This window comes from Mytilus galloprovincialis, chromosome 13 (genome assembly GCF_965363235.1).
Source record: "Mytilus galloprovincialis chromosome 13, xbMytGall1.hap1.1, whole genome shotgun sequence".
Lineage (NCBI taxonomy): Eukaryota > Metazoa > Mollusca > Bivalvia > Mytilida > Mytilidae > Mytilus > Mytilus galloprovincialis.
The window spans coordinates 8866201-8938289 of record NC_134850.1 but is presented as its reverse complement, the minus strand read 5'-3'; the positions used below and the strand labels follow the sequence as shown (position 1 = coordinate 8938289).

The window sequence follows — 72089 nt, the reverse complement described above, 5'->3', positions numbered from 1 at the left end:
AATATAAGTTGTTGTATGTGCTTTGATGAATTGTTCAACAGAAGAAGTAAAGCAAGCAAACAAAGTTTCAATCGTATTGTGTTATATGCAATAATCACTATTTGTATTACCAAAAAGTAAAATCATAAAGAATACTAAACTCCGGGGAAAATTAGAAACTGAAAATCCCTCATCAAATGGCAAAATCATACTATAAAACACATTAAACGAATGGACAACAACTGTCATATTCCTTACTTGGTACAGGTATTCTCAAATGAAGAAAATGATTGATTGAACCTGGTTTTATAGCGCTAAACCTCCTACTTATATTACAGTCTCATTAAATTTCATTATATTTATAGCGATGCGTGACTAAAGAACTTGTAAAAATATCAACGGATGCGATTTTAGCAAGATTCCAATATAAAAATATTGTAGGCGTTTGTTCTTTTGTTATCTCTTCATGCTCCCTATAATAAAATATCACTTCTAATGAAAGGACATTCATTTTTGGTAATCAATTTTAAATGCTTAATTAGAAATAATCTCCACTTCGAAAATTATGGATGCAATGTATTTTTTTTTAATACATGTATAATAATCCAGACGATTAATAACATAAGCAATTTGCTGTGTACAAAGAAAAAACAAAATAAAGAAGCTTTTTACAAAGGAAATAACAATAGAAAGAAGCTGTGTACAAAGAAAATTACAAAAAAGAAGCTGTTTACATACTAGACAATTACAAAAAAGAAGCTGTTTACAAAGAAAATTAAAAAAAAAGAAGCTGTTTACAAAGAAAATTACGAAAAAGAAGCTGTTTACAAAGAAAATTACAAAAAAGAAGCTGTGTACAAAGAAAATTACAAAAAAGAAGCTGTGTACAAAGAAAATTACAAAAGGAAGAAGCAGTTAACAAAGAATGTTAGTCTGAACCAAATTCGACAAAACGTGGTCAGTACAATTCCTAAGAAATAAATATTTTCAAAATGATGAGTAGGATATCATATAAAGCTTTCATTTGCGGTGAGATGTTTAATTTATTCGAACCATCAAGTATGTACTACTAATCAGTTAGTGATTCTACCGCCATTTTGTCATATTTACTTAACATTTCAAAAATTCAATTCTACAAAAGTATCGTCCTGGCATGAACTATTACCCACTTGACGCTGAGCAATCAACAATCAATCAATCTGCTTTAAAAGTGCAAATTTGATCACGTAAGTTGCTTTAATCGTTTAAAAATGAGTACACAAGAAAATTGTGGGTGCAATTTAGGCAGTTATAGATCTTTTAGTGCAAGTAATTTAGTTTACATATTTGGTTCATTATTTCAGATAAGAAGAATTCATAACAACACAGTTATGACTAACAGGTTTTATTTCTTAAATGCAAAGGCATGAAAAGGAAGAAGGACATACTATAGAAATAAAGTTATAGTTTTACTCTCTACATTTTAAACCAAAATATGGCATAACGAGCTCCACTATTTGCAACGCTGAGTTAGAGAACGAAGAACGAGAACTGAATGCGTTTACAGCTACAAACACATCATCATTCTTTGACGGTTTTGTCATCTGTTTTTCAACTTCCGGCCATATATATCCTGGCATCCATAGCTGCCACGCTCCACCATATGGATAATTCTGCCAAAAACTGATAATTCTATTTATTGGTGGAGGTATGTCTGAAAGTGGAAGTCATTATATGGCAGACAAATATTTGTTAGCAACTTTGACAATTTCTTTTCCAACGGAGAAGACCGCATCCCTATTGTCTATATCACCATGTTCCCTTTCAATTAGTTCGTTCCAGTATGACATATCACCATCGGTGTACATGGGTAGTAGTATGGACCTTGTAGGCTTAGCTTTTGATGTACCGAAATCGTAAGTTGGCTTTAATGGGGTATCTGATATAGCATATTTGGAGTAAACCGGAGAGTTTCTCCACCAAGGGAAGTTATAAACTAGAAAAAGTTTCCCAGCGCTGACATCTTTTACGGCTTTGGTTATGTATTCTCTGATATTAGGTTGGTGCAAACCTTTCCAGTTCAGTCTTTCAAGTGATAATCTATTGACTGCAAGGATGATCTTTTTAGCACACTTCTTTATTAAAGGTTTATTCTGAAAACAAAACATTTATTTGAATGTATTTGAATATTGTTTTATTTGCCTAATGATGAAAACAAGAATATTTTATGTATATTCAACCAATGGCAGTGGTTCTGTATTTGCCCTCCGTGTGAAAATCACTCATGGTAAATACAGGTTCAATTTATATGAAATTCATAACACCCGGACCTTAGAATATGGTAACATAACATTTGTTTTGGTTTAATACAGGTGTTTTTTTTAGCAGCTCTGATTGTAAAATGTTGCATACATTTCATCATATACCTTTGTTTTTTATAAAGGGTAAAAATATGCTACTTTAACATAGAGTGAATTCATTTCAAACCAAAACTTTTTAAACGTTGTGTGGCGTTTGTTTTCTACACGCTACAAATGTAAAAACAAACACATCGTTTAATCACTGTTTACTGACACTTTTTGAACTTTCAATAACGCATGCACATGTTGTTGGTAAACAGACTTTTTACAAACGTAAAAATAAATATATTGTTTAATCATGGTGAATTTAGAAACAATAGTAGCGTTTGTTCTAACACAAGATGAATGACAAACTGAAGACGCTTTTTAATCAAGGTGTATTTCTGTCTAACACAAACGACGCAAACGACTAAGAGCGCACATGTGTTGATTATTTGTTTGTAATATACGTTTGCAAAGTTGACATAAACTTTGACAAACTATGCAAACGCCTCAAATGCGTCTGTGTCGTTTGTTCGGAAAAGCGCTACATTTGTTTCTAACTTCAACCTGATTAAACGACGTCTTTGTTTCTACGTTTGTAAAAAGTCTGATTACCAACAACATGTGCATGCATTATTGAAAGTTCAAACAGGGTTAATAAAGACTTATTAAACAAAGTATTTGTTTCTACGTTTATAAAAAGTCTGATTACCAACAACATGTGCATGCATTATTGAAAGTTCAAACAGAGTCAATAAAGGCTTATTACAGTTCATGACTAAACTCAGTAAAGACCCGTCGAAATTGCATTTCATTGATAAATTAAAAACACTTACCGTTATCTTGATGATATTTTTTCGTTAAATAATGAAGAATTTTCTCAATATACTGCTGAAATTTACCCCAAGGAACTTACTTTAAATAAATCAAATTTATTCTGTAATAACTGTCCTTTCCTGGATTTAGATATTTCAGTTTTAAACGGGAAACTCCACACTAAAATTTACGACAAAAGAGACGATTTTTCGTTCCCTATTGTTAATTTTTCCATTTTTAGATGGTGATGTTCCTTTGGCGCCATCTTACGGTGTTTATATTTCACAACTTGTTCGCTATGCCCGTGTCTGTTGTGACGTTTTTGATTTTAACGAACGCAACCTATGTATTTCTGGTAAATTATTAAACCAGGGATATCGTTACCATAAATTACTTAAAACCTTTACTAAATTTTTCCATAGATATAAAGATTTGGTTTTGAAGTTTGGTTGTACCTGTAGAAAACTTATTTCAAACGGGATAACACATCCTCATTTTTACGTAAATGTTGTTAATCGTGCCCGGAAATTTAGAAATGATCCATGTAAACTTGTCGCTCCTTTAAATAAACTTATTGGAAAGGGTTACCTATTCAACACTGTAATAAGATCATTGAATATTGTTTTTATTGGTATAAATATTGATTTTGTTATCAGTAAATTAAAAGCTAACTCAATATTACTAGTATGTTATATTCATATACATATTCATGGATCTACAATCTGTCGATACCTGTAACTTGGCATTGCACAAGGTCATGTTTTTTTTCTGGCTGTTTATGACGTCTTTACATTAAATCCATTGGATGTTGGATGTGTACGGATTGATAGTTTAGTCTTAGATGCATGATTTTTTTTATTAGTTGTTAGTGGCTTTGAACTAGCTGTTAGATAACTGCGAGTACTCTCAGATCTGTTCATTGTGTCTTTTTGTGCCGGGCCATTTGATGAGTTAAGCCTTTTTCAATTGATTTGTATAGTTCGTTCTTATGTTGTACTGTTATACCACTGTCCCAGGTTAGGGGGGGTTGGATCCCAGCTAACATGTTTAACCGCGCCACATTATTTATGTATGTGCCTGTCCCAAGTCATAAATAAGGCCGTTAGTTTTCTCGTTTGGATTGTTTTACAATGTCTTATCGGGGCCTTTTACAGCTGACTATGCGGTATGGGCTTTGCTCATTGTTGAAGGCCGTACGGTGACCTATAGTTGTTAATGTCTGTGTCATGTTGGTCTTTTGTGGATAGTTGTCTCATTGGCAATCATACCACATCTTCTTTTTTATATTATTAAACAATATATTTTTTTCTACTTTTGTAGCGTTTAGAAACGCGACACAACGTTTACAAATAAATGCAACAATAGTATACCGCTTTCAAAACTCGTAAATCGATGGACAAAAAACAAAATCGGGGTAACAAACTAAAACTTAGGGAAACGCATTTAGTATAAGTGGAGAACAACAACACAATATTAAAATGTAATACAAACAGAAACGGACTATGCATTAGACAAAACTTACACCTTTTTATATACAATGAGTTTATGTAAATTAATTTTGGTTTATAAGATGCCATTGCTGGCCCAGTAGTCAACATTTCGGTGTTGTCATGAAAATCAATTATTTGGTCATTTTGATAAATTTCCTGTTACAAAACTTTGATTTTTTCTAAAAACCTATTGATTTTCTTATCCCAGTAATAGATTACCTTAGCCATATTTTTTTTTTAATTTTGGGTCCTCAATGCTCTTAAAGTTTGAACTTGTTTGGCTTTATAACTATTTTGATATGAGCGTCACTGATGAATCTTATGTAGACGAAACGCGCGTCTCGCGTATTAAATTATAATCCTGTTACCTTTGATTACTAATTATATAGTTTTTCCATTATACATTTAAATACTATTTAATATACATCTTATTTAAAAAAAAAAACCCATCAATTACCTTTATAATGCTTGTCCGTCCATTTCTTGTAATCGTACGTTCGAAGTACAAGTTGTAATAACCATTTCTCATTTTCTTAATTGCTTTTAAATGGTGATTCAGCTTAATATTGTGCCTGTTGTTCAAATATATTGGCTATTGTCTTATTTTTGCTTCATTTCATGGTGCGAATTTATAAGTTGTTTAATCAATTTAGTAAAATTAAATGAAATATCTGCATTCGCTCAGTTGTACATTTGATCGTCACATTGAAATTACAAAAAGACATGATCAGTCATTATTGTGTTATTCACGCGATGTTTTACTTTGATTTACGGTATTTTCCAAACACAATATTTTATCTACAGCTTAACTGACAAATGAATACGTGTGAGATAATGATGTGTGTAGGAGAAATTTACATTATAGAGTTAATTAACTAATAAGGGTATCGGCCAATACATATAAGATTTGAACGAGTGCCATGAGTGAAGAAGAATCTGTTTGCCACTCTAGAGAAACGTGGTAGTTCACCATGTTCACCTTATTTTATTTGAGTTCGTATTGTTCATTCGTTAGTTTTATGTGTGGTGATTTTCGGACAGTTGTCATTTCATTGTTTTTATATTTGATCATGATTTTGTCGGTTTTAATTTGACGTTGCTATCATCTCCCTCATTTTTAACACACCTTCGACTTGCCCGAAGGAACTCTTCAAGTAGCTTTTCAGGTATAGAACTAAATCCTGTTGTCACTGTTAAAACTTCATTCTCTTCATGAGACGGCGGCGATGTAATAACCTTTGCCGATGCACTTACACCTTTATTTAAGAAGGACGCTGTGTCTCTGATATAATTCTGTTCTTCTGAACTAAGGAATTTATGGTACAACGAATTGATACTACAAAAATAGAACACAAAATATGAAATGCATTTTAATAATATTTTTCGCGCACGTGTGTACGACTGTTATTTACGTTTCAATTCCGGGCCGAGGTTTTTCCCTGACATACTGATCATGATATACTTATTAAAGCTTTTAAAATTAATAATATTTCTTTTCGTCAAAAACATTTACGATTGTAATATTATAAATGAAGATTAACAGATGGAGGATAAAAAGTAAAATCACATAAATACCGAAGAACATTCAATACGGAAAGTCCCTAAGACAGTTAAATTTTATTTTCTCTTCAATTACAAACATAATTGAGAATGGAAATGGGGAATGTATCAAAGAGACAACAATCCGACTAAAGAGTAGATGGAACCTTTTTGGGCAGAAATTAGTTCTTCTTCTCTTATATATTAATTTAAGTGAAATGCCGACGATTCCATCTGCCAGTCAAGGTGGGAGCCATTACAATTCACATCCCCATCAAATTATTGTTTTAAGACTAAAAACAGTAAAGATCAAGATCTTTGAGAAATATATATATTCTTGGTCCTATATATTTTCACTCTATGTATTTGCTCTATTAATATATTTTCTAACGGCAGTTAAAATAGATAGGAATAAGACCTCACAACACATCAAAAGGAGAAATCACAGTTGTCAACAATATATCGTCTTCTTTAAAATTTGTCACACTCAAATTCGCCCTGGGTCCACACAAATGCGAACATACTATTACGAATACTATTTGATATTACAAAGAATGATGTTACATATCATAATTATACATGGGATAATTGTTAAATATTGTTTGCTGATCTTTGTGTATATATGTCTTGAAATTGGTTCTTTAGTTAAGCTGCTATTTGACTGACGTATAAACTATAGATAATTTTTTAAAAGTCAGATCTTTTATATTATTCTTTATGTAACATTCTTAATTCATAAATTTGATGCTTAAATTTCTTGATTTTGACACTTTTTAACTCTTATATTTCAGACATTTTGTTTTATTCCTCATCAAACACGCATTAATTTTAAATAATTGATATGAATAAAACAACAATAGATATTACCTTTGCTTGTACATTTGTAGTCCATCAACATCTTTAATTTGAAATCGTTTAGCATCTTCAGGGACAGTAGTCGTTAGTACGTCGGTATAATTCTTAAACATTTCCCTGAAATTACATAACAACAGATTTTGATAAAGAAATAACCATCTTTTTTTTATCATCAAAGTTTTATACTTATACAAAATATAAAGTATAATTGAATTACATTTATGATGGGGTACTATGAATCTCTGAAGGTATCATTTATTCATAAATTAGTATAATTATTATATTTCAAATTAAGATCATCAATCTAAAAATTTTACGGTCGGCATCATGAGCTGATTGGCCATTATGACAAACGTGTGTCAGAAACCAAATCTGATATTCTTCCGCAGTCATAATAACTTTTCATCTTTACCAAACTGAAGAAAGAAGTAACACGAAGGGTGCCGTATATGGTGCAGGAAATGCTAACCCCTTCCGGAGCACCTGATTTCACTCCCGGTTTTTAGTTGAGTTCGTGTTGTTTTCTAATCTATGGCATTTCTTTAAGCTTTCTAGTCTATGGCATTTCTTTAAGTTTTCTAATCTATGGCATTTCTTTAAGTTTTCTAATAAATGGCGAATTTCTAATTTTCAAATCTATGACAGATTTTCTGCAAAGGTCGGACAAGTGATCTATTTCAATTGTTTATGATTATATTTGATAGTTAAAACTTATTCAGGGATACAGATCTGAAAAATGCAAGCAACATTATAAAATGTACCATTTAAGCTGACTAACTGGTTTCCGTTCATTCGGGAGTAGTTTGTAAGGAGTACTGGTACATCCTAAATCTTTGTATCGTAGATGTGCTCCACGTACGTGTACAATAGTATCTCCTGATGCTCCACCACCTAAAACGAATTTTTGGACCGGAAGTCCTAATTCTCGTATGGTATCATACAGTAATTTGTGTGCTGGAAATATTACATATTATATAACAATATGTAACAAGTAGTTAGATCAGTTTCAATCATAGCAATGCATTGATTTGATGACTAAATTTCAGTATTTAATTAGATAGATTAAATGCAATTTTATAGTGATGATTCATTCAAATGTAACAAAAATTTGCCACCCCTGTCAGATCAAAGATTTTCTATTTTATTTTTGTTATACCCTAATCTAATAAATTTGCAACGACGAACGAAAAATAGCAAGTTGTTCCATCCTTTATATTATATATTTGAAAAGAGCAGTGTAAAATTTTCATTTTGGCAAAGTATAAGAAAATGTTGTCTCGGGAAAACATATACCGATGATCTATTAGAAACAAAATTGAATTGTTCTTTCGAATATAAAGAAGCTAAAATTTAGAATACAATTTTAGTTGATGAATATGTTTTTTTTTTTCTAAATTTGCCTTTCATTCTTTTTTATCTTACATGTTGCAGAGAATCGCATTGCGCCGAGCTCAACATTGATGTCAGGAATATCTGGAAATTTCATCGTGTAACATCTTCCCCCTACTCTGTTAGAGTATTCGTACACAGTAATTTGTTTATTTAGGTTTCTGAGTCTCCATCCAGCGTATGTTCCAGCTATACCGGCTCCTATTATAGGTACATCATTACATGACCTCGCTTAAAAATATATATCAGAAAATACTGAGTTTAGTAAACATTCGAATATGACATCTTTATTTTTCCTGATTGCCTCAATATGAAATATAACCATTAGAATGTGCGTACTAGTTCCAGGATACAACTTTCTGTCTGAAGAATAATCATGTATGTTATTTTAAGATTATATATGTTTAAGGTGTCGTGTCCCTAAAAAACTGACTCTATATATGAGCAATAGTTATTTTTATAATATGGATTGAACGCCATATATCAATGTTTTCTTCTAAGAATTTCGTTTTTCTGGGACATTTGTGAGTTCTGGTACAAATGAATAAAAGGAAGGCGAAGGGATTGTTTGTCCTTTTTCATATCTTCTTTTGCTTTTTCGACACTATCCTTTCGGTGTCCATTCCCCTTTTTGTCCTTTAATTTTACTCCTAGGTTTTCATGAAAGAATTATTTTCCCTATCGGTATGAATGGTTTGTATAATCCTCCTTTTACTAGAAACATACATAAAAGAACATTGAACACTTTTGAAACATATGAATGTGGCATTACTGGTTAACTTCAAAATGTCTTTTTAAAAGACAATGAGGTAACACTAAAACAGAACAATCAAAACCAACATACACATATCTAGCCTTAGGTTTCACCTTATAGATAAACAAAAAAGACAAACTGTACCTATAAACATTATGTTAGGCTCTGAACTCAATTAAGTTATATTAGAAAAGGATAGATTATCAAAATGATTATAGATCAGCTTGTTTATACGTGTATTTCTCATCATCGACTTTTCTCAATTTCGTTTTGAATGCTTATTGCATCAAATATCAATACGCAATTTGTTTGTTACTAGATTTTGAGTAATTGTTAATCTGCCTCAAATGAAAGTTCGATTGTAGATGTTTAAGTACAGGTTTAGTTCACTATCAGGTAAATTACATTATTACAATTCTTCAATAGTCCACTAAAATGACAAGTGAAACACATAAATCGATGATAAATCGAACATAACAACTGAACAAATTTACAAATGACGTGACTAATTGAATGTCTGCACATGAAATATATATTTTCAGAGGCACTTAAATGATGGATTTCATATTTTGAAGAAGTAACTTAAGGACCGGCTTGATAATATGTTTTTAAATACTGTAATTTTTTGCAGTTATCTAGGTTTTGTAGTAAAAAGTAGAATAACAAAAGTTCCGAACACCAAGTGGAATTTAAAAACGGAAAGTTCTTTATAAAATGATAAAATCAAAAGCTCAAACATATCTAATGAATGGAAAATCATAGTCACAATTCGAACTTGGTACAGGTATTTCGTTATGTTGAAAATGTTGTGTTTAACCTGTTTATGTATAGGAAAACCTCTCACTTGTATGCCATTAATTGTCATCATAATCTTGTCGTATGTCGAAGTATAGGCAATGAATATTATAGAGTTATTGCATGAATATTGGGGAATATTGTCATGAATAGAGTTTCATATTGCAGGGGCTTGCTAGTGCAATATATGTTTTACGAGCGACAATATTCCCCAATATTCATGCAATAACCCTTTTAGTGTATAGCAATATACTATTTGAAAGTAAAAATTGGTTTAAACTAAGATTTTTTCGTTGATGACGTCATTAATTTTGAAGATTTATTGCACTAGTGCAATATTAGAAATAAACTCATCATAGATACCAGGACTAAATTTTGTATTAACGCCAGACGCGCGTTTCGTCTACAAAAGACTCATCAGTGAAGAATTTATTGCACGCTAACTTTTGGTTACTTTCTGTAGGAAATATTATATTGCTATGCAATAATATCTAATATGCTTGTATTTTTGAAAAAAAATACCAAAATATTTTTTAAATCTTGGTACAAGACTTTTCTATTTAGATAGGATTCATTTCCCCTGTTTTTATGATTGATACAATGTTCAGCCATATATTTTGAGGTTACAAAATTTGTAGTGAGCATTGGATATGTAAAGTTTAACCTCGTTTATTTTATTGATTACTTGTGAATAAAGCCGATTGCTTTATTCATATCAATTTTTTGACACATTTTCACATTTAAATTAAGCCAAAACTTTTAGCAGAAAAATTATGAACTCATAGGAAAATACAAAACGGAAAGTCCTTGGTCAAATGGCAAAATCAAAAGCTCAAACACATCAAAGTTACTGGATACAAGTGATGGCCGGAAAATCAGTGATGGTAGGGAAAATGAGTGACTCGTTCTATGATTTTTCATAAATGCTCTTTCCAAACCCTCGTTTGGTACTGGACTCTTACATATTTCGGATTTTTTAAAAATTATACTAGTTTGAATTACATGATTGGCAGAGATGTATAAGAACGCAGTCACGTTCAATTATTTAACCTCAGTCAATATTTATTACTTATTTTCCTAAGCATTATCAAACTGCTACTTATTTGGATGTTTGAATAAGCAGTACCTGTTGTAATTGCTCTACCGTTGTAAAATTTAAAATATTATACCAGCTTAGATCGGTGAGGGCTGTTTATTGGGACTGTATTTCCACGCAGTTGTTGTAACATCTTAACTGTCGTCAAATTAGGAATTTTAGAGTGGTACCAGTTCATATAGCAAATTACTATTTGTATTTTGGCATATCTTTGCAGTCTTTGTGTCGTGTTTAAAATTATTGAATTGTACCAGCGTCTCTGATGTTCTCTTAAACTGGATTTTTTGTATACATTTCAAGATTGTGATAGTTTTTATAATCAGAATAGATCGACATGATTCATTTCACATCGTGATTATACTGATGAAGGATATCTGTTATCCGAAATATTTTACATTTGTTCGTTTTATTGTTATTTTTTAGTAATGTTGTACCCTTTTAGACTTGTGATCAATTTATTTGGCAATCGTCAATTGCAGTGAACACGGTCCATTAAAAGAACACCAGCTGTTCGACCTGTTAGTCAAATGCGTTTTGTTAAAATATACTTTTGCACTTTTTTGGCCTTTTGGAAAATGTTGTTTGTGCTGTATTTAGACCCCTCTACAACGAAATTTCTTTTACACGCACACGTATAAAAATTGCGTTTTTTATCAAACGCAATCATAATTTGAAGAATTAATAATATTGACTACACTAGTTTTTTTGATGATATTTACAACTTTATGACAAATGCAGTTATAGTCCTTATAGTATACCATATGGAAAGTAGCCAGTAGTAGATATAAATGGAAGGAGTGTGTGATTAAAATGTCAAGCCATTTAAAAGTACACGTTACGCCGATTTCAATTTCATCGCTTGTAAACATGAAAAATGTCTTACTGGAATAGTTATTATGTAACACCTTGTTGAAAAGGAGTGTAACATATATAAACTATCAATATTATAGTATTAATGAATGGGTATTTTTATAATGGCCCTGTTATATGTCCAAGGTCTGTAATAATGGTCGAGGAAGTCTGTAATGACACGAGGCAACGCCGAGGGCCATTACAGACATTCGAGGCCATTATTACTGACCAAGGACATATAACAGGGCCATTATAAAAACACCCATTTCTTAATACATTTATTAACCAACTGAAAAAAGTGTATGTATTGCTGCCAACTTGATGTACTCTCTTACTCTTTTAATGACAGTTTAGTTTGAAAAAAAAAATTGTACTTCACCATGACCAAGCTTTAAATATACCAAATATCCAAGATATTAAGATGAAAGAAGTTATGTGTTGAAAAACAGGATGGACAGTGATCCCTTTATATGGTTTTTAATGTTTGTTGCTGGTTACTAAATTAAATAAAATACAAAAGGTATTATACTCTTTACAGCTTAATTTTATTAACTTTATTAAAAACCCTAACTGGGCTTAATGCAGACAAGCTGGGCATTAATACAGGGCCATTACAGAAAAACAGGGCCATTACAAAAAAACAAGGCCATTACAGAAAAACAGGGCCATTACAGAAAAACTTTATTTTTAATAACCAGTCATTTTTGGCAATAATGTACTTAGTTGGTTTATAAATTTCTGTATTATGTATTGTGAAATTTCGTATAAGTATATACTTATCTTATATAGCATAGAAAGTAACATATACCATAGATATTATATCTATTTTTATATACACAGCTACTTTTGCATAGGAACTATTTCTGTACCAAACATCAGTAGTACTGGAATTCTACTTTTGATATTCAGTATATCAGCGGCATAATATTTGAACCGACATTGATAAGTTTGACCCAAACTTATCAAGTTATCTTTTGTTTGCTGGTTAAAATAAGAAAACTCTTCCAAAAGATGCAAATACAGTCGGATAAGTCTTATATCAGGTTATCTGCATATTGGTATTATAAAATATTAGCTGTTCGACACAATATGAAGGCTTTTTAATCTCGTTCACTGCGCTCACTCTGCAAAACTCTTCATATTGTGACTCACAGCTGATATTTACATCGTCAATATGCTGACAACCTGATAATCGGTACTTACAAAAGCTTTTATGCCAAAAAGCTTAATAAAAGAAGAAGATAATGTAGGATTGCTTATCATTCAAATATCCACCAGAGACCGAATGATGTAGATTTAGGCCTTCAATAGTCAGAACAATTCATTCTGTATATAGTAAGCGACAAAAAGCACCAGCGTGACAAAATGTTAAATCATTTAAACGAGAAACCAAAGGTTTCAAGTGAAAAAATGAAAGCATAGATGCTATAAACTACAACCAACGACACACACTGCATAACTGCATACAAGTGAAGGGTTTAACTAGCTATAAAACCAGATCTTATCAACCATTTTGTACATAGGAAAATGCCTGTTCCAAGTCAGGAATATGATAGTTTTTTTTCCATTCGTGTGATGTGTTTGAGCTCTTGATTTTGCAATTTGATTAGGAACTTTCCGTTTTTTTAATTTTATGCGAAGTTCAGTATGTTTGTGATTCTACTTTTTACAGGCTCCTTGCTATCATTTTGCGACTCTCGTTGGTGCATTTTCTTTTAAATGTTATACATACAAATAATTATAAAAGAAATGAATCAGTGACACTTCTTATATGATTTTGTCTTTGTAAATAAAATATAAAATTTGTTTTTTTAAAAAAGTTATGTTTCAATTTATATTGAAAACTGCAATTGATATTGAAAACTGCAATTTATATTGAAAACTGAAATAAGATAAGAAATGAACTTACAGGAATAACGACGTCTTTTATAATATCTTGCCTCTATCGCCACAACAAATATGATGAAAATTATACAAACAGATTTCAATGCAGACATATTCATGATATTGTTATTCTTGAACATCACTGTATGTACATATGTAACTCAGTGAAAAACATCAATTTTTATTGACAATGTTATGCTGATCAAGTTTTTTTCGATCACGTGTCAATTTAAAAAGTCTCAACTGAAACACATTAACATAACAACTAAACGAATTTACAAATGACGTGACTAATATAATGTATGCAAATGATACGAACATATATTTTCAGAGGCACTTAAATGATGGATTTCTTATTTTGAAGAAATAATTTAAGGACCGGTTTAATTTGACAAGATGTTTTTAAACAACTGTAATGTTTTGAAGTTATCCAGGTATTGTAATTAAAAAAGTAAAATAACAAAAGTTCCGAACTCTTAGCGGAATTCAAAAACGGGAAGTTCTTTATAAAATGGTAAAATCCATCTAACGAATGGAAAATCATAGTCACAATTCGAACTTGGTACAGGCATTTCGTTATGCAGAAACTATTGTTTTTAACCTGTTTATGAATAGGAAAACCTCTCACTTGTATGCCATTAATTGTAATCATTATCTTATGGTATGTCGAAGGATTGGCAATAAATATTATCGAATATGCTTGTATTCTTGAAAAAAAATACCAAATTTTTTTTAAATCTTTGTAAATTTTTTTATTTAGATTGGATGCATTTCCCCTGTTTTTATGATTAATACAATGTTCAGCCATATATTTTGAGTTTACAAAATGTGTAGTGAGCATTGGATATGTAAAGTTTATCCTCGTGTTTTTAATTGATAACTTGTGCATAAACCCGATTGCTTTTTTCAAATCAATTTTATGGTAGTTTTCACATTTAAATTGAGCCAAAGGGTTTAGCGGAAAATACTGAACTCATAGAAAAATTCAAAACGAAAAGTCCTTGATTAAATGGCAAAATTAAAACCTCAAACACATCAAAGTTACTGGATACAACATGTACAAGTGATGGCCGGAAAATCAGTGATGGTAGGGAAAATGAGTGACGCGCTCTATGATTTTCCCAAGCAAGCCTGTCGGCACTTTACAAACTCTCATTTGGTACTGGACTCTTACACATTTCGGATTGTTTTAATTATACTAGTTAAAATTACAAGATTGGCAGGGATGTATAAGAATGCAGCCACGTTCAATTATTTAACCTCAGTCAATATTTATTACTCATTTTTCTAATCATTATCAAATCGCTACTTATTTGGGATGTTGAATACGTATTACGCTCTACCGTTGTAAAATTTAAAATATTATACCAGCTTAGATCGGTCAGGGCTGTTTATTGGGACTGTATTTCCACGCAGTTATAACATCTTTACCGTCGTCAAATTTGGAATTTTAGAGTGGTACCAGTTCATATCGCAAATTACTATCTAAAATTTGGCATATCTTTGTTATTCTCATCGGATTTTGTCTAATGCTTCGTTTCTGTGTGTGTTACATTTTAATGTTGTGTCGTTGTTCTCCTCTTATACTTGATGCATTTCCCTCAGTTTTAGTTTGTTACCCCGATTTTGTTTTTTGTCCATAGATTAACGAGTTTTAAACAGCGGTATACTACTGTTGCCTTTATTTTGCAGTCTTTGTGTCGTGTTTGAAATTATTAAATTGTACCAGCGTCTCTGATGTTCGCTTAAACTGGGTTTTTTGTGTACATTTCAAGATTGTGATAGTTTTTATAATCAGATTAGATTGACATAATTCATATCACATCATGATTATACTGATGAAGGATATCTGTTATCCGAAATATTTTACATTTGTTCGTTTTATTGTTATTTTTTGGTAATGTTGTACCCTTTTAGACTTGTGATCAATTTATTTGGCAATTGTCAATGGCAGCCAACATGGTTTATTAAAAGAACACCAGTTGTACGACCTGTTATGCAAATTCGTTTTGTTTAATGTACTTTTGCACTTTTTTTGCCTTTTTGAAAATGTTGTTTGTGCTGTATTTAGACTCCTCTACAATGAAATTTGTCTTACACGCGCACGAATTGAAATTGCGTTTTTTTTTTCAATCGCAATCATAATTTAAAGAATAAATAATATTGACTTCACTAGTTTTTTTGATGATATTTGCAACTTTATGATAAATGCAGTTATAGTCCTAATTATATACCATATGGAAAATAGCCAGTAGTAGATATAAATAGAAGGAGTGTGGGAAATGTCAAGCCCCCCTTTTTTTTTTAAAGTGCACGTTACGCCGATTTCAATTGCATCGCTTATAAACATGAAATATGTCTTAATGGAATAATTATTATGTAACACCTTGTTGAAAAGGAGTGTAACGTGTATAAATTATCAATATATTTCTGTATTATGTATTGTGAAATTTCGTATAAGTATATATTTCTCTTATATCAGCTTCCTTTGCATAGGAACTATTTCTGTACCAGAAATCAGTAGTACTGGAATTCTACTTTTGATATTCAGTATATCAGAGACATAATGCTTGAACCGACATTGATAAGCTTGACCAGAACTCATCAAGTCATCTCCCGATTGCTGGTTAAACTAAGAAATTACTCTCAAAAGATGCAAATACAACCCGATAAGGCTTTTATCCGGTTATCTGCATATTTGTATTATAAAATATTAGCTGTTTGACACAATTTGAAGGCCTTTTTTACTTTAGTACTTTGATTTTTATAGCCGACCAACACTATTATCTCCCGAATATTTTGAACTTTTGAGGATATAATAATATTGACTTTTCAAGTCTTTCTGATATATTTGCAACCGTATGAAAAATGCAGTTAGTAAAGCCCTTATTAGTTACCATATGTTAAGTAGCCATCGGATATGGGATCATGGGACAATTGGTGCCTTAATTAGTTATGCAGACTGTAGGAACATAGCATTAACTTTAAGAAATACACAACAAATTGCAACAAAAATGATAATTTAATGAATAGATTGTCACAAAACCACAAGTCCTGTTTTAACACTAAAAAGTGTCTATTTTAAGTATGGATCTTCTGAGTTCTTTATGCATGATACTGATGTCATTTCACTTAGAAAACGTCCATTACAAGTCTGTTTACGTTCTCCATAGTTCAGGATTCAATATCGGGTGAAACAATCACGTGAATGAATGCAGGCCTCCAGCCTGCGTCTCATCCCTCCAGTTAGTCGTCGGATTTTCTGCTGTGGTATTTGTCGCCATTCCAGGTGCAACGCTATTTCCAACTAACGTATATTTTGTACAGGTAGTTCGGTTGCCAGTACCCGACGGCCTAACGTGTCCCAAATATGATCTATCGGATTTAAATCCGGGCTCATGGCAGGCCATAGAGGGAGCAATTACTGCCTCGCTTTGCAGAAATGCGGTAACCACCCATAAACGATGCAGCCTAGCGTTGTCATCCATAAACACAGGTAATGGGTGGTTATCAAAATGAGGTACAACTACTTGCGAAGAACGTCTCTGATGTATTAATCACCATTAAGGTTTCCCCGTAAAGTAACCAAGTCCAATTTGCAGTCATGAGAGATGCATCCCCATACCATCACAGAGCCTCCACCGTAAGGGACAATCTTGGGGTATATGCTGTATTTTTATGTCTCTAAACCCTCAATCTTTCATCTGTTACATGCAGAAGAAACCGGCTCTCGTCTGACCAATGGATCTTGCGCCAGTTCCTAAAGTTCCAACCACGACGAACTAAGCACCGTACCAAACGCAGTTGTTGATGTCGGTCAGTTAGCATGGGACGTCTTTTCTTGACCTCAGTCATGCTGATTTCAACCGATTCCTCAATGTTCTGGTTGATAGCTGTCCATGAGGTAACCATTCCTTTTTAAGAACAGGACTTGTTGCGAATGACATTCGTCTAACTAGGCCATAGATGGTCGTGTGGTCTAGCGGGACGGCTGCAGTGCAGGCGATTTGGTGTCACGATATCACAGTAGCATGGGTTCGAATCCCGGCGAGGGAAGAACCAAAAATTTGCGAAAGCAAATTTACAGATCTAACATTGTTGGGTTGATGTTTAGACGAGTTGTATATACATGATGTACACAGCCATGTATCACCATCATTGATGGCGATCCGATGGATACATCTGTTGTAGGGTTGTCACTGACTCAGACGTACTTATAAATATAATTATTTTCTGTGACTGTATCTTACATTCATTTGTAGGATCCTTTACTATAGATAATTTAGCTGATCTGTAACAATAACATCTTCATGCCTTATATATCATGTACTGCAGTACGCCGCTAGATTAAAACTGACGTGGAAAGGTAACACACGGCCAGCGAAAGCTCTTTTTTTGAGAGCCCAGGTGGTCGTGTGGTCTAGCGGGACGGCTGCAGTGCAGGCGATTTGGTGTCACGATATCACAGTAGCATGGGTTCGAATCCCGGCGAGGGAAGAACCAAAAATTTGCGAAAGCAAATTTACAGATCTAACATTGTTGGGTTGATGTTTAGACGAGTTGTATATACATTATGTACACAGCCATGTATCACCATCATTGATGGCGATCCGATGGATACATCTGTTGTAGGGTTGTCACTGACTCAGACGTACTTATAAATATAATTATTTTCTGTGACTGTATCTTACATTCATTTGTAGGATCCTTTACTATAGATAATTTAGCTGATCTGTAACAATAATATCTTCATGCCTTATATATCATGTACTGCAGTACGCCGCTAGATTAAAACTGACGTGGAAAGGTAACACACGGCCAGCGAAAGCTCTTTTTTTGAGAGCCCAGGTGGTCGTGTGGTCTAGCGGGACGGCTGCAGTGCAGGCGATTTGGTGTCACGATATCACAGTAGCATGGGTTCGAATCCCGGCGAGGGAAGAACCAAAAATTTGCGAAAGCAAATTTACAGATCTAACATTGTTGGGTTGATGTTTAGACGAGTTGTATATACATTATGTACACAGCCATGTATCACCATCATTGATGGCGATCCGATGGATACATCTGTTGTAGGGTTGTCACTGACTCAGACGTATTTATAAATATAATTATTTTCTGTGACTGTATCTTACATTCATTTGTAGGATCCTTTACTATAGATAATTTAGCTGATCTGTAACAATAACATCTTCATGCCTTATATATCATGTACTGCAGTACGCCGCTAGATTAAAACTGACGTGGAAAGGTAACACACGGCCAGCGAAAGCTCTTTTTTTGAGAGCCTAGGTGGTCGTGTGGTCTAGCGGGACGGCTGCAGTGCAGGCGATTTGGTGTCACGATATCACAGTAGCATGGGTTCGAATCCCGGCGAGGGAAGAACCAAAAATTTGCGAAAGCAAATTTACAGATCTAACATTGTTGGGTTGATGTTTAGACGAGTTGTATATATATATAGCAAAAGACAGTCGAAAAGTCTGAAACGATATTTAACATCTTCAAAATTTGACTTTAATGAAACTGTGCCAATTGTAAAAAAATGTACCGATAAACGATGTATGACTTGTCCAAATTTAATAGAAGAAAGTTCAATTTATTTCAAAAATGGAAAGCATTTTACTGTGAGGCAAAATATGTCTTGTAAAAGTTCAAACGTCATCTATTCTCTCATATGTTCAAATTGTGAGGAATTCTATGTTGGAGAGACAAAAAATGAACTGCGGACTAGAATGACTTTACATAGACAGCAAACCAACCATGAAGATTTAACACTCATCAGGGCAAACGACCATTTCCATCGTTGTTCTAATGGACGATTTAAAATATTTCCATTGTATATGGTCAATCGTCAAAATGATTTTCTCCGGAGGAAGAAGGAAGAATTATTCATAAACATTCTCAACCCGGGATTAAATGATAAATGATATTCTAATTTTAACGTAACATTTTAAAGTCTTAAAATGACATTAGTAGTCTCCCTTGTATTTGTTAACGTCATACTATTGTTAACGTCAATCAATTGTTTTATTTATATACAAGTCACATTACCTGAAGATCTGCGGAAGCAGTGAAAGTACTAGTAAAAAAGTGATGCATTGAAACCGTTTTTATCTTTTAATAATTTTCTTATATATATATATATATATATATAAGTCTGAAAATTACTCCAAACAGTGTTAGAGTTAGATTTTCTACTGACAATTTTTTGTTCGTCCCTCAGCGGGATTCGAACTCACACCTTTGATACACTACAGCACCAATCGCTTAGCCTCATGTCCAGCGCTCTAGACCACTCGACCACATCCGCTATATATATATATATATATATAAAGTGCCTAGAAAATCAACCTAACGATGTTAGAGTAGATTTGATTCGTAACTTCCTCCCCGGCGCCGGGGCTGGAAACTGTACTTTTTATACATATTTATAGAAACCAAGTAGAGCACAGATGTAGTACAAACACCGGAAAGGATGCATTTAATGAGCATTTTGACAAATTTCGTTGTATTGGTCGTAGATTGGAATTGAAGTTACTCATTATGACAAACTATGAATACAAGATTCTTGGACATAAGACGTGCATACTGGACATGCAAACGCCCTGAAGCAGCTAGAAAACGTAAAATGCGAGATATTGATAGTGAAACATTTATCTAATTAAAGTATCTGATTAGTTAACATCTATAATACTAAAATTACGAGGTCCAGTTTGTCAGCCGTCATCACGTAAAAACGACGAATAAAAAAATTCAACTTTATATATAACTAATATAGTACAAAGGTGTAGATTAAAAATTACACCACTCCAGGCCCTTTTGTTTTCCACGTAATTAATATTGCCAATAATTAAGAAGTTCCGAGTCGAGCCCGATACCGATACTAATAGTATATTTACCTGTTACCGATTACCTTATCTGTACGTTCCGCATCTGACAGGCGCACCACCAAACGGTGTATTCAGGATTAATATGCTATATAGTATTACACGGGTCATAATCACAGGGTTGACACTACTTAATTGTCAAATTGTTACCTATTGTAGTTCTTTACTCAGTTAGTTGTTATAAAATGCAAGGGGTACTTCACAGATGGTAACGCATTTCAATTTTTTACAGACTGAGTGAGATTTGAAAAACGTCCAATTTAGTTTTACTGGAGTGAACGTATTGAAAGATGTTCGATGAATCTGCAATTGATGTTGCAATTGAATAGAAAACCAGTACGAAAGAATAATAAATAAATTGATTAGCATACAGTACACTAAATTGAGAGAACATCTGTAATCAATTCCAAAAGCAAAAAAAAGGGGGTTACAACTTTTTTAGGGGGAGGGGCTATTTCCCAACAGCATAGTGTATTGCACAAAAGCAAAAAAATGAATATAAATTAGAATCCTATAACCAATTTTAAGTTCTTTGAATACAGTTATTCTGTGTCAGGAACCTATTATGTGTCATATATTTAACTATGGACAATTCAAATTCAGAACTGTATCAAGCGTGAATATTGTGAACATTTTTGCCCCAACTTTTCTGGGTCGTATCCAGCTGCGTTCAGCAAAGCAATTTATATATGCTATTTCGAATAGACCGACAACATATTACAGTCATTCCTTATGATGATGAGGTCATGATCACATACCCTGACTAAATTATGCATACCAGCTAGTATACAAAAAAAAAGTTCAGCCAATTAGACAATGTGTTGCATCTAAAATTATTGTATCAGAGTGTCAGAACTTTCAATATACAAGACAGTGGTCTGTATGTTAAAAAAAAAGTTTTATCTTAAATGGTCTTCTAATAAACACTATATTATCATAATTTTGTGTTCGTGTCGATTGTTGGCTTTAACAATAATTTCCTCGCGATCCATCATCCTTATCCCATTCCTGAATTTTGCCACTTAAAAAATATCAAAATACCACCATTTCAACTACACAGAAATTAACAAAGACATAAAACACTCTTCTTGACTATCCTGCCTTTGATGAAAATAATTGACATAAATTAACATACATGAATAAAAGTTGATAATGATACAAACAATCAGCACAATAGTTTCATCATCGTGGAATTTCTATTTAAGACAAGATAAAACAGATTGACGCTAATGTAATGATAAAAAAAAAGTATACATAGGAGAAATTCCAAATAAATTGACCATTTCAACTATTTTAAGCTTCTAAGTTTTAACACATGTTATCGAACTCCTTTTCATACGCATTCGTTAAAAGAGTGGGTACCTTACTATATAATGAGTGGTTGGGTTGAGCGGTTGGTAAAACGTGTTAAATGAGAAATTTCAATACAAAATATAACACGATAACTAATTAACATTGCCAGAAGGGCCAGTCGAGCTTTTCTCATCACTTGGCGTCTATCGACAGTCGTCCGTCGTCGTTGTTAACATTTTGAACTTCTTCTATCGAACTCCTGAATAGTATGAAACCAAAGATGATATAAATGTTTCTTTAGAAGTACTGAGCAAGTGTTTATACTTTGAAGCCGATCAATCATCCATGATGGCCGCCAGAGGGGGATATATTTTAATAAACGACCCTATTGGAAATACAAATAAAAAAGTAAAATCACAGAAAAAATAAACTCCGAGGAAGATTCAAAACGGAAAGTTCCTAACAAATGGCAAAATCAAATGATAAATCACATCAAACGAATGGACAACAGCTGTCATATTTCTGATTTGGTACAGGCATTTTCAAACGTCTTCTTTTAGAGAACCACTAAATAAAATGAAATAAAACATGTCATGAATGTCCCTAATGAGGTGCTGACCATGTGTTGTTACTTTGTAGGCGACCCATCATCCAAGGTGGCCGATGGTGGGGGACTCCACTTGACATAGAACCCTTTGTATAATACCTTTAGAAAACCACTGAATGGAATGAAACCTCACATAGCATGAATGTTCCTAATGAGGTGCGGTCCAAGTGTTGTTACTTTGAATCCGACCCATCATCCAAATTGGGACTTAGTTTCACGTAGGGCTCGATGGGAAATACATACAACTGTCTTCTTTAAGAGAACGACTAAATGGAATGAAATAAAACATGGCATGCGTGAATGTTCCTTTTGTGCTGAGCAAGTGTTCATACTCTGAGGCCGGTCCATCATCCAAGATGGCCACCAGAGGGGGGCTTGGTTTAACAAGGAAACCCAATGGGAAATACATACAAATGTCTTCTTTTATAGAATGTGGTTCATACGTGTTTCTATTTTCTTTTATAAAACTAGACTGTTGTTTTATTTTGTTTGATTTATTTTACACTAGTCATTTTGGGGCCCTCTATAGCTCACAAAGCTCCGTGTTGAAGATCGTACAAATATAAACCTACAATGGTTTACTTTTACACTCTGTGACTCGGTTGGAGAGTTGTCTCATTGGCACTCATACCACATCTTCTTATTTCTATTTTTATTGTAGTAAGCTTCAAGTGGGTATCTTGACCTTCAACATTTGAGTATATGCGAAATAAGGAAAATTCTTAGTTTAATTATATTTATCTATAGTGGATTGGGAAACAAGTTTTGCAACTTATATTAATCTCTTTACACTTTTCGGTTGCGAGTGCCGCCTTGTAGCAGCATTAGTCTGCTCTTTTATAAAATCTACAAGGGTGTCTTTAACGTGCAAGAGATATGGCTCTTTCTTAACACGGGTCAGCCATTTATCGTCCCCTTCCGGTCTATTATCGTTTCCTCAAGACCATACTCGCAAATGGTGTCAAGGGAGAGCCGAAAATTCGGTCACTGAAATTTTCATCCCAAACGGGAATCAAACCAAGAACCTTTGTGTTAGTAGTCCGATGCATTAACCACTATATTGCTTGTATGTGAATTTTAAAGAAGAAAACATATGTATGTACATAGTTTGATTATATTTAAGCTTGAAAGTTGACTCAGAACCTGCATCAGGCCTGACCTTTGCAAAACTATTGTATTTGTTCTTTTTTGTTATTTGTGTTGGAGGGTCGCTGTTCATTGAAAAATATACTATATCTGCTTTAATCGTTTCGATCAGTATATCAACCCAGTTTGAAACGGAAGATTAGCTAATAAGTGCTCTAGAAAGGAAGCAGACTCAAAACCCATGTAAAGTGATCGCATCTTGTTGTATATCAGGCAATTTTACTAAAAATCATTGTATCTTGCTGTTACCGACAGCAGCATACAAAAGTCTTTTTATTTCTTTCTCTCTGTTGATACCAGTGGAGTGTCTCTATGTTGTGTGGATAAATCTTGCAGACCCCCCCCCCCCCCCCCCCCAAAAAAAAGATGTTTGTTTCAGTGTATGTGATGTATAAATATGCAGCCGATGTCAGGAAGGAACGGCCACATTAGAGGTCAATGTGCCCTAGCTGGAGCATGACAATATTTCTGCCCTTATTCAACAAACCATAGTTTTCTAGAGACATTCAAAATGTCCAACACTGTTTTCCGCAAGACCTACCTTGAGGTTGCAAAACCTATTTGTTCCTTTTGTAATAACTGCAGTCCTTTTTTTCTTGTCATGAAAATCGAAGAAATTTTTGCCACTGGATATTAAATAAGCACCAACCAATGATCCAGTATTTCGTAAGATTTTTTATATGAATTATCCATGATGTATCATTTAATTTTGTCCACCTGCAGCTTCAGTTTTACTGTTGGTGGTAAATCAGAAATAGGACATTGAACTTAAACGTGTAAAGATGTACTTAAATGATTGGTCATCATGGTTACAATTAAAACTAGACAAAAAGGTAAAAAAGTATTATACAACCATACACAAAAGAGAGACAAAAGATACCAAAGGGACATTTAAACTATAAGTCGAAAATTAACTAACAACGTTTTTTTCATCACTTACAGCCAGGAAAAGAATGTGGTTCATTTGATAGTTATATTTCATTAATTTGATGAAAACAAATTCGAAAATCTGTATAGATCTAAACATTTTCGCCCAACTGTCCAGTTTCAAAATATTTTGATAATAAACTTATTATGATTTTTAATCATAATTTTGTATCTGTGTCGAGTACTGGCTTTTCAATTAGAATCTCTTTGTGATCCTTTGCCCATTCCTGAATCTCGCCACTTGAGAAAAATCCAAATACCACCATTCCAACTACACAGAAAGCTGCACATACATAAAACACGTTCCTCCACTCTTCTGGACTATCCTGCATATATATGATAAAAATAATTTACAACAAAAAAGTAATTCATCACAGAAACTAAATGAATTATAAAGACACTTTTATGACAGACTAATGTCATTGTTTTGTCATTGTACATGTATATGTTCAACGAATTGATTGAAGTAATATTAAATTATTGAGAACAATATTTGATTTACTTATTATTTTTCTATACAAATGAAAATGGAATTACAAAAGAAAATTTATTCAATTCAATTTTAAAAGAAACAATTTCGCGTGTCTGACGTCAGAAAATTTATACGACACATATTATACTTACGTTTGGTGTTAAGGCTCCAGCTACTATAGGGGCCACCATACCAGGTACAGTGGCAAACGTATTAGTTATACCAAACAATACACCAGCATATCTAAAAAAATAATTAAGTATAATTCAAATTTGCAACCTTTTACCATTGAAGGAATATTAGTTTAAACTTGCATTCGAATAAACCAAAACAACCTCTTTCTAGCACCAGTTAGAGCGAAATTCTTTTCAAAATTTGTTTTACTTTTAATGATGTATAGCTTTTCAGGCATTTTCAGAATCAAAAACAAAAGAGTGCACATTTTATATTTACTTTAAGCTTGCACGATGGAGTTTGATACACTATTTCCATTAAAAGATATATTTTTTTGGAACAAAGAATTCAACACAAAAATTGTGAGGGAGAGTATAAAACCACTGATTTGTATTTATAAAAGTGTAAGTTTAATATTTTTTCGACTGCAAGCGTAAATAAAAAAAAAACAACAACACCGAATTAGTGAGGAGTGCAATTTGACCGTAATTTTCTATTGATAATTAGCATGCAAATAAAAGTTAAGTAAGCACTATTAAACCCACAAATTTTGATTTTGATTTTGTGTTTGGTGTTTGAACGCCATTTTTAAGAACACATTTATACTATTTCGCGGCGGCCAGTTTTTATTAGCGGAGGAAAGCCGGAGTGCCCGATGAAAACCACCGACATTCGATAGGAAAACTGACAATCCTAGTCAATTAAGATTGGAGTCGAGTGCACCTTTTAAAGTGTTACAGGAAATATGTCAATCGCTAATTAAAAATGAATTCAAACATTAACAGTATTACACTCAGTGGTGATACGTAGAAATACATATGGTGGTATACATCAATGAGACAGCAATTCAACAACAAAAACATACCAAATGACAAACATGTATGTAAAACTTACTTTGGGCCGAAGTCTACATGGTTAACGACGTATCCAGCCCTATGAAATCCGGTAAACATAACAGCTATCGAGAGAAAAGCAACAGCTATATTACGCTGATCACATGACACAAATCCTGTACCAATCAAAAAGGCGCCTGCTCCGGTAAACGCTAAAACAACATATATTTACATAATATTGAATGAAGAGATGTGGTATGATTGTAAACGAGACAACCATCAATCAGAAGCCAAGAGAGAGAGGTAAAAAATAACAAAGGGACATTCAAACTCAAAAGATGAAAAAAGCTGACAACGCCATGACTAAAAAAAAAAGAAAAAGACAAGAAGACAAATTTTAGTACACATTAACGGCAAAGAAAATCAAAGACCTACGTAACACGAACCACATCAAAAAGTGGGGGTGATCTCAGGTGCTAAATAAAGGCAACAGCAGTATACCGCTGTTCAAAATTCATAATCAATAGAGAAAAAACAAATCCGGGTTACAAACTAAAACTGAGAGAAACGTATCAAATATATGAGAACTACACGTACGACACAACAGAAACACACCATTAAAATGTAACATACACAGAAACGAACTATAATATAACAATGGCCATTCGAAATTCATTTAACCATTGTCAATTTATATTATAAAATAACAATATAGCCTTATAATTCAGAACAAACAGGGAAATGAGTCATTATAATATCGCTCATGTTGCAACTAAATACTGACATGTTTCAAACCAAAACAATAAAGATGTCTTTTGTTGAACCTTTATAAATTACCAAAATTGAGAATGGAAATGGGGAATGTGCCAAAGAGACAACAACCCGACCAGCAGAAGGTCACCAACAGGTCTTCAATGCAACGAGAAATTCCCGCACCGGGAGGCGTATGTGCCAGAATTACGTTTCTTTAAATCCGTTCATCAATTAGTAGGGGTGTGAAAAATGCGGAAACGTAAAACACCGGTTTGAACAAGTTCCCATTATTCGATATTCTTTATACTTTGTGCCCATAACCATTATTCTCCTTTTTGTATGATTTAACACCCCAAATTATTCTCTATTCTGTATTTGTTTGGCCTATTTTTATCTGTTGTTTTTTTTTTAACCCTATCTTGACCATCATTAAATGTATAGAAGCTTAAGTTTGTAACCCGACTAAAATAAAATTCCCTCTCAATTGTTAAATTGTTGACACAAGGCTGTGAAATATATCAAACAACTACACCTTAATGTTTATTATTACCTATGCTGCACCATAAACGTCTTGTCCCTGTAGTAGATAATAATTGTTTAGATCGCATTAGATCTGCAATAAGTCCTACCCCTAAACCTGACACAGCTTGACATACATATGGTAAAGCAGATAACACTCCATTCTATATTATTAAAATAAAATATATCGAGTCATCAACTTTTAAATTGTAAAGTCTCGAAAAAAGGAACCATGATTTCTCTAAAGTTGAATTTGACTGCTATTGACATCTGAACACACATTTACTCTAAAAAGTAACTTGAATCAAAGTGTTACTCCCTGAAATATAGCAAATACCTATAGGCGATCAAAAACCGAAATCGGATGAAGATCTGTAATATTTTTATATTAAGTTTTGTAGCTTTACTTTTGCTATTGAACAGTATGAATCTATCAAAAACAAATAAAGAAAAATATTATCAAAATGTTTCGACCTTCTGTTTATTGACATCAACATCACTAACTGATTCGTTTGAAAACTGTTATGACGCATTCACGACGGGTGCCAGATGTAGAGCAGGATCGACTTACCCTTCCAGCACCTGAGATCACCCCCAGTTTTTTGTGGGGTTCGTGTTGCTTATTCTTTAGTTTATTATGTTGTGTCATGTGTATTATTGTTTGTCTTTTTCATTTTTAGCCATGGCGTTGTCAGTTTATTTTCGATTTATGAGTTTAACTGTCCCTCTGGTATCTTTCGTCCCTCTGTTAGCTGACCGTTATGGAATACTGGTTTAGCAAAATTACACAGATGTTGACACACAATGGACATGTGTTGTTGTTTATAAAACGTCAATGAATTCTAAAAATCTTTAGCCAAGTATTAGAATTATGATTTTCCTCGCTTGAAAAATCGTCGATTGCAGCCTGCACGTAATTGGATTTCAAATCCCATATAAAATACGCAACATTACTGGTGGCAGCAGCGGAGCAAGATCACCTTTCTGTTTATAGACATATCATCGTATCGTAGTTTCACCGGATTTCGTGTTGAATAATTTCGAGTTTTTTTATACTGTTTTGTGGTCTATTTGTCTAACTTATTTTTTTTGATAACGGGGTTGACGATTTTCATTGCCTCTTTGTCTTCTCTTTTTTAATGAATACACACAGATTAGAATACATAACCATATATTAAAAATTAACCATAACTGACGAAACTTTGATCCCACATATAAATGTCAAAAACTTACACTTTTGATGTTAAACTTCAGGACTGCTTTCATGAATGCCGGTAAACTTGTTAAAAGAGTATAATTTATCCAGTTATTACAGACATGTGCTGTTATACAAGCAATAACAGCTGGTGACTTCGCTATTGCAACCCATGGAACTGTTGATGACTAGAAAATATGCATGTAAATTAAAAGTTAAACACAATTAATGTCGTCACAAAAACTCGAATTAGAAATTCATAAACTAACTACATGTATTTAGTCTTAGTTGCATATTTTTTTTCATTAGTTGTTAGTGGTTATGAACTAGCTGTCGGAAACTGTGGGTACCCTCTGTACTTAGTGTCTTTTTGTTGTTGGGATAAACAAGTACCCGGTCACGTCTACTCTATGTTTTTAGTTGTATTGCAACCGTAATTTGTATAGTTCGTTCATATATTTTACTGTAACACCACTGTCCCAGGTTAGAGGGTGGGTTGGGCACCGCTGACATGTTTAACCACGCCACATTCTGAATGTGTCTGTCCCAAAGGAGAAGCCTGTAATTCAGTGAATATCGTTTTTGCTGTATATTATATTCAATTTTCGCTTATTGTTATTTTACATAAATCAGGCCGTTAGTTTTATCTTTTAAATTGTTTTACATTAACTTTTTGCAAATTCGAAACCTTTAGAGCTAGTAATGCAGTATTGGTTTGCTCATTGTTGAAGGCCAAACGGTGACCTGTAGTTGTAACGGTTTTGGCATTTGGTTTCTCAGGAGAGTTGTCCTATTGGCAAACTTAACGTCAATTATTGTGTTTACATTTAATATAGGGTTGACTTAAAAAAAGTTTCGTTACTTTTGTTCGCAAATTTGTCAAAAAATATCATATTGGAGGGTGGTAATGGGGGTACCTTCAAGACGAATAACGGTAAAAATCCTAGCGGTAATTTTTCATGCATGACGATAAAATGTACGCTATCTTTTAGGGGACTGATTTTAACGAACCACGTTAATTTTTATCGAAAAATGACAGTAACGATAAATATTTGAGACCGCTGACGAATCACGATAAGGAAATTTTGACGAATCACGGTAAATTTTAAACAATTAGCGTCAAATTTTTCTGCTTTTTACGTTATGTTATTCATTTATACTTTTAATTTATAACAGTCTTTAGAAAAGCTTCTTTTTTGGAATCACTCTTCTTAGCTTTCAAGCAACAAGTAACGGTAGCTATAAATGACCGTTTGACGCCTGACGGTACAGGGCATAACAACCCTCATATTGACCTTGTCCGCAAAATGTCAAACAGTTATCAATATCACGGGGACCTAGTATATACTATGATATGGTTCCGCAGCTAGGGTTGTGAATGGGAGCTTACAGAATAGAGAAAAAAAAAAGCAAAATTTTTAAAGAATGGAGAAAATGGGAAAAAAGAGAGAAAAAAAGAGGTTCTAAAATAAAAAATAATATAGAATAATTGTCAAAAAGTATAAAGAATGGTTAAACATTCCTAAAAATAAAGACCTCAGAAGCCCCTCATTGTCATAGACATTGTCTGTAAGTTTTCAAGTAAATCATCATATAAATATGACACACATAATGTTAAAGTTTCAGCATTAAGAAATTTCTCATTTTACACAATGTTTTTGCTAGTTGTACTCAATTGCGATACGACTGATTCTTGATATTTGTTGCTTGAAAGCTAAGAAGAGTGAGTTCCAAAAAAGAAGCTTTTCTAAAGACTGTTATAAATTAAAAGTATAAATGAATAACATAACGTAAAAAGCAGAAAAGAGGAAGTTAGGGTCAGTGTTCTTGTTTTTGAGATACCGGTATAAGCAAATGAAAATTTGGCGGGAAATGATTCTCTCTAGACTTTTCATACATTTATGATAGCAACTTTTTCCTTCTATAAACTATGAAAAATTAACAAGGATTTTGAACAGATATATCATGTTATGGAGGGGTATTTGCGAAAAATACCAGTGAAGGAACTGTGAAATTTCCCGAGCCGCCAGGCGAGGGAAATTCTGTCCCAAAACTGGTATTTTTCGCAAATACCCCTCCATAACATGATATATCTGTTTAATTACACCGAATAGATTTGGATTGAAACTCTCTGTACATGTGCAGATAAATACTATCAAGCTGCAATTCATAAACATGTTTACGCATAATTTAGGGTATAAGTGGATATTATCATAGAACCGCGGGAATTATACATGTTCTAATACGCGTTAGCTCGCTTTCATTATGTAACGTCATATCCGAAATCTTTTGGCGGGAAGCTGCTCGCGAGGGTAAAAAAAGGAATATCCAAAATGGCAAATACCATGGTATTTGAGGCAAATTCACCGGCAGTGGTGAAAAACAGGCAAATTCGTTTGAAATGAGGAAAACATATTAGAATATGCGAAAAATACACTGGCTATCAACCAATCAAAATCTTGCTTTCTTATATAAGGTGTAATTATGAACAGATATATCATGTTATGGAGGGGTATTTGCAAAAAATACAAGTCGAGGGACTTAAATTTCCCGAGCCGCTAGGCAAGGGAAATTTTGTCCCAAGACTTGTATTTTTTGCAAATACCCCTCCATAACATGATATATCTGTTTAATTACACCGAATACATTTTAATTTAAACTCTCTGTACTAGGAAAAGGAAATAGATATTTGAGGACAAGTTCTATCATAAAATATACCGCGGGAACTATACATGTACTTATACGCGTTCGGCTGTCTTTATGTAACGTCATATCCGAAAAAAAATGGCGGGAAGATGCTCGCGAGGGTAAAAAAGGAATATCCAAAATGGCAAATACCATGGTATTTGAGGCATATTCAACGGCAGTGGTGAAAAACAGTCAGATTCGTTTGAAATAAGCAAAAAATGTTAGAATATGCGAAAAATACACTGGCTATCAGCCAATCAAAAGCTGGCATTCTTATATAAGGTGTAATTATATAAAATATACAAATCTGGCATCCTAAACTATAAGAAATGAAATGATAAAAAAAGCAGGGTTTAGCGGGCGTTTTTTTCTTCTATTTGCACTGAATCTGAAGTTTTCTTTATAATCCTTCGTCAATATTTTTTCTACTTTTAGGTCATATTGTTTAATGCGTTTTTTCGTCTCATGATTTTGATCTTTTAAAAAGTTTTATCCACTTACCCTTTTCGTGTTGTCGTATTCTATACTGTTATTTATATAGTCTCGTTCTGCTTGACTGATCCAGGGATGTTCTGATGGAGTATCGCGGACAAGTATGAACCATGCGACAACCCATATACAGGCTAAACCACCTATAATTGAAAACAAGTACAGCAAAGACCTTACACACTGTCAACAGTTTGACTCTTACGTAGCATTTTTGAAAGATCTTATTTTGCATTTAATAGACAGATCATCAGCAAGTTTTACAAAATCATCAAAAATAAAATATGAAAGAGGGACTAACTTCTAGCCTAGTACTATTGATTCATTTATGTTCTTTCGCACAAATTTTCGTGAATTGAGGAAAAATTGCATTTTCATGCATATTTTGACAAAGTCTACACATAAAGGGTGTGTGAAGAACTGGCACGAATTAAAACCTGCACTGTTAAAAAATAACACATTAAACAACCTTATATTGTTTGCACCTGTCCTAAGTCAGGAATCTGATGTTCAGTGGTTGTTGTTTGTTTGTGTGGTTCATAAGTGTTTCTCGTTTCTCGTTTTTTATATGTATTAGAGCGTTGGTTTTCCCGTTTGATTGGTTTAACACTAGTATTCTTTGGGGACCTTTATATCTTGCTGTTCGGTGTTGGCCTAGGCTCCGTGTTGAATACCGTACCTTGACGTATAATGAATTACTTTCATGAATTGTGACTTGGATGGAGAGTTGTCTCATTGGCACTCATACCACATCTTCCTATATTTATTTATAGCATTAAAAATAAGTCGACCAATTATTAACAAATGATTGAGCCCCATAAAAGATAATGCATTATTCAAAAACTCTTCACTATAGTACTTACCAGTAATATAGAATATAGACCCCCATCCATTATCAAAGCCATATTCACATAAGTACCCGGATGAGGCAAATGTTCCTACGTTACCAAACATGGTTCCTGCAAGTTGCACAATAGTTTAAATACATAAACTAAAACAAGAATGTGACCATAGTACACGGATTCCCCATTCGTACACTATCATTTACTATGTTCAGTGGATCGTGAAAATTGTGTAAAATCTCTAATTTGGCATTAAATTAAAAAGATCATATCATAGGAAACATGTTTACTAAGTTTCAAGTTGATTGGACTTCAACTTTATCAAACACTACCTCGACCAAAAACTTTAACCTGAACCGGAACAGACGGACTGAATAACGGACGGACGGACAAACGAACGGACGAACGCACAGATCAGAAAACATAATGTCCATAAATGGGAAATAAAAAAGTATAATAACAAAAATACCGAAAATCAAAGTAATTTCGAAATGGATCGTCCCTCATCAAATAACAAAATGAAAAGTCCATACACATCAAACGAACTTGGTTCAGGTATTTCCTCATTGTAGGAAATGGTGGTTTAAACCTGATTTTAAAGCTAGCTAAACCTCTCACGTGTATGACAGCCGTAAAGGATTATATTTGCAACAATATAATAAGCATAACTAATGATGAACAAAAACTAATAATAGTTAAATCAAATTCGGAATAATTTCTCCTCGGTCAGTTTCAGAACGAAAACGTTTTTCAAAAGTATACTTCCGGTCCAAAAACAAGTAAGTGTAGTGAAATTATGTGTATTATAGTGCAACATGAATATATACATAGTTATACAATTTACAATACAAATATTAGCCAGCCTCCATGGACCAAATTGTTCCTAAAATATTTAAGATCAATTATATTGTATGAGATCAAATTCATCCCTCACGACACTAGATTAAGATTTGGTTAAAGTAGAAATAAATATAATGTAGACAAACTATTTGAAAATTATAATATAGATCGACCGAGTTCCTAAACTGTAAGAAGATTATTTTTTACACATAATTTTAATCTAGTTTGAAAAGTAAGTTTTCTGTACTGACCTAAGTAAGAGACGGTGACAAGTTTGCTACGTTCCAAAGGAGGTGCCCATCGCCCCCACATAGACTGCATTGCTGGGAAAGAAACTCCCTGGAAAAAAAATAGAATATTTTGATACGATAACGAGGTATCTAGCAATACTACAGATTTTATTATTTTACCCGCGTGTTACGAATATTAGTTTTTCCATTTGCTTCTTTTAGAAAACGAAATATTTACAAACGAATATCCTTTTATCACGTATGATCTACTAGCAGAAAAAAACTGTATAAACTAAAAGTATGTAAAAGACAGACGAACGATACTAAGCAGATAGTCTCTATGGGTGCATTTCTTTCTAACACACGCGCGCACATGTTTTAGTTATTTGTTTCTTACATAGTATTACGTTTGCAAAATTTACATGTAAATTTTGACAAACTATGCACTCGCTAGAAATGCGTCTACAGTTTGTAATTCATCGTTTCTTAGTACAAACGCTTGATTTGTTTCTACCATCAACCTAATTAAACGATGTATTTGTTTCTACGTTTGTAAACAATTCTGTCTACCAACAACATGTGCATGTATTATTGAAAGTTCAAACAGGGTCAGTAAACAAAGATTAAACGATCTATTTGTTTCTACTTTTTTAGCGTTTAGAAAACAATAACAAATGCCACACAACGTTTACAAAATTTTGGCGCTACAAGGCAGGAGCACTCGCACCCGCAAAGTTGAAAGAGATTAATATAAGTTGCAAAACTTGTTTCCCAATCCACTATAAATAATAATGTTTAAAGTAAGTCGAAAACAAACTGACACTGCCAAAGAAAATAACGGAAAACGACCAAGAGACAAACAACAGTCTACAAAACACAACATAGAAAACTGATAAACAATTGTCTCACAAAAAAGGAGTTGATCTTAGGTGCTCCTAAGAAAGACGCGTTAGATACACACACTAAAAGAGACAACTATTCGAATTCAAACCATACAAAATAAAAATCCACTTCAATTGGCAATCATACCACGTCTCTTTGTTTAGTTTATAGTATTTGTCGGGAACTTTTGTCATTGCTGTCTTTTGATACATCTGAATGTTTGTACTTTAGGGAAAAAGTGATGATGTCATTTCATTGATTATCTCTATAGAATCATCTGTGTTTGGCCTGAGCGATAAGGACAATGGTTAATAATTAAACGTTGACTTTTTTTTATGTTGTTTTGTGTTTTTTCTCTCTCGATATTATGCTGCTGTCTCTAGTCCATACGTCCGTACTAGTTTCCAGTGGGATGTGTGATGATGAATCTGTATTCATTTGAACAAGATAAATGTTAATGAGTCAGAGGCGGATTTAGGGGGGGGGGGCAGGGGGCCCGGGCCACCCCTTTTTGGGAAAAAATTTGGTTGCTTATATAGGGAATCACTGAAGCGTGAGTGGAGCGGGCCCCCTCTTAGGTCAGTCAGTGGGCCCCCACTTATGAACATTCCTGGATCCGCCACTGTGAGTTATTCGTCTTTTTATTTAATCTTAATGTCCACGGTTAGTTAGGATTTTCTGTTTCTCTATAACATAGGATATCTTTTTAATTACGGAAAAGAAAGAATGAGTTGTATCGATTCATGACACAAAATAAATAAGCGTATACGAAAGCGACAAACGCACAGATACATCGCGTTTTTATTGCTATTCTTTATATGAAAGTCCCAATGAAGCCATCAACATAGAGCATAAAGTTTCACCTCACTGTAGTATCAAGACGGCCATACCCTTAAAATACAAAGGCTAAAAACAAAACCCTATTACTGGTTTTTTTTAAATGTTACAAAAATATACGAATTTTAAGTGTGATGAACAGTATTATTAAAAGTGGTTTAATGGATTTTATTATAAAGTTCATACGTGTATTTTTTATTGGTATTTACATGAGGTAGAATCTGCGTATAATGCATTTTTTCTCTCACCCGAACTTAATATTAATAGTTTGTCAAAAAGTTGCTGATATTTCACATCACGTATCTTACCGTTGCTAGTCCAAGCAGAACTCGGAGAACGTAAACCAGGATAACAGATACTCTCGCACACACTGGCATCACCAGTGTACACACACATGCTACTGCCATGGCGGTACCAAATACTCGTCGTCCACCAAATCTGTCGGACAAGTAGCCACCAGGAATTTGAGTAACAATATACCCATAGAAAAACGAAGCAAGAAGGGTTGATTGAATTTGTTTTTCCCATTCAAACTCAGCATGCTGCAGTGGTCAATAAAGGTATAAATTTATTATACACTTGTTAAAAAAGGTGAAAAAGCAAATTAACTGTAGATTGTTTGCATCAATAGTAATGGTTTTTGGTTTGAAGTATTTAGAATAAATGAAAAAATAACATGTAGCCATGGTTTCCATTTCAATATCAATAAACTAAGAGTATGTATCACTATTCCAATGAATTATGTTGTAGTGTGGCTTTTTAGGGGTACTGACATGATTTAAAAGTGAACTTCATTTCATAATTCAAATTCCAATTAATAATGATTGATGTTTTTTGTATAACGTCCTGCGGCAAATATCTCAAAAAAAAAAGACATCATAGTTAGGACGATAACACAAGCAATGAATTCAATTCACGGAGTAACATCTGTAAGAGGGTTGATTGTGGTGAATTGTAGGAGATTTAGACTGCTTCTTAAAAAGAACATTTATTTGATAGAGACAATTCGGAACATTTTATTTTTAAACAGGCCACACACTGAAAGGCCAAACACGGACCTCTCAAAGAGTTGTTATACATTGTAAGTGTCCGTTAACGCCTAGAGAGAATAGCCTTTTCCTACTTGAGAAATCGCAGTCAACGTCTTTATACATGGTTGTTTTTTTTTCCATTCATCTTTTACATCCAAAAGGGGGCATCTAATAAAGAACTGATGTTGAATCACCGCAGGTAATCATTTGAAAGCCTTTATATACATGGACTTGTACATTTTTTCGATCCTTATATTTCTATATACTTACTTATTAATAAAAAATCGACAAGTATAATGTGTCTTGCAAACGAAACTGACATTCAAAAGTACTAAAACTGTACAACTTGGAGATATGGCGTTAAAGGTTTAAGCTTAACGTGACACATTTCACTTATTGACGAAGAGATAAGTTTGTTAAAAAACGAAAAATCTAGAGGTTCTTTCAAAACATTTTTCCCCATCTTTTTGACGTTAGTACTTGGTATTTATGATAAAAGATTTTATACCTTTACAGCTACTTTCTAATGCATGTAAAGCAAGACTTTGGTGAGCTTGCTTGCTTTGTAAGTATATTGTACAATTGTAATTGGGATAACGTCCAATCAAATTTAAATGCAATATTTACAGGTTAAAATATGCCTATATACATGTATATTGTTAAAAGATATCAATCTTAGTTAAAAAGCTTGAATTAACATGTATCCAAACATAGCAAGTAAGGCAACCAAAATTTTACTCTATACAAACATTAGGAAATTAGCTGTAAAGTAACATTTTCTAATACCTTTATTATGGATTACCTGATTAAAAATTTCTCTTTCCGCAGCTTTTCCAGAACATGTAGACGACGTGTCATTGATATCACTGATGTTGTTCGATGATGACGAATTCAAAGATTTAACCATACAAACTATAGCAACACTAAAGTTAACTCGTAATGCATATACAAATACAAAACCGAAAAATCCAGTATAAGCTAAAATCCATCGCTGTGAACAGCAACACGGTGCATCTTAAAAAATAAGTAAATTAAGGTCTTGTTGACAATCAAGAATACTTTCAAAATTAAAACTTACTTTATTTACACTTCAATGGTGATTATCTTAACACTGTTAATCTAAATACACACTTGTTTTGATTATTTATTTATGTATTTGTGGTAGCTATGATTGTATGTTTTCGATGTACTGATATTTTTGTATTCTTTTGAAAACTTTTATTTCTATAACTATACGTCTTTTTTATGTTTTCGATGTACTGATCATTTTTTATTTTTTTGAAAACTTTTATTTCTATAACTATACGTCTTTTTTATTCTCAAAACATTTTTGTTAAAGAACCCTTATCATTAACGTTTCTAGGACGGCTTTAATTGAAATTCATGTGACCACAGCATGTATTAGCGAGAGTGCTATCATTTTGTTTTGGATTTGAGCGTTCCTGATGAATTTTAATCTTAAGTAGAGTATCTAAAGAGCTGTTTTGTTCGCCTAGGTCTATGTACAGCTACAATATTATGGACACTTTACAACAATGTCGAAACAGAATAGAATTCATGACAAAAACTTTTTTAGTAATCTTGTATTGATGATAATTTTTTCGATGTACTCTTGCTTTCAATCGTCTATACTTTTTGCCACAAATAGTTATACTACTTGAAGAGTCTACTAACGATTTTGACAAACTTTGACTTAGTTAAAACATATATTTGTAGATATTTTCTTAATAATTTTTGCTATTTGAAGAGACTATCATTTATTGATATAAAAGTTACAAATTAAACAAGCAAAAAACATCATTATAAAATAATCACTTCAGTTCATATTGAGTCATACTTCTGAAAATGTTACCCCCTATGAAACAAATCAAAATACTGAAGTACTGAACATCATACGTTCTTAAAACAAATATTTTCATGAATATTTATTGATGAAATTAATACATGCGACAAGAATGTAAAATTTGCACTCGATAATATCCGTGTTATTATACGGTTACCAGTCAAAAACTCATGTCACGTGGGTAGAAATGTCTGTGGCAACAATACACCGGGATGCCATCACCGTCATCCAATGTAAAATGCAGTACGGTGTTCTATGATAAAAAAAAACAATATTTTCCTTCACTGTATTTTCTTTTAAATGATTATTGCAGCAAACTAGCTACTGAACAATCATGTAGCAACTTGTTATGTCTTGTTGGCGCGGTTATTGATTCATATCCTTTACGAATTATTCAAGACTTATGGGAACATTTGAATTAATTTTCCCTCCTCCTACTTGGAAATACCCTTTACGGTAGTTTTCTGTAATTCAAGGTTGTCAGAGTAAAAGGAAATCGACAACAGAATTGTTTTGTCTTACCCCATTGCAAGCGAAAACAGTGAGTAGAATATATGAGGATGCAAGTCACTAGTCACCCGATCAAATCACTTTAAGGATGCAACTCACAAGTGACCCGATCAAATCACTTTATCATTGATTTAGGTCAATTAGTTAATTTTGTGTCAGAATAATTTCTAGTATATGAGGGCCTGGGTGAGGTTTTAAGAAAACAGAAAAATCGGACCTGAAATTAATTTAAATTTAAAAGAATATGGATTTAAAATGGTGCTAAATTATAAAATAAAGGAAAATCAAATTATAGGGGACAATGATTAAAAAATAAATATTTGATAATCCCATTCTAAGCATTCAAACCCTCATTTATAACCGTTGACATGTTCCCCTACGACTATGTTCATTGACTTTGGTACTAAACAAAACAAAATATGCATTTATATATTATATAGTGCACAGAAAATAATTTATATGTTGTGGTTCTCAAGTTTTATTCTCACTATTTTAAATTCATAGTACGTTTTCACAAGCAAGGAATTTAAAATATTTTATAAAGGAATCACTAATTCCAGAGAAATATGTCTGTTAGTTAATACATAATGTCAGTTTATTTATAAAAAAAAATCAAGCAAATACTGTTCATTTATAATGAAGACTTCAGAATAAAGTAAATGTTAGTTATTTGCCGGTTGTCATGTTCATCGTGAATGAAAAGAAAAGTAAAAAAATCATTCAATATGTAATTTTAAGACCTCCGAAGGAAAACACCACTAAAACAAGTGCCGTGCTACACTTTACATGTAGCATATGTTTTCTCCTAGTTTCTCCTGAAATTCGTTTGTTTAATCCAGCTGTCATTTTATGGTGATTATCTATAATTCGTTGATTCGTGTCCTACGACCAAATAAATGATCATCACAAAACTTATTACAAATAAACCTTAATATTTGCGTTTTTTTCTTTCTGTATAGAACATTTTGTACAGGTTTTTTCTATCCACCGAGCAAGGTCATGATTTCTTGTGATATGACGTGGGAGGTACAGCCAACTATATCAAAGTGTACTACGGCTTGGAAATATATTGGGAGCCATTAGACATTTTAGCTGGCTTTCTGCTGGGAACAGTATGTCAATATATATATGTACCTGCTTTCTGTAACTGCTAGCAAGTCAGGAAACTGACTTTTCATTGGTTGTCTAATGTGATACCTTCACGTATCTTGTTATTTTTATAGCTTTGAGTATAGATAGTCAGGCATATAAATAACATTATTATGATGAAATAACATTGAACAGCAACTATTTTTAACGAGTTTTTCTTGTTCAAATTGTAAAAACCTCTATAGCCCCCTGACCCCCTGCCTCGGAATAAACAGAAGGCAAGCTACGCCACTGCCAATATTCTCTATATTTTATATATTAACACACCATTATTTTGTATAGTTCTTTTATGGGGCCTACACACAAACTTGGTCAGTTATGCTGTAATTCCTGTCCATTTATTTCTATTCTGTTTATACACTCAAATGCAGATCCTCACCAGGTTGTATTCAACCAGATAATAAATAAAGGCAACAGTTGTATACCGCTGTTTAAAACTCGTAGCCAGGTTAAAATTTGATACGCCAGAAATGAGTTTCGTCCACATAAGACTAACCAGTGACGCTCAGATGAAAAAAGTTCGAAGGCCAAAACAAGCACAAAGCTGAACAGCACTGAGGACCAAAAGTTCAAAAAAGTTGTGCCCAATACGGCTAGGGTTTTCTGCTTGGGATAAGAACATCCTTATTATTTAGAATAATTTATACTTTTGCAAACTGTAAATTCTATAAAATGACTATATAGTAGATATACATGATAACCCCGAAGTATTGACTAACTAACTACAGAATAAAAACGGACAAAACTTTCTTTTAAAATTGCTTATATTAACTTTTTCTGAGGGTACAATTAAGACCAATATTGTCGCACAATCGATTGAACGGCTTTTAAATTCATGTATAAAATTACGTAAAAAGAATGAGTTCTTACCTGTTTCATTATCCTCTTTTTCAACCTGTTTACCCATTTTGATCTTTAGTATATCATTAGACTGATAAGTTAAACGTCAAATAATTTAGAAGTAGGGTCATATCTGACGGGATTAGAAACGGAGGAATTGTAAATGTATAATAGATGCGATATAATTTTCGGCACGTGTATTATCTTTTGCTCTTTTTTAGTTAAGACCTTTTGATTTTCCTCCGCCAATTTTTTAGTTTTTATGTCGCAAAGAGCCGCATAGATGTTTGGTATATGATATTGAATAGTTTAGGCATTTTAGAAAAATAAATCGTAGCAAACACTATTGTTTGTAAGTTTTATCTCCTGGAAAACTATTTGTCTGTAATCAGTCTACTATTTTGCAACTGTAAAAATGACTAAGAAGTAATGGATAATATAGGTGGCGAAAAAAGTGGAACATTAAAATGATTTAAAACATTGTTGTGAAGTCATTTTACTGTTGTACCCGTTCTTTATTTCAGTGATTGGACTATCATTTACCTGTAAGAAACCATTATGTTACCTTAAGCTGTCCAATATTTTTAAGAATAGCCCTCCTCTTTCTTAAAAATATTGGACAGCTAAAGATAGCATAACTGATTCTTTCAGGTAAATCTGAAAAAAAAACTATCAATCTCGCCAACTGTTTTCATCATGTGAAAAGAAAAAAATCAACTAAATAACAAATGGCAACAACACAAAAATATTTTATCAAAGTCACCTTCCAATACAATAATTTTGTCACTCGTCAAATCAGTTTCTCATGAAAAAAAAATCACCTTCAAATTGATTTTAACACTACCAAAAGATTAATTGTCGTCCGTCTTTGGTTATCAAAATTGACCTCTGGTGTTGCTCTTATTCTTCCTAACATCATTTTCATCTACAATTAAAAAAACAACCAATGAAGTAATGCTTCTAAGGTTTGATAGATCACGCCGCAATACAAGGAACATAAACAACATAAACCTCATTCTGTGTAAAAGTGCAAATCTATAACTTACTTCATGAACTACGGGACTAAAATAGTTGTTATAATTTTCAGGTTTCTGCGTAGATTTACAAGTTGTTTTTTAAGTCTGATATTATTGCTTGAATATGCATATAATGCAACATTTCGCTTATGAACGACAATTGATATGGGAACTTAAGCAGAATTACTGAAACGTTACTGCATATTATCTGTAAAACAAATCAACCGTGTGTTCGATTAGCACTTTGTTCGTAGTGAATGTTGTATGTAAGAGAGAGAGAGGGTTTTTTTTGCAAAAGGAAATCGACAGACAAAAATACGTTCCGTAATATTAAAAATAAAACAACACAAGGAACATCAATATACAAATAAACGAAAAAAAGAGGTGACACGACCTTCCAGGAAAATAATCGATAAAAAAGATGGCTTATCAGATGGTACCGTTTTGGTAAACAATCCCATTCTTTTGAAAATTCCGATGTACAACAAAAGAATGTAAAACGAGTGCAAGTTGTTATCTCTTCATTTGTTCCTATAAATTATATAATTGAAACAAGTTCGATTGCGGTGCACTCAATATGGTTCAACGTGAACCTGTCTTCACATGTGTTTTTTTCTCATCTTTTTTTCATTCACCTAGTAAGAAATTAAATCCGAGAAGAAACAAGAAACTGAAAGGAGAGGACTACATTTTGAAATATATAAAACTTGCCTTTATCAGCTGCTAAAACTATATCATCTTTGTAATCCACACTTAAATGGGATATATCTGAATACACATTTGATTTTAATCAAAAGTTTGAAACAGCACAATCACTAATCACCACTTTCATTTTTTTGTGTATTAGGAATATACTTTCAACGTCTTTTATTCATTTTGGAACACAAAACGCATGTAAAAGTATTCACGGGGCATATTTGGAGTAGTCCTAACACACGCAAAAATCATGATACCCATACCCTGAGTCTTAATCTACATGTAGCCTTGCATGTTGACAATGTTTACCTTCACCTGTACTTTCTTTTTTTCTATTGTTTAAGTTGAGCTACTGTTTAAAAAGGGACTAAATGTAGGATAAATTTCAATGTAAAGAAAGTTTATTCACAAAACAATTTTCACAGTTGATGAAAATAATTTTTTTTTATTTAATTGCATTTGTTAACCTTTTTGACGTGTTAAACAATGTTTTAAGTAAGATATAAGCCTCTAACAGTCCATTCTGTAAAATATTGAACAGATCCTCGGCCTGCGGCATCTGCAGATATACCAAAATACAGTATGTGATCCCGAGCTTTAATGTTAATATGTACTTTCAATAATGCAATTTGGCAACTGATTAATTTCTAATGCAGATATTTACAAAACAATTAGGAAATATCGAGTTTTTGTGGAATATGTAACCCGACTTTTAAAGATATTCCGGATAGTTGGAACGGGCATGATATTAGTGAATACGGTAAAATCGTTTGTTTGTGTATGAACTTGTGCTCACGTAGAACCAATTTTGAAATTTTTATTTGACAAATAGAGTGGTACTCAGGACTTTTCTATTACCTTTTATGATAAAGTCGTAAATGAACAATATTCAAAGTTCCTTACATGTATATAAGTAGTACATTTGATTTTTTTGTGTTTATTCATATGAGATCTTGGATTTTGTTTTTTACTGGATTATTAAAGGATTGTGATCGATATTCGTGTACCTGCTCTACAATTACTCATTTTTAAAGGCATGTAAAAGTAGTTGATAGAACCCCCCTTTTTTTCAAAACACCACTATCACAAATATTTAAAGTGTATGTTTGATTGTTTCGAAGAGATTCCAATTAGTTGTTTTTATAAAAATGAAGCATGGTGTTATTAATAAGCTCGGGATCACATAATATATTTTGATATATCTGCAGATGCGGATACGTCAACGTATACGATGCGGTTGATACGTTTGTAAATGACCAACCTCTACTTATAAACAAAGAGATGAACTAATACATTGATATTCTTGTTTGAACTATTTTGTATTTATCGTAGCTTATTTTGACGTATATATTGTGTTAACTTTGTGTGTGGTACTTTCATTTGTTTTTTTATACCGATTTCTTTGTCCTATTAAGAACTGTTTTTGCTATTAAAACACTTTCTACGTGGAAAGGAATAAAACTATATATAGGGTAAATAAAGGCAACAGTAGTACACCGCTGTTCAATAGTCATAAAATTGATTAAGCGTAAAAAAATCCGGGTCACAAACCAAACCCGAGGGAAACACATCAACAAAAAGAAGAAAAAAAAATAGAAACATTGAACTGCTTCAAAAACAAACGCCAATATACATAGAAACAGACTATTTAGTATCAACCGTCACATTCCTAATGTGTCACAAGACATTTTAAGAAAAAAAAAATGTGGGTAGAGCCTGTTTTATGGCAAGCAAAACTTCCCGCTTATATGTCAATGTAAAAATACTGGTTGTATGACACCATAACTTGACATGAATACAGTATAAATAAATGCAAGAACACCCAGGACAGATACATAGTTACATAAATAGATGATATAATAGTACAGAACAGCATGACAAGATCATCCAAAAACAATTATGAACTGTTTGTCGCACGAATGTACCAAAGCCACAAATAGTGACGTCACAGATAAATTGATAAAAATAGAATATAAAATTGGGATTAAGTTTGTAATGGCGCTATATTACATATTTTGATACGTTACTCTAGAGCTAGCTCAAAGTACGTTGATTTTGTTGAACGAGGAATACTGCTTTCTCAAAAGTTGCTAAGACAGGGCTATGAATCAATCAAATTAAGGTCATCACTCAAGAAATTTTAGGGTCGCCATCATGAGCTGTTTGGCCATTATGAAAAAAGTGTGATAGAAATCATATCTGATATTCTTCCTCAGTCATAATAACCTTCCATCATTACCGAACTGAACAAAGAAATAACACGACGGGTGCAGAATACGGTGCAGGAAATGCTTACCCTTCCGGAGCACCTGTTCTCACTCCCGGTTTTTAGTGAAGTTCGTGTTGTTTCTTATTTCTTATTTATAATTGTTGATGTAAATGTCCTTTGGTTTTTTAGTCTTTGTTTACTCCTTGGTTTTAATTGTTAATGTCTTCTAACCAATACAAGACTATTAATATAGGATTGTCTTGGTTATGGTGTAATATCCTAACCTTGTCGGTAGTAAGCATTGTTTATGACTATTAACAAACACGTTCTATGTGAATAGGAATAAAACGATATCTCTTAGGTAAACGTGAATTAAATACCCGCTATGTATTCGTCACTCCCGCATCCCCAAAAACAAAAGAAAAAACCCAACAATTAACAACCGAAAGTCATTTATTCTTCCGAAAATGCATGTTCCATGTCAGGACAATGATATTCCTTTGGTTAATAGAGTTAGACGTTTGATTTTCTCAGGTTTTATGAACTCTCTCTCTTAAATTTAACTGGGAGTTTTAGATTTTTGTTGATTTTAAATTATTTAGCTTTCAGCATATAAACAGATTATTTCTACATGATGCCATTACGGTCAAACATGGTTTTTTTCTTCAAAGATTGAATACGAAAGAAATATATCCTTGAATTATGTTAAATTCATACTGTAATCATATGTTGGATATTATTAAAACATGATAAATTATAGTAAGCCTATCATCAATAAGACGACTCCCCGCCAATGAATAAATCTGCCTGCAACGATGAACAAACTTCAATCCGTACATGGAGCTATACAATGTCCAAACATAAAAGATATCGATTTTATTGTAGATGTTATCGTATTACCGAGAATATAACCTTACTTGTCAACCCAAATCCTATTCTGTTCATGTGTGCAGATTGATAAAATCTTCATACACAGTTCATAAAACAAATATCTCACTAGGACAATTTCTGAACTGTTCTTAGTTTTCTCATTTGAATTGCTTCGCATTATTCATTTAGGGAACTTTTAAAGCTGACTAAACGGTATGAATTTACACATTGACGAGAGCCGCATGGTTGCTTGTACTATATAACTTACGTCTTATCAATATGAACTATTGTGGGTTATTGTCTCATTGGCAATTATATATTATGCCTCTTTATTGTAAAACTTTTTGAATTCCTCAGTAAGAACATTAACAATATACCAATATTTGATCCATTTGAGAAAGTTGTTTATCAGCAAATAGTAAAATCACAAAAATACTGAACTCAGAGGAAAATCTAATCGGAAAGTCCATAATCACATGGCAAAATCAAATGACAAAACACATAAAAAACTAATGGACAAGAACTGTCATATTCCTGACTTGGTACAGGCATTTTCAAATCTAGAAAATGGTGAATTAAACCTTAAGAACAAACTATACATATCAAGTCAGACTCATAATAGCAAACAATAAGAACCAAATAATAGCAAAAAGCATAAGGTATCGATTTTAGAGTCTACCGTTCACGTCATAAACTTCTAAAAATTCTTTTCTTTTGAAAGTACTGGGCTAAACCTGATAAAACTTTACCAGAAAATTCCTTCAGAACATTTCGTTTATGTTTTCTGGTGTTTTCTTGAAATTAAAAAAGTAGAAACTTCAAAGACTAAATATAGAAGACAGAATTCAGATACTTAGTTACATTTATTATTAATTCCATTGTTAGAACGACGTTGTCTAGATCTTGGTCTTCGAGATTTCATGTCTTTAAAAGGGCTTTATAGCTCGGAACAAATTTGTTTTCTTCTGATAAAACTTTATGAGTTTGCATCCACGTATATGGTACATATCCATCTTTATTTCTTTTAATTTTAAAACTGTTAATCAAACAATCGCTATAATTCCAAGCGATTTTAATATAATGATCCTGCTTGAATTGTTTAGCTTATCTATATCATTTCATCATAATTGTATTTGTATCTGTGTCAATTGCTGGCTTTTCAACAATAATCTCTTCGCGATCCTTCGCCCATTCCTGAATCTCGCCACTTGAGAATAATCCAAATACCACTATTCCAACTACACAGAAAGCAGCACAAACATAAAACACGTTCCTCCACTCTTCTTGAGTATCCTGCATTTAATAGATATAAAATGATTAAAAACATATAAATATTGTAATGATATAAACCACTATTTGATAGCTTCATCGTTATCTATGTTGTGACATTTAACTCTTTTTGCCTTTGTGTAATATTTAATGACGTTATCTCTTTGACATATACAATGTAACTTTCGCCTAAATTTATTGTTTTCAATTTTCAGCAGTTATTCAAATTACCTTTAGGTTTAAATAAAATGATTGCATTTTGCATATCCAAACAATACCTAAGTCTATAGTGTGTTAAACAGTTCGTTAAACAATTCAAATTGTTCAATTCTTCAATAGCATTAAAGAGACAATTGGGTTACGGAAGTTCCCAGTTACAGAAAAAATTACATCTGATCTTAGATACAAGCCCTTTTATTTCAATATCATATATTTTTTTTATACAATAATAACTATAAAAAAGAGTTTAATTGTGAGCTCCGGTTTTCATGTCATACATAATTTGGTTTTAATAACATATTTTGAAATTTACGACCATACTCATAGGGTGTATTTTGCTCGAAATATGTACAAACTATACGATTTTCTGCTCATTTGTCGGATTGTTGAGACGCATACTCCTTTTCCTTTTCCATTCTCAATTGTACTAGTGCATCGATCGTACGAGCATATAAGCCTAGTATCTCTGATGATTTTTGTCATATATTCCTCGGAGTAGGACCCACATTCATGATAAAATACATACTAATTCAAACAAGCAACATAATATGATAGGTGTATTTCAAAATGAATAACATGTCTTTAAACGTGAATTAAATTTCAGGGTGTCTTTGTATGTCCTTTTTTTGGATTAATGCTCTGTAGGTATTAAAGAGGTTATACATCTATATTCACGAGCTAATCCCTCTTTGTATGATATTTCACTGTCAATCGTTTGGCCTATAAGAGCTTTATCTATATATATTTAGTAGGTGTATTGTGTACCTTTTCTATCTAGGCAATGGTCAACCTTTGAATTATTTAATTTTCTTTGCATTACAGACAAAACATTTTTGCGTAACAACAATTACTTTAAAAATGTTCTGTAGTGAGTAAACATTGGTAATCTATTGTGCTAAAGTTCGAAATTCTCCTTTACCTATTTTATAGTTACTTTACTATATTAATTTTTAAAACCATGCATGAAAATTATTCTATGATTTCGTGACTACAATGTTCAGTCATGTGTTATTTCAGTTTTGTCATTGCTTGATCAAAGCCATTGGATTAAATGATTCAACTAAAATAGTTGATAACTATATGATTCAGGACAAATTAGTATTGTATTGTATACTGTTAATAGGAGGTACACATGAGGTAATGCACTTACATTTGGTGTCAAGGCGCCTGCTACTATAGGGGCCACCATACCAGGCACAGTGGCAAACGTATTAGTGATACCATACAAGACTCCAGCATATCTAAATAAGATAATTACATTTAATTGAAAAAATTGAAAGCTTTTATTATACATGTATATTAAAGGGATATGAATCTAGATCCGTTCAACACGAGTAATTGAAATCCAAAAGCTTTTGCAAAGGAAGTTGATTTATACTACAGACGTTTTAGCAGTGATAAACATATACAGTCACTTCCGTTTAATATCCTTTGCTACACCTATCACTTGGAAACGTGTAATAAATCAAGGAAATGTCTGCTAAGTAGTCATTCACATTAACTCCTTTCTCCAAATTTCTCCTACCAAAACGACACAACACATATTTTTGCCCACAAGGAAATGTATACATAATTTGGTCATCGTTTCTCTAAGAGCTATTGGATGATCAATCATTATGTCTTCCCTTTATAAATAATCTTGCGATGGGTTATTTAAGAGTGATATGCAACATTTTAGTTGATATTGTTTATGAACTTTGTTTACCTAAAATATTAAAAACACAAATTGTTGACGCCCCCGCCGAGGCGTAGAGGCATTAAGTGTTACCCTTGTCCATCCATACGTCCGTCCGCTCGTCCTAAAATAAGTTTCTGTTCTCTTACTTTAATTTGCCTCAACCAAATGTTTCCTGTTTACTAAACTTAAATTTTTTTAAAAGGATTATATCATCCCAGGCATAGAATCTCAGGCATATATAACCTAGCCGTTTTAGGAATTTTTTTGGGGAATTTTGGGTCCCCATTGCTCTTCAACTTTGTATTTTTAATTATTTTGATCTGAGCTTCACTAATATGGGTCTTATGTAGACAAAACGCGTGTCTGGCGTATTACATTATAATTCTTGTATTTTTCAAAACTAACTAGGAAACTGCTGACTAATGCTTATAACCACAATACAAAGATCAAGTTCGGGGATGCGTCACTTTTACCGTTCTTGAGTTATGTTTCTTTACGATATATGTAAGGTGCTGCATCATATGTGTTCAATGGACATATTCTCCGTTCTTACCAATAGTTTTCTTATGCAGAAAAAATATGTTTATTATAAAGCATTTATCTATTTAGACAGTAACTATGTGTAAATAGCGTGTTTTTGTTTTATTTCAATGTGAATGTGCCATTAAAAGATACTCATAATTGTGTACCCTTTGTGACCATTAACATTATTTTACACATACAATGATTATCGTAGTATGATTTTCTTATAGAATGAACTTACTTTGGGCCAAAGTCTACATGGTTAACGACGTATCCTGCTCTACTAAATCCGGTAAACATAACAGCTATCGAGAGAAATGCAACAGCTATATTGCGCTGATCACATGAGACAAATCCTGTACCAATCAAAAAGGCGCCTGCTCCGATAAACGCTGAAGAAACAAGCATTTATTTTCACTATATCATAACAAAAGACATAATAAAACAATCATAGAATAACACATTTGTCATCGACTTTTCCCTTAATGTAAAAAATACAAAGAAAATCCTTTGGACATTCTAGAATTTGGTTTAGTGTATACATCAATGAATTTGATGAAACATTTTATAGCTTCTTACTATATAAACTGGCCATAAAATTATGGGAAGAACTATAATAATGCAAATATACATTTTTATTTTGCATCTCGAATAACAGTTTGATATGACTTGCAGAGCATCTTAAAATTATCATTTAAGCAATAGTTGGTTCTTCTTGGTTGTTAAATGTTGTTGTCATGATCCTATCAGATGGAATTGGGTTAGGAAATAAGGAACACACAACGGTTAGGAAATGGAAAAGAAATTATAAACAGTTAATACAAATTTGGATTGAATGAAATAACAGAAAGGATATATGATACCCTATCTATGGATGTATTGTTATAGGATCACTAATTGTAGTACAAGTGCTGAATCTAAAACATGAAGCATTAATTTTTTATTGTAACACCTCCACTGTGTTTAACTTCATATCGCAATTAGTGTTCTTCAATTTTTCCCCATGTGTGATTAAAGCGTATCTCTATTAGTTTATTACGTGTATAAGAAACAAGACTTATATATAGATATGTTAATCTCGATATAAAAACAATATTTGATACTTATTTTTTATTATCATATTTCAGGTAAAAATTTCAAATTTTGATTGATTAATACGAGGAGACATTTTATCACTTCATAATGACTGTACATGTAACTCTGTCTGTTCATGAATTAATAGTACATTCCCTACCATTTAATTTCTAAAAGACAATAATGACAGAACATTCAGTATTTAAAGTTTATGTTTTCTTGAGGTAACGTTGTACTTTAATTTGAAAAATGGTAAGTCATCGATACTATAGTCACCTATGGTGTTCCATAAGCGTCTTGTCCCTGTAGTGGACAATAACTGTTTAGAACGAATAAGATCGGCCATTTGGCCTACTCCAAAACCAGACACAGCTTGACAAAGGTAAGGTACAGCAGATAACACTCCATTCTATAAAAATACAAACAAATAAAATAACAACAACAAAAATCCGATGAAAATTTAAAACTTAGACCCTAAACAAATGGCAAAATCAAAAGTTCAAACACATCAAACGAATTGATAGCAACTGTCATATTCCTGAATTTTTACAGGGACTTTCTAATACAGAAAACCATTAAACCTGGTAACAATTTCAATTGGAAATTTGAAATTAAATTTCCCGAAAAGGAAAAAGAATGTTCAAAAGTGTAAGGCTATTTTTAAGCCCATTATAGGTTATTCATTGTCAATGACGTGTTCACTTCAGTTCTAGTTTTGATTGTGTTATGTTATCTCAATTTGTTTGTCATGGTGTAGTTCGGTATTTTTTCATTTAATCTTATTTTTCTATCCATTTAATAATAAAGGGCATGTGAACAAAAATGAATAACAACAAATTATGATATAAAAATATGATTACCCTAAGTCGACATAAAGCAAAAACTTACACTTTTGATGTTAAACTTCAGGACTGCTTTCATAAATGCAGGCAAACTTGTTAAGAGAGTATAATTTATCCAGTTATTACAGACATGCGCAGTTATACAAGCCATCACGGCTGGTGATTTGGCTATTTCAACCCATGGAACTGTTGATGACTAAAATAAATGTAATGGATTATTATTTATTTTTGAACACAATGATAGCTATAACAGAGAGACGAAAGATACAAAGGAACAGTGTAACTCATAAGTCGAAACTAAACTAAACATAGCGATAGTGTTTATTTTGTATGATTGACTAAAGTTGCTCCTTTTTTTTGATAATATTTTTCATATTCAGCACCAATTGTCATTCTTTGATTGTGAGAAACAATGTTATATGTATTCATTCTTCTTCGTCTAATGTTTTGTTTATCCATTATGTTATTCATCAAAGGTTGTACATTTGACATTTGTTGCTTCGTCAGATTAAAAAAAAGAAATAAACGTCAGAAAAATACGTTGAGTTAATGAAAGGTGTACGTTGGTATTCTGCGGTTTACATGTCACTAATGTTACTAATGTACTATTTTATTTTTTATTCATGCGTTTCTATGTGCTGAGGTTTCTTTTGTTAGTGTGTACTGTATCCCTATTCCTGTCACTTGAGCGATGTTTTAAACATTGCAATATAAGCGGGAGGTTTGGCTAGCCATACAAAACCGGTTTTATTCACTATTTTTTTTTAACATGTCCTGCAGCAAAATTGAAATATGGATGTATGGCAGTTGTTATCAAATATTCAGTTTCTATATTTGTCGGCTCTTTTTTATGTTGCAGTTAAGTGTATCTGGTGTTTATTGTTTTTATCTTTTAGCTGATGGGTTTCCCTCGGTTTAAAATTTTAACCCTGAATTATTTTCTCTCAGTCGACTCTTGTACAGCGGTATGCTACTGTTTTCTTTACTAAACACATACCCGCTTTGTGTTGTCATATTCTATACTATTATTGATATAGTCTCGTTCTGCTTCACTGATCCAGGGATGATCCGATGGAGTATCGCGGACAAGAATGAACCACACTATAACCCATATACATGCTAAACCACCTATTATCAAAAAATGTTAACATCTTAAACCTTATACGAATAAACAAACTGCACATGAATGTAGATTAAAATATTTAAACAATTGTTTAGCTTTTAATTTTGCCATTTGCTTATAGACTTTTCGTTTAGATTTTCCCCAGGAATTCCATATCTCTATTTTCTACTTTATTAACAATTACTCTAATTTTACTTGTAAATTGGCTTGTTTTCATGACTCTAGCCAATATTTACATTAGTTCTGCCATATGCATTTGGTTTCAGAACCTGATAATATAGAAAAAAAAGGAAAGCAATTTTACAAACTCAAACCAAGCTCTGCTTGTATAAGTCTTTGTTATCTAATGGTGACGAATAAATACGGCCCTTAGTTTTCTTGTTTGAAATGTTTTATATTGTCATTTCGGGGTCATTTATAGCTGACTTTGTGGTTTGGGCTTTGCACATTGTTGAAGGCCGTACGGTCACCTATAATTGTTAATTTCTGTGTAATTTTTGTCTCTTGTGGAGAGTTGTCTCATTGGCAATCATATCGCATCTTCTTTTTTATACGCTTATCACAGCAATGAAGTCTTGTGTTATTTAATGTGTCTTGTCTGTGTTTGAGTCTTGATTAAAGGTTTATAGAAATTATTTGAATTCATGTCTCAACATCATACAAAATAAAAGTTCGATTTGCTTTTGTAAAGTATAGATGCATCTTGTTGAAAGGAGATGTATTCGACCAATTAACCGTTTTGTTTTTGCAGTTTAATATGCTGATTGAGAAATTCCACGTAGAGGTTATTTCCAGAAAACCTGTTGGCTAGTTTCAATAAATTCAATTTAAAATGAATAGTTAAGTCCATGATTCGCTTAGCAAAACTACCAACACTATGTTGGATATAAGACAACATGACGTACAGTGGCATTATATGGTCTAGAGTTGTAGAAATTTTCAATAAACTATCAAACAGGTGTATAGATGTGTTACAAAACAAGCTTGGTACATTGATAATTAATGTGTAGTGTGTAAGCAGAAAGACAGTACGTATATTGCAAATCAACAAACCAGTCATACGGATGAAGATGGTAAGATGTAAAGATGAAAAGATAAATCGGACGAGACAGCCTCTGGAAGGTTAAAATATATAGACATTATTGTTGCATTCAGATGAAGTAAACATGCACCATTCTACTTACCACTTACCAGTAATATAAAATATAGACCCCCATCCATTGTCAAAGCCATATTCACATAAATACCCAGACGAAGCAAATGTTCCTACGCTACCAAACATAGTCCCTGGAAGAAAGTGCCATAACTAAATAAGCAAATAGAGTATTTTTGATAAAGGTGAGCAAAACTTGACAGGTGTGTCAATACCTTGACATGTAATTCCTAGTTTTAAAGATTTAAAGAAGATTATCTCTTTTTTTTTATCAAAGCCGTATTTGTTTTTAACAATAAAATATTTGATGGTAACAGTTTTGCTTCTGGTGAAACTTTGCTCAATAAGACCTCTTGATTAAATATTGCCCCCAAAATATCTGTAAAATGATCGTTTATGTCTGATATATGAAAATCGGAATGCCTTTGACAAATAAGAGTGTCATTACATGTTACCTTTCTGCAACTATGTGTTCAGATTGAACCAACCTATGAATGTTTAAACAAAGTTTTTCACGTTTTATTAGTTTGTGCAATTTCAAGTGCATAAAAACTGTTGTCTGTATTCCCTAATTGGTAAAAAATATAAGATAAAAATATTATTCACTTCTAAAATATAACCGGAATGCACTAGCCAATACTCAACAGCCAACGTGTATACATATAGAAAAGTCATTGCAGTAAAATTGCGATATAAGAAAATGAAAACTAGACAATTTGAATAAATTACAAAATTCTTAAACTCGAGTGAAATGCACTATAGGGATTAAAAGGTAAACTTGGTATACGAAATAAACAATCTTTACATACCAAGGTAAGAAACAGTAACAAGTCTGCTACGCTCCATAGGAGGTGCCCAACGTCCCCACATAGACTGCATTGATGGGAAAGAAACTCCCTGAAAAATATTATTGATACAATCATAAGTATATTTTTATGACGAATACTGAAGTCATGTCTCTTAGTTTCCAGTAACTGCAATTACTCTTAGTTCGGAACTATGTGTCAATTGTCTTTTTTTGGTAGTTTTAACTTTTGCACTTGTGCTGTTATATCAATAAGTTGGGTAAACAGACAGTTTGACCTCGCTCTATTTGCTAGAAGCTTGCGATTTTTAGGTTGATTTTTAGGTTGTCTGTGGTAGCGTTCTTCCATACTGGTATGACATTTGTTCTATTTCTACTATAATGCGGTTGGTCACGGACATTATCTATCCTGAAATCTAACGGTATTAAATATACCACTGAAATTTAAATATCAGTATATATGAATTTTTAGTGTATGTCCTAACGATGATGTACAGCAAGTCCCTTTAGTCAATGACATAATGCTACATGATCATTTAGATAAATTAAAGTGGCATGTATCTGCCAATCGAAGAGCAAATAAAACTATTTAACCGTTATCGATGAGAACGAGTTCTAAATCAATTTGGTGATCAAGTAATGGGCCTGCAAATGGTATTTTTGAGTTTGGTTTTAACGATAATTTGCTCTTCCTCTGTAACATACATATATCAGTTATTGATTGACTATTGTTAGCACAACACATCAATCTTTTTACAACATATCTAAAAAATGAATTCGGTATTGAACTATTCAATACAAAATTATACAGTTCATATTTAAATCTGTAATACAAATTATAGAGTTTATATTGATAGTGTATAACATTTTACCGTTGCTAGTCCAAGCAGGACTCGGAGAACGTAGACCAGAACTACAGATACTCTCGCACACACTGGCATCACTAGTGTACATACGCATGCAACTGCCATGGCGGTACCAAATACTCGTCGTCCACCGAATCTGTCGGACAAATAGCCACCAGGAATTTGAGTTACAATATACCCATAGAAAAAGGAAGCAAGGAGCGTCGACTGGATTTGTTTTTCCCATTTAAATTCAGCATGCTGTAATGGTCAGAAACTGTTTAAAATATCATTATGCGTTTTTGAATAAAAACATCATTTAAACAATTGTTCAAAAAGCCAATGGATGGCTTCAGGTTTTAAGCAAAGAATAAGAAAAATACACCATATGTAAGAATTTATTCCATTTCGATTTAAAAAAAATACCTTGAATGTGTATCAATATTCCTAATGCAGTCGGCTTCTCATTGCCATATTTCATATTTAAAAATCACAGAATAAGTAGGAAAATGCAAAATTGTGTTAAATATACATGCTTTGTGTTGTTTTGTGTCCTGGTTTTGTACGGGATGATTGGTGTGTGTAGAACTTTCTGTGACAGACAGCGGATGCACAATAAAGGACAAGAACAAATTAGCAATCGTCTGTTTAGTAGATGATGTAAATTGGGTCAGTCTTGATGAATTGCGGAGATATATTCATGGGATAGAAGACTGAATTCGTGTCAAACGTTGTTGTATGTTAATACATGCCGCATTGCAAAGCGATTAATAGATTGATAAATGATAGAAGCTCTTCTCCGACAAATATTCTTTAACAGATGCATATATGTTTGGTTTATTAACGTTTTCAATTGTTTTACGAACGATTTTGCATATCTAAGGATACTTTGGAAAGTTTTAACATATCTTGCGTGTAAATTGTGGTAATGAGTTTTGAAATTGCAAGCGTTTATGGTTGTATTGTGATGAGCTTACGAAAGATGGCGTTACTGATTTATATTTGCAGGCTTTGAAGCACGTTAATGATAAATTGAACTCCAATTAAATTGAGTAAGATCGATCGATATGAGCTTTTAAAAATTACTGGATTATGCTTTTTACCAGATTTGAAGCATTTTTTAAAAGTACATTTAAAAAATATCTACTTTTAATATTTGGTTTACAGTTTGATTTAGAAAAAAACCCGATATAGCTAGATAATACAATTTATTATCTAATTAATACCACAATTTCATATTAATTAGTATTAAAATCTTCATTGTTATTAATAAATGTTATATTAGTAATACAAACCTAATATTGAGTTCTATCCTGATTATATCCTATTTTGGGGAAATTTTTAGAAATTCAAATGTGACGTCACTTTGTGCGTTTCTCTTTGGTAAAATTTTATGTGCTGGTTTAGATTATGTTATGTATTCGTATTTATTCTGTAGTTAGTCACCACTTCGGTGTTATCATGAATATCTATTATATAGTCAGTTGTATAAATTTACTGTTTGCAAAAGTATGAATTATTCTAAATAATTAGGATGTTCTGAACCAGGGCGGAAAATCTTAGCCGTATTAGTCACACCTTTTTGAAATTTTTGGTCCTCATACTTTTTAATTTTGTACTTGTTTTGGCTTTCGAACATTTTTGATCTGAGCGTCACTGGTCGGTCTTGTGTGTACTAAACGCGCGTCTGGCGTATCAACCTGGACTGCATTATTAACCTGGTACCTTTTAATAGCTTTTATGCGTGTGTTTCTCTGTCATATATGTTCTCCCATTTTATTGTAGTCCTGTCACGTAATGTTGTCATTTTAATGTTTTATTTTACATTGCCATATAATCGGGAGGTTCGGCTAGCCACAAAACTAGGTTCAACCCACCGTTGTTTTTTTTTAAATGTCCTGTACCCAGTCATGAAATTGGCCATTGTTATATTATAGTTCGTTTCTGTGTGTGTTACATTTTAGTGCTGTGTTTCTGTTGTATCGTAGTTCTTACATTTGATGTGTTTCTCTCAGCTTTAGTTTGTATCCCGGATTTGTTTTTTCTCAATCGATCAATGAATTTCGAACTAATGTTTCTTATATTTAAAGCATGTTTTTGTTGGAAACTTTAATAATTGAATACCTGATTAAAAACTGCTTGTTCGGCAGCTTTTCCAGAACATGTAGAAGATGTTTCATTGATATCACTGATGTCGTTCGATGATGACGAATTCAAAGACTTTACCATACATACTATAGCAACACTAAAGTTAACTCGTAATGCATAAACAAATACAAAACCGAAAAACCCAGTATACGCCAAAATCCAACGCTGTGAGCAACAACAGGGTACATCTAAAAAGAAAAATACGACATGTTATTTTTGACGTAAAGTAGTTTGCCTACATTAAATTTATCTTTCATTTCGTTTGTACTGTACATATACAGATAGAGGGAAATATGATATCGATTTAAAAAAATAATAAAAATTCGGCAAAAGTGGGAAAATTGCTTATTTGATACCAATCATTAACTTTAACTCAATATGATACTCACTTTTCTTACCACTGTATCAAGTTTCAAACAGAACGATGACTTGCTGTAGATCGTTGCCAGAAATTGACCAGAAATCGACAAAATAAAAGTGAGAATGGAAATTGGGAATTTATTAAAGACACAAGAACCCGAGCCGATAGCACAAAAATCCAAAAGCCACCAATTGGTCTTCAATACAGCGAGAAATTCCGCACCTGGACCAAGAGGAGGGCTTCAGTTTGTTCCGTAACAAAATTATGTACTAGCTAATTACATTATAATCCTGATACCTTTGATAACTATTATTGAAAATAGACATACCACATCTTCCTTTATCTATATATGAATATTTATTATGTAAGTAAATTACCTTTGTCATCATCATCTTTCTTTTCCACCTGTTTCTCCATTGATATGTTTAACATACACTGATAACGTGATATAACCTAGAGAGTATGGTCATATCTTATGGGATTAGAAACAGAGGAATTATAAATGTATAGATGTATAGATGTGATATAATAATAATCAACTCGCTTATTTTTCAATTTATGTAATACATGTATACAAACATATATCATTTAATAATCTGCCTTTAATTTATCTCTGATATTTTGAGGACTGATTAGTAATAAATGAAATAAACGAGGGAAAAAAAGAAAATATTGAATTAAACAGCTGAAAGAAATGAATTCAATATGCCATCCAACTTTTTAGGAATTTGTTTTTAAGTAAAATGTATTTGTTCTCCTTTGCATCGCATGAATCTCTTTATCATAACTCATCAACGTCCTAATACTCACTTTTAAAATGAAATATTTTTCTATGTTAATATGAAAAGAAAAAAGAGATGTTCGACATCAGAAAATGTGACAGCAACAGATCAGAACAAAAAAACAACTAAAAGATATCAGAGATCAAAATACAGTTTTCAAGCTGACTTTAGCTTTAGATTTTGCTATTTTTAAGGTCCCCTTTAAATTTGATCATATATAACTTAGTGTTTATATATTTTTGAAGGACTGTAATATACGCAGGCTATATAAAAGTGGGTATATATTGTTGAGGCTATTTCGAAAAGACATAACACATGTAACAGTTGTTCATTATTATTAAATTTAATTCCATTTAGATATTGATAATACGTTGATGACTTCACGGTCAAATGACATGATTGTGTCTGTGTGCTGATAGACGAACACTTTCAGCCCATCAGAAGACGTTTAAAGTCCAAACTTAAATAATTCCTCCGTACGGTGAAACATTGTTTTTAAATCCTTGTTATTTATATATATAAAAAAAAAAGAAGATCATCATTGGGGTATCTAGTTTAAAAAATGTGTCCGGTGACCCGGCCAACCAACCAAGATGACCGCAATGGCTAAAAATAGAACATACGGGATTTTGTTTTTACTTATATTTTTGAAACAAAAGCATTTAAAGCAAATTTGACATGGGTAAAACTCTTTATCAAGTCAATAACTATCTGTTCTGAAATTTTCAGATGAATCGGAGAACTCGTTGTTGGGTTGCTGTCCCTAAATTTGTAATTTAAAGGAAATTTTTCCGTTTTTGTTTATTATCTTGAATATTATCTTAGATAGAGGTAAACTGTGAACAGCAATTATGTTCATCAAAGTAAGATCTACAAATAAGGCAAAATATCAAAATGGTCAATTGACCCCTTAAGAACAATGAAGAAGTAATTGTAATTTTTCGTAAATTTTTGTAATCTTTCAAAAAATTATTCTTCTCTGAAACAACGTAGGCAAATTTAACCAAACTTGTCCACACTCATCATTAGGGTATGTAGTTTAAAAAATGTGTCCGTTGACCCGGCCGGCCAACCAAGATGGCCGCCATGGCTAAAAGAGTCAAAGATAGATTTTGGCTTTATAACTCTGAAACCAAAGCATTTAGAGCAAATCTGACATTAGTTAAAATTGTTTATCAAGTCAAGATTTATCTGCCCTCAAATGTTCAGATGAATAAGACAACCCGTTTTTTTGGTTGCTACCTCTTCATTGGTGGTTTTAAGGAAATTTTGCGTTTTTGGTTATTATCTAGAATATTATTATAAATAGAGGTAAACTATGAACAGCTATTATGTTCATTAAAGTTAGATCTACAAATAAGTCAACATGATCAAAATGGTCAATGGACCCCTTCAGGTGCTATTGTCCTTTATATGTTGCATTTCTGTAAATATTGATAATGCAATTTCTCATAGGAACTCTTTTTACAGCTAAAACTGTACCACTTTTACTATGAAGTTTTGAAAAAAATCTTATCCTAGAACTGAAAGTTCATATGCACTAAAAAAAAATTTCAAAGGTCAAAATATAGGGCTGTGCGGCATATTTTCAACGTTTATATGCTCTGAACTTTTCAGAGTTTAAACTAACACTAATTTTCTTAACTATCCCTACCTCGAATGAAGGGTTTCCACAGATTTCAATGTAAACAATATGCACATGTATATTTACTGGTAACATCCCCAAGTTATGTTTCTATGAGATGGAACACAGAGAGCATAACTGGGAACCAGTATGTAAACGAAATTAATATTCTATGAATATTCTAAAAGAGGGACGAAAGATACCGAAGGGACAGTCAAACTCATAAATCTAAAACAAACTGACAACGCCATATGGCTAAAAATGAAAAAGACAAACAGAAAAACAATAGTAAACATGACACAACATAGAAAACTAAAAAATAAACAACACGAACCCCACCAAAAACTAGGGGTGATCTCAGGTGCTCCGGAAGGGTAAGCAGATCCTGCTCCACATGTGGCACCCGTCGTGTTGCTTATGTGATTACAAATCCGGTAAATAGTCTAATTCGGTAGGTCACATTCATGAAAGGGAAGGGGATTGTAGTTACGACGTAAGGAACATATCCGATATCATTTGTGAAACGGTTATTCCATAACGGTCAACCAACTCGTGATGGCGTCCGTAAAATTTACGAAGGGATGATTTCAACTACACCATTTGGAACTCTTGGTTTAATAGCTTCCTTTTGAGCAGCAACCCTCTATCAAGAAAATCATGATAGGAAATGCAAGCACGGGAATATCGTATCAATTGGGAGATATATACCCCGTATGCAGGTGCTGCTGGAATGTTGCTACTTAGAAATGGAAATTTCACAATTGGAAAGCTGAAATCATCTCTTTTGTCGTAAAGTTTTGTTTTCAACCGACCCTCAGTGTCAATTTCTAGATGTAAGTCAAGATATGAAGCCGACTTAACTGTATCTGTAGTATCCTTTATCTCTAGTTCGATGGGATAGATGCGTTCCACATAGTCACCAAATTTTGAATTGTTTAGTGAAAGAACATCATCTATATAGCGGAAAGTAGAGTTAAAGGACATTGCTAACTTCTTATCTTTCTTCCTAAGAAGTTCCTGCATGAAGTCAGCCTCATAATAATAAAGAAACAAGTCGGCAAGTAGTGGGGTACAGTTTGTTCCCATTGGAATGCCGACAGTCTGTTTAAAAACACGTCCTCCGAACGTAACAAATATGTTGTCAATCAAGAAATCAAGCATCTTGATAATATCAGTTTCAGAGAATTTCTTGTTTGAATCAGAGTGATTTTTTACAAAGTAGGATTTAACCCTCCCTAAGACAAGATACTTGTATCTACGTTGGCCATTCTTTTTTTATGAAGCAAAGTAATACCAACTCTTTCAGTTTGTCTTTTAGTTTGGAATGTGGAATACTTGTGTAGAGAGTAGAAAAGTCAATTGTTTAAAAACTGTTACAAGATGAAAGAGAGTTAGATTGTATGTACTCTAAATGATCTTTGGAATTTTTAAGTATCCACATCTGATTCACGCCACCTCTAGAATAGGCAGTTTCACAATAACTTTGAAGCCCGTCTTTGATTGCTGATAAAATAGATGTTAATAATTTAGAAAGAGGTTTCGTGGAGCACTTGGAAGACCCAGCAATATACCGTTGTTTGTAAGGACACTTATGTAGTTTAGGTATCCAATACAGTAATGGAAGATCCAGTTCTTCATCTTTGGTTGAAATTCCAAAGGAACATAGAACAGACCTATGATTATCCAGGATTTCCTCTTTGGTAAGTGTGGTGAGGGTATATGTTGAGTTTCCAAGTGAATTGTCAATACCTTACTCGTTTATCAAGCAGTTAATGTAATGACTTTTACACACAAAAACGATGTTATGTGGGGCCTTATCTGCGGGGACAACAACATATCTGTCATGGAGGTCGGATAGGTCTTTTGCAACATTTGGGTCTTTAAAGATTGACGTAGCATGGGCATTGATGGACCCATTCAGTTTCTTAATTCTGATTTGTATCAACGACCTCACTGCCTTAATCCATTTGGAAAGAGTGTCTACGTCTTCCTTCTCGCGCTTAGCCCATTGCCTGACATAATCCTCGACTGAATCCATCAAAATTTTAAAGTTGTATTTCCAATTGATGGATTTAGGCTCACGATATTTCGAACCTTTCGATAACACATTTCGTAGAGAAGTGTTATTAACAATGTTAAGGTCACCGGTAATAACATGGCCAGCAGGATTATATGTCAATTGGGAACTAGTACAAGTGCAATCAGGAGGTTTAGACTTGAAGTCGTCAATATCGAGATCCTGCAAAACGCGTTTGTTATTTTTAGTTGCAATAGGTTTGGTATAGGTATAAGAAATTATTGACTGGTCTTTGAAATAAGGAGGTATTTTCGATTGAACTAATTTATGATGAAGGATATTGCCTAGGTTGACGCTATCGAGACCTTTGTTGGCAAAGGAAAGATTTAGAAAAGATCTTTTCTCTTTTTCATCTTTTCCAATGCGAAATCTCCCGAAAAGAGGCGTGGTTTGAGAAACAGCTGTATTTACCAAGTGCAACCTATAGTCAGTTTTACCAATTTTTCGTAAATTTTTGTAATCTTTTACAAAAATCTTCTCCTCTGAAACTACGAAGACAAAATGTAACCAAATTTGTCCACAATCATCATATGTATGTAGTTTTGAAAATGTGTCCGATGACCCTGCCCGCCTACCGAGATGGCAGACATGGTTCAAAATAGTACATAGGGTAAAATGCAATCTCTGAAATTGAAGCATTTAGAGCAAATCTGACTGGTAGCAAAAATGTTCAGCAAATTTAGATATATCTGCCCTGAAATTTTCAGACAAATCCGACAACCAATTGTTGGGTTGCTGCCCCTCATTTAGTAATTTTATTGAAATTTTGCAGTTTTTTGCTATTATCTTAGATACTATTATAGTATCTAATGATATCTTAAACTATAACGTTTGATTTTAACCTTATTTTACATGATTCCCAAAGCATCAGTAAATACAGGTGAGCGACACAGGATCTTTAGAGCCTCTAGTTTTGTCTATTATACATTTTATAACTAAAATTATAAATTTAATGAAATCTTCAAAGTTTGTATATCTTTTGGTTTTTTCAAATATTTTGGCCTGACGCATTGATGAAAGAGACAATATATAATACAACTGAGAATGAAAATGGGTAATATGTCAAAAAGACAACAACCCAACAAAAGAACAGATAACTGCCGAAGGACACCAATGGGGTTTCAATGCAGGTAGAAATTTCCGGAGGTGGTTCTCAGCTAGCCCGTAAATAAAAATGTGTATTGCGTCATTGACGTCATACTAAACTACAAAACATATTTAAATGAACTAAAATTGAAAAAAACTAGCAAAGGACAGAGGCTCCTAACTCGGGTCGGGCGCCAATAAGCACAGGCTTAAACATGTTTTGTGAGATCTCAACCCTCCCGCTATAGCTCTAGACAATGTAGAATAAACAAACACACAGTATACACACAGTAAAACTCAGTATAAGCCTGGTATCTGTGTTGAGTTTTTTAAGTGTCATATACGGCACTAGAAGTAAATAAATGTTTCAATGTATACATCGAGTATACATTACGTTTACATCTAGTATATATATATTACGTTCATTTCGTTTGGACTTGTTTCATATTTTCCCTCCGGTTTATATGATCCGTTCATCCTATATTGAGGTGTAATACCACCAAATCATGGTACGTCACATCCGGTTGTATACGAAAGTACGTATAAAAAAAAATTCCCTTGAATTTGACAGTTGTAGGTAATCAATCCTACATTTTATTGCAGTAAAACATGTCTGTGTCATAAACATATGTCTTGGGTATTTCAAAACACCATTATTTTTTATTTGGGATTTCTATAGAAAATTTTGTAATCTTGAGGTTACATGGTGACTAAACCTTGTACACAGATAAAATAAGGGGAGACATTTGATTGGTTAACTTCCAATGATGATTATTTTCTTATATGCAATGAAATGTTATGTGAATTTTTTTCTATAGTACTGGACAGGATAAAACTTTACTCATGCCAAGTATTTGTTTATTTGAAACAAAGATAAATTCTGCACATATTTTTGAAAAGTGCAAATTTAACAAAGACACTAATAGGGGAAAATCAATGGTGGTATTACACCTTGACTCTTAAAATTCAGGAGTCTATCTAAAATTGAGGATACATTATATGGCCTTCCAAATACCGTTTCGATCCCTAACATCACTGAAGAGACATATATTGTCGAAATCTAGATCTGGTGTACAAAAAAAAATATTAACACTTTGTGTTTGTGGCATAACATTTTGGCCACAAGCTAATTGTTTTCAGTTTAGTATTAAATTTATATTAAGATCCATTTTGTTACATCTCGTGATTAATTTTATTTGGCAATCGCCAATGGCAGTCAGCAAGATTAAAGAACATCATTTGTTCGACCTGTTAGTCAAATGCGTTTTGTTTAAATATACTTTTTCACTTTTTTAATCTTTTGGAAAATGTTGTTTGTGCTGTATCTAGAACCTTCTACAACGAAATTTGTTTTACATGCACACGTATAAAAATTGCGGTTTTTATCCAACGCAATCATAGGTTTGAACGTAGTTTCAATTTAGACTTGTTTACTTCATTTGATATATATTTATATTCATCATCGGAAATCTACGAGATGAACATTTAAAACCCTAAATAACAAACACTTCCTCCAAATGTATCTGATCATTAAAAGTTAGATGTTTTTGCTTAAGTGGTTTGGTGTTTAGAAGTTTTTATATCTCCTCTTTACAATACAGTCTCCGCGTTTTGATGCATTGTGTCACCTTATCATTTTACATGTAGTATATCGAATCGAATAAATAGTTATTCTTATGATAGTCATTGTCATTTATAGGCAGGGAATCAAACGTCACTGTACTATTATCTATAATTATATGCATCAATCTTAGCTCAAGATATAACTAGAAAAAAAAACATATTCATTTAGTAAATGATAACCTACATCATGTACATGCGACGTATTTATGTTCTGACTTTAACATGTACACTTTTATCACCGGTAAAACGAATTTCCGGACTAGCGATTCTTTATGTCAATTCTTCGTAAAATTGATAATTTTGTTGATTAATACATCATTGTACTTTTTACGCATCTAAAATTATATTGAAATAAATTTTAAACTCAAAATACTTATATACAATAATAAAATGACTGGATAATCTAGGATTTAAGTGATATATTCATAAAAGAGGAAAACTAAACTGTGATGGAATTGATTGAAGAATATGATAAACATGAGACGTGTTTGAAACAAAAAGATAAAACATTGGGTAACGATTCATAACACATATTACATATTATCAAGACAATGAAAACTAAGTTAAATGAAGTATGTATTATATTTTTCAAACTCTTATTGCATGTATTGGTAGATAGCATGTTCACAAATGTTAGTCAGACCACATTATTAATTGACAAAATAAATAAAAAATTAAGTTTAGAGAATTCCATCGAATAAATTAAATACAACAAATGTGTTTTTGAAAGAAATGGATCCGTACACACAGTGACATTATTAATGTGTCAGATTCTATGGTTTTGTTCTATTAATCTTAAATATGTGTTCCCCTTTTTGGAAAAAAAATGCAAAAGAACAGCCCGACACTATGACCAAAGATTGGCTGGAGTGGTGTCATTGTAATTTTTTTGTCGTGGAGATAATTTTGTTTGACTTGTCCATACTTTCTAAAAAAACAAATAACTTGCCTGAGGGGATATTTTCGTGATTACCATGATTCTGCTAAAAAAACAGAGAAAATACATCCATCGTGATTTTAAACTTTTTTTTCCTTACTACAGATATTCCATGTTGTTGCTCTCAGCGCTGGATACTGGCATATACTTCTTTCTTAGGAGTTGTTTTAGTGTATGCCGTAAGAGTTAATTTGAGTGTTGCTATAGTGTGTATGGTTAAGAATGTTAATTCAACAACAGAACTTAACGGGACATCGATAGATTCAAATACGTGCCTAGGTCATGCAGAAATCCAAACAGTTTTCAATAAGGTATAAAAAAGATATTCATTTTCTGACAAATACTAAAATCGTACATAATTTTGTGACAAAATTAAAAATTGTATTAGAAAAAGACGTTATGACAAAGTGAGTGGCATACAGAAAACGTTTCTATTAAGTATATACCGAAATACAACTTACATATATAAACGCTTGCAAAGTATCTGTTAGAAGATAGAAGGTTTTAATGTGTTGACCTGCAATTCCTTAAATCTAGACCATTTGAACTTTGATGGATAGTTCTCTCTCATTGGCAAAACTAGCCTGTCATCTTATTTTGATTAGTAATACCTTTCACGATATTTGAAAATAACCGAGGTTTTAAGTAGTTCATCTGCACTTGTCACTAGATTCGTTCGAATCCAGTCGTAATTGCCGAGGACTGTTAGCTGTCCTGCCGAAAGTCGGCGGTTTTTCCGGGTTCTCCATGTTCACCCATGTTCACCCAGCAATAAAACTGGCCTGCATGATATATAAAGAAGAATGTTGAAAGTGGCGAGACACAGACAATTCGCTAAATTGTCACTTGTTCCTCCGTTTTTCTATAAATTTTTATTGCAGCATGCTGAGTTTGACTGGGACAAAACTACGAGATCTTCAATTCTAGCATCATTTTTCTATGGATATATATGTACACAAGTTTTAGGAGGTTGGTTTGCAGACCGTTATGGTGGGAGACGTGTATTTGGTGCTGCTATGGCAGTTTCATCTGTCTGCACTATTTTGACGCCAGTTTGTGCTAGGACATCAGTTATTTTAGTATTTGTCTTACGTGTTATCATTGGATTAGCGACAGTAAGTAAAATAAATTCTACAATTCAAATTCCTTTGAATGTTAATCCCTTTTAGATTTTATTGACATACATAATGCATACATTATCCCAGGAATAGATTACCTTAGCCGTATTTTGGAATAACATTTTGGAATTTTGGATCCTCAATGCCCTTCAACTTTGTACTTGTTTGGCTTTATAATTATTTAGATCTGAAGCTTAAATGTTTGAAAGTATAAAACCTTATATACAAGTGCATTTCCTATGGCAAATTTAAGAACTGCACAACCATATACGATCTCGAGTATTGCTTACTTGGATATTCTTATAACATCCATGTCTAGATTAGTGGATTAACCAATCTGTTTATGAAATATAATAAATGTACCGACTATAAACTGTTTATCTTAATGTAATGGAAATCTGTCAAAATTCAAAATGTTCAATTTTACTTGCCTATTTAAGGTGTATATTCTGAATGTTTATCACTTAAACCTGCCAAAAACTTGCCTATTTAAGTTGCGTCTTCTGAATGTTTATCACTTAAAATTGCCAAAAACTTGCCTATTTAAGTTGTGTTTTCTGAATGTTTATCACTTAAAACTGCCAAAAACTTGCCTATTTAAGGTGTATATTCTGAATGTTTATCACTTAAACCTGCCAAAAACTTGCCTTTTTAAGGGTACAGTGTTTCCAGCAATGCAGTCTATGTGGGGACGATGGGCACCCTCATTAGAAAGAAGTAAATTAATGACGTTTACCTCTGTAGGTATGTTTGATAGAAACGTAAAATTAACATAGCCGATATCATTACAGATCCTTTGCAACAATGTTAAAGGTATTTGAATATCTGATCGTTTTTAAAACAATAAACTGTATAAGAAATGCATTTGTATTGGAAATATATCATTATGCATATGTAAACTTATATTTGAAACGCTTTCTGAATAAATCTTCATTTGTATTGCTAAACTATAACAAAACGGAAAATCGAAGAAGATGAATGTTTGATTTTTCAACTTTTGATGGACTTTGAATTTCAAGTTCTGTAGATTTGGTTTTACTTTTTTACATACTAAAGAAAATTAATAATATTAATTCAAAACTAAATATACACCATTTACAAAGTAATAAATGAGGAGATTCAAGATTTGGAAGACTCAATCTAACCTAGATTAATCCACTTTATATCAAGACAATGTATTATATTTTTGCTTTAATTGCCTGTGAGAAGTTTGTCAAAAATACACGATTCCTAGTACAAAATCAAAATAATTCAATGACATTAAACAAACAAACAAACATAATTTAGATATGTGGGCTTGCCCCTGCAAAAGAAGTATTTGGAAGATGGTTTTGGCGTAGACATTATGAAAAATGTAAAATGTACGCAAGATGAAAAAGGCGATCAATTTCGATTTCTGGAGAAAAACAACATCGACAGAATCCAAACTGAGCATTATCAATCACTTAATCCGTTTTAACGTAGGTGCTTCAGAACATATATAAAGTCATGATTTAAGATATATATAACCAGCAAATGTGTGTTAAGCAGGATTGGTTTACCATCTCACTATCAGATATAATCTTTTAAGTTCGTGCTGCTCATTTGAAGATCTGCATACCCTTCCGGAGCACCTAAGATCATCCCTAGTTTTTGGTGGGGTCCGTGTTGCTTATTCTTTAGTTTTCTATGTTGTGTCATGTGTACTGTTGTTTGTCTGTTTGTCTTTTTCATTTTTAGCCATGACGTTGTCAGTTTATTTTCGATTCATGAGTTTGACTGTCCATCTGGTATCTTTCGTCCCTCTTTTGTAGTGTGTATGAAGTGTTTTGAATACTATCGTTCGTCTTTTTGTCGTTTTTCGTCGCTTGCTATTGCAATCCTTTACCTTTGAATTATGATTTCCGTTGTGTCCCTCTGGTCTCGGCTGTCCTTTCATACACACATTGTGTATTGTTCAATTTGACATTTGACATTTAAGAGTACACGTATAAGATATAAGATCATGTTATGTTCCTCTTTTATATATATTATTTCAGGGACTATGTTTGGTGTAGTTGGAACATTTGCCTCATCCGGTTATTTGTGTGAATATGGTTTTGATAATGGATGGGGTTCTATATTCTATATTACAGGTACATACAACGGAATTATTAAGTTCTTAAAGTAAAAAGGTTTTTTCAAAGTTAGAAATCAGACCTTGAAAATTAATAAATCATTATAAAAGAAATACATGCCTTAGAGATATCAGAATACAAATAATGAAGAAGTGTGTCATCAGCTCAGTAGCCTGTACTTCGGTACTGACATAATATATAATATGTATAACAAACCTTTCTAAAATTGTTCCTTAAAAACTAAGGTTTCGACTCCCTCAGCCAAAGTTGACCTCAGATGAATTTGGTTATTCGTTTTAGGTATTTTTTTCATTTAGCTCTTCATCTGTTTCGATACTTTTACATCCCTTGGATTTCAAATGTTTGGCTTTGAGCGTTCCTGATGAAGGTAAATTCAGAAAAGCTCTTCGGACGCATGAAATTGTGAAAGGTGTTGTTTTCAATTTTTTTTATAGCATTTTTCTATTATTGTCTTACCCAATTCTTCGGGTCTGTCATTTTCAAATTGTTCCGTCTTATAAAAAAAATATGTGTCATTAATACTTTTTTATATTTCACCTTAACCAATGTTGGAAGATAAATTGGCAATTAAACGGAGTGCGAGTAATTGATTTCATTCAATTATATCTTAAATAGTAGTTTCCTTGGAAAGATTCAAAACAGTTGATTTTTGCAGTAATTTCACAGTTTTCACTAGTTGCAAGAAAACTTGGTTTTTAAGTTTCTTTGAATTAAGGATTATAGGACAATTTAAAGTACTTCATGAATCGACATCTATATTTTAGGTGGATTTTCGTGTATTTGGGTGGTAGTTTGGTTCATCCTCACACGTGATACACCTTCGGAACATCCTCGTATATCTTCTCAAGAAAGAGATTACATAATCAATTCTATTGAATTTGACACAACAAAAAGGGTTAGTATTATCTACAGAAGAAAACCAACAGTAACAGTAACGTACCAATTGATCAAATACTATGGATTCATTTATTTTCGTGGGTTCTAGATTTTCGTGGATAAAAGAAAACTTGTATGTTCGTGGATATTTAATTTTGTAGATTTGCATAGGTCTGCATACAAGCCTATAGAAAATATGTCATTTGTTGAATATTAAATTTCGTGGTTTATCTATACCCACAAAATCCACGTAAATTGGTATCCAGCGAATTATGATGAATCTACAGGAGTAAATCATTGGGGTTACCTTAACAAATATGTTAGAACATCCTCGGATATCTTCTCAGGAAAGAGATTACATAATCAATTCTATTGAATTTGACACAACAAAAAGGGTAAGTATTATCTACAGAAGAAAACAAACAGTAACAGTTACGTACCAATTGATAATGTGCAAATTGTTTTGGTATCTCGAATATATTAGGAAACGTTTTAACATCTTGAAATAGGGTTTAATCTTTGGCATATTTCGCCTCATGTTTACCTTCAATTTTCTAAGTACATTAAACTACGTTCATATATTTTTGTTTCATTGGTACTTTAATTCTTTCAAAAACCTAATATGAAGATATAGATAAGAATGTTGAAGTGTTGATATACAATGAATCATCTGTAACTAAGACAGGGTCAGTGAGAATAATGGTGAATTGAAAATTAAAACCGGCACTGATCAAAAGATGTAGTTGTATCGCATATAAAATATCCGTTTCACAGATAAAAAGGATATGTTTCTCATGTATCTTATGTCGTTACAACCCTGTTCCATTTTCACAAATGATGCCTACTTTTTCTGTTGGTCATGGCGTTGTCATTTTTTTTCGATCTGTGAGTTTGACTGTCCACTCTGTTATGAAGAATGGATCGTGTGATATTTGAAGATGTGCTACTTATTGTTTTCATTTCGTAGACGTCTAAAGTGCCATGGATTGAATTCGCAAAATCACCAGCATTGCTAGCTTGCATAACAGCTCACATGTGTAACAACTGGACGAACTATACATTGCTAACAAGCCTTCCAGATTTTATGAAGTCTGTTATGAAATTCAATATTCAGAGTGTGAGTACGTTCGTTTAAATTATGATTTTATCCTTAATTGCCAATTCACGTTAATCGAAAGGATTGAATGAACACGTTTTTGTTTCAATTTTGAAAACTAGTATCAATATACTTAACCACCGATACAGAAACGAAAATCAACTTTCAGCCTATAGTTGCCAATTTCTGTGTTATTTGGTCCTTGTGGAAAGTCGTCTAATTGGCAATCATAGCACATTACTTTTTACATTATAAATTTTGTCTTTATCTTTTCCATGATGAGTAAATTCGAAATATGTTATCTTTTGTTTTAGAATGGTCTCCTTACAGCTTTGCCGTACTTATGCCAAGCTGTGTCAGGACTAGCTGCTGGACAAATAACTGATCTTATACGAAGTAGAAAGATTTTATCAACAACAGCAACAAGAAGATCCACTGGTGCTATTGGTACGTTTAAATTTTTTTACAGATATAAAACAGTTTATGGAATTTATCGTAGAAAGTTATGTCAGATACAATTTAACGTGTATTCACTGTAACTAGTAACTGCAGTTTAATTCAACAGTCTACAAACAAAAATAAGAAGAGCTTGGTGGTGTTTGTGTTGCTTAGTCTTTAGTTTTCTATATTGTGCCTTGTATACCATTAACACGTTTAATCCCGTTGCAATTTGATGTTCAGTGGTTGTCGTCTGTTAATCCGTTCATAAGTGTTTCTCGTTTCTCGTTTTTATATAGATTAGACCGTTGGTTTTCCCGTTTGAATGGTTTTACACCTCTAGTAATTTTTGGGACCTTTATAGCTTGCTAAGCTTTGTGAGCCAAGGCTCCGTGTTGACGGCCGTACCTTGACATATAATGGTTTACTTTTATTCGTTGTTACTTGGACGGAGAGCTGTAGCACTGGCACTCATACCACATCTTATATCTACTATTTGTTTGTTTGTCGTTTTCTTTTTTTGCCATTGCTTTCTCAGTTTATTTCTATCTATGAGTTCGACTGTCCCTCTGGTATCTTTCGCACCTCTCTTAAAAAGAAACCATTTCATTGATTTCTATTAGTTTTGTTTCAGTTATGATATTGTGACCAGATGGAATAAGGCTTAGATAAATTGAATGCAGAACGTTCATATATTTTAATAAATATAACATAGAATACAAGGCAACGACAGA

At 32.8% G+C, this 72089-nt stretch overlaps 4 protein-coding genes across 5 annotated transcripts in view; 1 reads left to right on the top strand and 3 right to left on the bottom strand.

The window, feature by feature from the left end:
• Positions 1-1409: 1409 nt before the first annotated feature.
• Positions 1410-9297, bottom strand: LOC143057391 (aplysianin-A-like). The gene is given in 7 exon segments (XM_076230696.1): positions 1410-2111; positions 5064-5178; positions 5733-5942; positions 7013-7117; positions 7762-7954; positions 8423-8620; positions 9288-9297. Coding segments are annotated over 7 exon segments (1515 nt in total). The 3' UTR covers positions 1410-1427.
• A 15063-nt stretch (positions 9298-24360) lies between these two features.
• LOC143056008 (sialin-like) lies at positions 24361-40877 on the bottom strand. The gene is made up of 11 exons (XM_076229078.1): positions 40782-40877; positions 37212-37423; positions 35687-35920; positions 33681-33768; positions 32611-32706; positions 31763-31893; positions 28612-28761; positions 27410-27542; positions 26168-26318; positions 25252-25342; positions 24361-24953 (listed from the first exon to the last, which is right to left on the bottom strand). Exons 1-11 carry the CDS (start codon positions 40816-40818, stop codon positions 24786-24788), a joined length of 1491 nt encoding a protein of 496 aa, XP_076085193.1. The 5' UTR covers positions 40819-40877; the 3' UTR covers positions 24361-24785.
• Positions 40878-46386: 5509 nt separating this feature from the next.
• On the bottom strand, positions 46387-58090 carry LOC143056007 (sialin-like). The gene is made up of 11 exons (XM_076229077.1): positions 57959-58090; positions 57197-57408; positions 55100-55333; positions 54232-54319; positions 53461-53556; positions 52144-52274; positions 51193-51342; positions 50581-50713; positions 49472-49622; positions 48181-48271; positions 46387-46835 (listed from the first exon to the last, which is right to left on the bottom strand). The coding sequence occupies exons 1-11, from the start codon at positions 58011-58013 to the stop codon at positions 46656-46658; spliced, it is 1521 nt and encodes a 506-aa protein (XP_076085192.1). The 5' UTR covers positions 58014-58090; the 3' UTR covers positions 46387-46655.
• Positions 58091-65058: 6968 nt separating this feature from the next.
• Positions 65059-72089, top strand: part of LOC143056798 (sialin-like) — a 10539-nt gene continuing 3508 nt past the window's right edge. Inside the window, exons 1-8 of one of the 2 annotated variants that reach the window (XM_076229963.1) lie at positions 65059-65286; positions 65816-66021; positions 66592-66825; positions 67485-67572; positions 68847-68942; positions 69710-69840; positions 70789-70938; positions 71232-71364. In XM_076229963.1, coding sequence (XP_076086078.1) covers positions 65223-65286; positions 65816-66021; positions 66592-66825; positions 67485-67572; positions 68847-68942; positions 69710-69840; positions 70789-70938; positions 71232-71364 — 1102 coding nt within the window. In that variant the 5' untranslated portion in view covers positions 65059-65222. The remainder of the gene's footprint in view (positions 65287-65815; positions 66022-66591; positions 66826-67484; positions 67573-68846; positions 68943-69709; positions 69841-70788; positions 70939-71231; positions 71365-72089) is intronic. The other variant, XM_076229962.1, reaches the window with a different exon arrangement.

Excerpts from the sequence above, each read along its gene's own strand:
- LOC143056008 (XM_076229078.1), bottom strand. The coding sequence starts at position 40,818 with ATGGGTAAACAGGTTGAAAAAGAGGATAATGAAACAG. Across the intron at positions 28,762-31,762 it reads AATACGACAACACGAAAAGG|TCATCAACAGTTCCATGGGT; the intron begins GTAAGTGGATAA and ends CATATTTTCTAG. Across the intron at positions 26,319-27,409 it reads ACGTTTATGGTGCAGCATAG|CGTTTACCGGAGCAGGCGCC; the intron begins GTAATAATAAAC and ends ATGTTGTTTTAG.
- LOC143056007 (XM_076229077.1), bottom strand. The coding sequence starts at position 58,013 with ATGTTAAACATATCAATGGAGAAACAGGTGGAAAAGAAAGATGATGAT. Across the intron at positions 52,275-53,460 it reads GTCTATATTTTATATTACTG|GTGGTTTAGCATGTATATGG; the intron begins GTAAGTGGTAAG and ends TTTTGATAATAG. Across the intron at positions 51,343-52,143 it reads AATATGACAACACAAAGCGG|TCATCAACAGTTCCATGGGT; the intron begins GTATGTGTTTAG and ends CATTTATTTTAG.